We start from the raw sequence: 72,089 nt of genomic DNA on the forward strand, positions 1-72,089 counted from the left end.
TCATCCAACCTATTCATAAGGTCATATAGACTTGGAAGAAGGAGAAAAAGAAATATCAGCTTAATTAAAACTTCAGCTGCTCCTAAAAAATTTTAGTGGTTGTTGTTCAATCCGTAAGCTGTGGTCCACTAAACTTTGGATTTACCTCATTTTTAGGATAATACCTTAAAATGATCTAGCAAAATGAATGGACCGTACGGATAAAATCCATACATCATGGCACGGCAAGACGCAATACACTTCCTCAAAACACCTAAAATGCCATTTTCCCCGAAAGCAAGAAATTAAATAAGAAACAAAAAACAGCCAATATTTTATAAATAAGGCGTTGTGATATTTTTCAGAAAGTCGGAGATATTTGTTACACTGTTCGGAAAAGATATTTGTCACATTGTTCGGGCTCTAAATCGCCAGGTTGGAACGAGTGTTTACATGAACTGTTTGCCTTATCTGGTTTTAGAACTTAAAAACAGAACTTATTAGATCTCTTTAAGCAGCCGAGTATCATCCAACTCGCCCGAGTCAAACGATTTCCAGGCCTTACGAGGTTGAGTCTTGAATTTCGATTTTTTAATTATAATTTTTTAATTATTGTAGGCGGAGTTTTGGATCTGTTTGCTGCTGACGATCTTGGGATATATCCCTGGGATCATCTACGCCGTCTATATCATAACCAAGTGAAAATCTTCCTGTAAGTCATTTCCTCTTCTGTCCCTAACCTTTTTCAAATTCCTCATTCGTTTTGATAATCTCTGCTTGACGTTTCTATTCGAAGCGGGGTCAAAGTTGGAAAATGTGACAATCGTTTCCTGTGGCAGATTGAGAAGACTTCATTGGGTCGGTTGTCGAGTCGTGTGGATTTGGCGGTTGAACCTGCTGTTGTTTTACGATGGAGGATCCTGACCGTTGATTCTTATTTGTGTGAGAGTGTTTGATTTCTCTGTGATCATGGTTTTGTTTCTCTCTGTAATTTAGAATAAAAGAAGACAATGTAAGATACTAAAAAAGAAAAAAAATGTGAGGGTTGCTTCTTTCTCTCTCTCTCGTCCAAATGATTACTGACAGGAAGGTTGGCCTGTGCTTCAGTGATCACAGAGAACTGACTACATACAGCCAACGTGCCATGCCGCAACTTGTGGTGCGGTGACATCTTTTCCTGTCAAGATGGCACTCGCCTAGGACATCAGTACCATTAAAGCAGTAGGCCCCACAACAAAGATCACTTTGTGAGTGGGCAACACATGGCGGATCTTAGAACGAATCAAATACACAATTGAGAAAATGAAAAATCGTGCAATCACATAAAAATAATGATTTACCGTGAAAAACCCTTATGAAGAAGAAAAAAAAAAATCACGACACTAAGCAACAATGAATCCACGATGAGCATAAGAATACAAGTGATGAATAGCTTACAAATTTAAAAACCTTTGCCTTGATCAATTTTCCTTTCAAAACCCTAACTCTCAAGCTTTTACATGCACAATATTCTAATCTTATTTTGAACGAGGTTTATATAACCCCTATATAAAATTAGAAGCAAAATCTACGCACTTACGCAAATTGATACACACCATCAATCATATAAAATTAGAAACAAAGTCTATGCACTTAACGCAAAGTTACACACACCATCAATCGATCCTTCGGTAGACCCTTGATCAAATTGACTCTTTGATTGATTGAAAGAGCTAAAAGTGTCCAAAAACAAATTTTGATTTTTCTGAAGATTCTTGATCGATTGAGCTCGAACATGTCCAAAATAGTTTAGAGACCAAATAGACTAATTCAAAATTTTGCCAATCGATTGAACAGACTTTCGTTCAATTGAAAAACTCTAAATTTTCATTAGATTGAAGACACCTTGATTAATAATGATCTCTATCACAATCCATTGCCACACCGTTTCAATCTCTTGAGCATAAGATCCAGCTATTTGATTCCTCAAGTGGGCCACAAGATCCAAAACAAATAGTCTGGTTTGACATTGCATTTTGTTTCATGTCATCGTGGTCCACTTGGGGAGATTAGCAGCCTGATTTTCATGCCAGAAGATTTATACATTGTGGCCCACCTTATGGAAGGCTGGGATCATATAAGAAGACCAATTTGTATATATTTTTTACTTATGTTATTTATTATATGATATAAATAATAAAAAAACTAATTTTCTTGATCCACCTTATTGACCCAGAGTCCCGAATAGACCCGTCCCATTGACCAACCGATTTCCGAAACAGTCCTAGCTGGCAAACCATGTTTCCATTGTAGATATTTCATTGTTTTTAAGGTCTAAACAGTCCTAACTTCCAATTAATAGGCATTTTTCGGTTGATGTTGGACCATTTACTGACCATGTTGAGCCAGAATATCTTGACAATGATATATTCGGTCCGTGAATTGGCCAAGTTGAAAATAAAAATAAAAATTTGAGAATGTAGTTTTAAAAAAAAAAGTTTTGGTGCACCATATGTTCAATATCAAGCTGATATAAAGCCATGTGGAATCTATATTGGCCATTAAGCGGATTTATCCAAATATGTTTGTGGAATCAAATGCCGAAGATGGACCACATCATAAATAAAAATGAAAATGAGACCCACTGTTGCTTGTTGTTTACAACAATTTGGTTATGTGATAGGTGCAGGCATGACAGAATTGAATTTGCAGTTTAATTTAAACCGAACAACCATGACAACTATCCCAAGTGCCAAAATAGGCTGACACGTAGTGTATGACTAAGATCTAATAAAATTGACTGTCTATTCAGTCACTCGCTCAATATGTAAATAGGATCAAACGATATTTAGAAAGTAAGGTTTGTATTTTGATGATGGGTTACACTTTTGCCGTCCATACGAAATGATTTTTCGATACAGATAAAAGAGAAGTGAGAAAGAGATTCTTACAGTCGGTCATGAAGGACAGTTGGAAAACACCTCTCTTGATGCAGAATTGAATCCAGCGTGTGAGTGTAGACTCAAATTACAGTTAAGATTATCAACTACTTAATTAATGTTGCGTTTCGCAATATGAAATATAAATGGCAAGCTAAAAGTAAATTATTACACTACAAAATGTAATTTACTTGGCAAGAAGTAAGTAAAGGATTATACTTCGGAATATATAAATACTGGTAATTGAAAGGACAATTGAAAGATAATGTTCAGTTTTCACTGGGTTAATATGAGACCATTTGTTTTGCTGAATTTTTTGTCTATTTATAACCTTTACTTAGCTATCTAAATCATTCCTACGTTCTGATGGTTGATGTAATACTACTTAGCCTTCTGGATGCTTTTTACGTTTTAAGGGTTGCTATAATTGTTCAGCACTACATGATCTTGTGAAGATTTCTTTACCACTTATCCTGGTAACCATTCTAGGCCTCCTTGTTGATTTGATCGTATTCCACTCGGTTGTTCAATTGAATTCCTGGATGACTATTGACCGCTTGATCGAGCTTCTATATGACCATCCGCCGCTTAATCAACCTTCTAGATGAATATCGGTCGTTTGGTCGACTGCCTGAATAACTATCATCTACTTGGTTGGCTGATTAATTAGCTTTTGAATTCTACTTGAGTGACTGATTAATTTACTTTTGAATTCCTCTCAACTACTCCATGTCTCATCATATTATCAATTATAATTTCATAAAAAAACACTTTAAGTATATCAAATATCTTTAAACACAACATATTTCCCTCACTATAATAGTGTCATTTCCAATTGAATTTTTCAATAACCTTAAAAATAGAGTTCAGCCCCCACAATTTGAGAGTTCCCATGTGCGCACATGTCTTTCATGACCAGTGGATGTGTTCTTGAAATTAAGTTGTGAGACATGCAAAAAGTCTAATAGGGCCCTAAATTAAGCAGTGATCAGACGGTTGGGATAGACCGATTGATGAAAACTTTCGATTGTGGGCCACCTAGAGGTTTCAATTGATTGATGGGGCTGAATCAATGAGCATGTGAACGTTTTATGTGACAAGATGGCCCACCTTACTCAAAACATATATGATGGCATAATTTGGTTCCGTTGGGCGTTAATCCCTTTTCTAATTGACGCAGCCTAGAGGCTGCTCGACGGAGGCTTAAAAACCAAGGACAGGCACGTGATGATAGCTCGACCACGTGACTCACGAAAGTTGACCTTTCAGAGTTAGAGTTAAGGAAGCAATCGGTGTAGCTGTCGTGTTGGCACTTGTTAGTCATTGACACGTGGCGGCTGGATTATTACTCCAGCTTTCGGTTCCTGTTCGTTGCCTCGAGGGCCACGCAATGCGGTGTGCCCACGCTTGCTATGTCAAAATGACCAAAATGTCCATGCGTCTGTCAATCGTTCGCATGTGCACGGGCTTTCTTCTCGATTAACAAAAATGGAGAAATGATCACGTACAAAGCGGCTGCATTTTAAGTTATCATACAGCCATTAATTTTTCTGCAAACATACCTCGTTCGTAGAATATCTAAACCGTAAAAAACGTAGCACACCACGACATTAATCTCGAATGAAAATTAGGATCGTCCACTCATCCAACGGTGCAAAATTCTCAAAGCAATGGTCATCCAATGGCATGATTCGGTATACAGTTATGGCTTATTCATTTCAATAGATCAGCGAATTTTCACACCAGCTTATCAAAATCGTGTGGCTCACTTTTTCCACCGATTAGATATGTTACACGTGTGGAGGTGGGAAAACGATGGGTTTATCCTAAGTTGTGATACAGCAGCTGTATCTGATCATTTCTCGTAAATAAATTGTGCGGGGCGACCGGGACGCATGAAGAGAAGAGAAAATGATCACTGTACACGCTACTTTTTATCCAGCGTCTTTTATTGGAAGTGAAAAACTTACATTCCCAACTTTGACCTTGTGTGTACGAGTGAGGACGAAAATACCCCTGTCCGTACGTGAAATCCGTGGAAAAGCGGGGGTATTTTCGTCCTGAAACGCTCTGTTGGTACGTAAAAGGTCTAAGTTGGGAAGGTAAATTTTGGACACTTCATAAAAGACGCTGGATAGTAGGTAGTATTTACAGTGGTAATTTTCTCTAAAAACATTTATCATGTGGGAGAGTATGGGGCTCCATGCACATGCACACAAAAGTTGTACACGTGGCTTAATCGGTCCTCAAATTAAACTCCAAATCGTGGGCCCCACTATTAATGGGTCATAGGTCTCACAGCCCCAATGCTACCCCCATCTGACCGTTAAAATTGTCGAAATTTTGTGTACGGTCATCGTTGTTTGTATGTATCATCCAGCCCGCTTATCAGGTGCAACGGACAATTCCAACACTCGTATAGCCACACCCTTTTTTAGGCATTAGGCATGTTTTATGCCTTTCCTTGACGCCATTGTCCCAATGCGAGTTTGGTATTGATCGGTGCTTTGCGGGCCCCAACATGATGTATTTATTTCATCCAGGCCCTTCATTTATTTTTCCACATCATTTCAGCCCTTGAATCCAAATTTCAGGTGGACCACACTACAAAACATCGGTGATTGAATGCCCACCATTAAATTTTTTTGGGCCATAATAGTTTTGGATTGAATGCCGACCAGCACTGACGATACCGGAGGGTCACTACTGAAACTGAGCCCAGTCAGCAGGTCCCGCGCGTTATTTTGTGGACATCTAATGGGAGCGGACGGTCCGTATTCCACTAACAAAGATCCAGTAATCAGATTTGAGGGTCTTCCAATCAAGCTCATTTTTGGTCCCTGCCCATTGGGTCCCACTGATTTGGGTAGTTTAACTTTAAGTAAGTGCATGCCATATGTAGAATTAAATGTGCATGTGCATCAACCATCGCACTCTGCCGGTGCACCGAATAACTCCGTGCACCGAATGCTGCTTGGGGAACAGAGAGTCAACGAGCCAGGCCCGGGGTTGGTCTTGGCCCGGATTTTGAACTGTTTCGTGACGAGAGTATTTAAAATTTTGATTTTGGCAGGCCCGAGCCCGGCCCATTGACACCCCTGTTGGGGATAGCTTAATGGATAAGCATCCGCGTACGGGTTGGCGAAGCTGCATCCAACCCGTCCGATGAGTGATACGCGGCAATACACGACCCGTTTGGATCCCGGTTTGAGGGTTGGTGTTGTCGTCGGCGACTCCAGCTGCGAGGAGTTGCGGGAATCGGCGGAAGATGAAACGCGGCTGTTGGTTCCGACTTCCGAGTCCCTCGACCGACAATGAATCGGGCGCGGATTAGATACTGACAACGTCAGTAGCCAAATCGCTACTGAAGTGACGTCACCAAGCTCTGTGTACCTCACATGATGCATGTGTTATATCCATACCGTCCAACCATTTTAGAGATCGTTTTATGGCATGAGATAAAAAACCAGATAGACCTAAAGTTCAAGTGGACCTACCATAGAAAACCGTGGGATCAGTCACACTCACAGTTGAAACATTTATGGGGCCTACTATGATGTGTTTTTTAGATTCAACTTATTCATAAGTTAACATAAAAATAGATGAAGTGAAAACAAAAATATAAGCTTGACTGGAAACTTCTATGGCTCCTAAGAAGTTTTGAACGGTGGATGCCACTGTCTCCACTGTTTTCTATGATGTGATTCACTTGAACTTTAGATCTATCTCATTATTTTTTTCATGCTATAAAACTATCACTCTAAATGGATGGACGGTATAGATACAACACATGCATCGTGGTGGGATCTACAAAGCTTGGTGATACCACATCAGTAGTGAATTGGCTACTGACCTTGTCAGTATCTAATCCGCACCGCAATCAAGGAGGGGATACAGAATCCTACCCTTCCTGCGTCTGCGACAACTGCCAGGTCATCATGTGGGCGCCAACGGATCTCGAAAGTTGGATGGATATAGCGTCACGACGGGGAGGAGTGCGACTTGGCTGCGACCCTGACCGTAGGGGCCACCTCAACGTATAAGCAAGTTCCCAAAGATGAAGCAGATGAAAATTTCAGTTCGACCACATCATAGGAAACGGTGGTTCGCAAAAATATGGACGCTACTTGGGCCCATGCATTGTAGCAGCCCGTACATACAGAATATCATCCTAATAATAGTAATAATAATAACTCAGATGAGTCACAATAATGTGAATAGTGTAAAATTGCACCTAGAACCTCAAGTTCACACGTTGTGGCCTGCCGGAGTTGTGAATCTGGCTGCTTTTTGTATATACTCTTCATCTTGGTCAGTTACACCTGATGAACGGGTTTGATGAGAGATACACACCATGGTGGCTCACAAAACTATAGTTGGCGTCTCATTCCCTTTATTCCTTGTGGTGTGGCCCACCTGAGTTGGAAATCTGTTGAGTAGTGCAGCTGATGGACAGATCGGATTCCACATGGCAAGCCCAAACTGGTAAAGGACTTCCCTTCGATGGGAAGCATGTGCATCTTATCGACACTGTCCATCATGCCAGCGTGGATCACATCATAGGTAACAGTGTAAATTCATGCCTAACAACTCTGGATATACATCGTGTGGCTTACATCAGTCTTGAAGTGTCCTGAATTACGTGGAATCTATTAATCCTAGATCGGATGGCATATAAACGCTATAGACCATAGGATTGTTGAAATTTCCCATTTCAATTATTTAGAGCTACTGGCAATTTAACTGACTCCATTACATTTACAGGTGAGTTGGCTGGTGTACCACACGCCAGCTATACAGCTGGTGTATTGACATCAGCAATTTCTGTGGATCCTATTACGGCGTATGTGTTATATCCAAACCGTCCATCCATTTAGAGAGCTAGTCTTAAGGTTTGAGCTGAAAAGTAAGACAAATCTAAAGATAAATTGGACCACACAGCAAAAGGCAATGGGGGATTGAATTGTATACCATTGAAACTCTTCCGGGGTCATAGAAGTGTTGAATAAATATGAAATTTATTTTTCCTCTTTACCCATGTATTTTTTACTTTATTAACAAATTGGACGAAAAATAAACTAGCCTTACCGATAATTTAACAGTAAAAATCATGACCCCAGCTGCTATTTGTCGTGTAGTCCAGTTGTTTTTATATATGGTTATTATTTTTGGATAATTCTGTAAAATGATTTAAAAAATATGAATGAATGGTATGAATATGATAAATAAATTATCGTGGGCCATGAAACTTTGTTCTCCTTTGAAGCGTTTGTACAACTTGGAGCTCCAGTAGTGTAGCGCTTGTCTTCGCACGACACTTTAGTTACACCAGTTACATAGCTGACCGCTTCCGACATTTATAAATTTGGATATGAAAGGTGGGGCAACGGAGATGTTTACGAGAAATCCAACCTGTTCATCCGTTTTTCGTACTCATTTTAGTACATGTGACAACAAATGAAGAGGATACAAGACACACACGAGTGGCCATATGAGATAAAACAGTGGGAAAGGAATGCTTACCATTGAAGCCTTCCTAGGCTTCACCTTGATGTTCATAATCCCTTCAAACCGTTTACAATGTCATTTTCATTGGGATGAAGTGAAAATACTAAAAATTAAACTGTTACAAAACTTTTGTGCCATACAAATGTTTCAACTGCCGTCACTAAATCCTCACTATTTCCTCTCATGTGGCTCATTTGAGTTTTGAATACACATTATTTTTTGCCGCATTTCTTAAAATGATCTCTAAAAACGGATGGACAGAGTGACTTTCTCACAAACATCGCAGTGGACCCCACCCAGATTACTTGTGCAGGAACTCCCTGCGAAACCTTTAGCAGGAAATCCGCGTCCACCGCCCCACCTGAGTTGCCAACGTGATTTTCGGCCCTATAAAGCTGTGATGCAAGTGATGGACGCAAGATTCTCATCCGCAAAGGTCCTCCATCCACGTCAGCACATGACTATAGGTTCGTACTTCCTGCATCACTCATTCAATGTATTGCTTAACGTAAAAGGAAGCCTCAACTCCGTGGGGCCACCATCGTGTGCGGTTTTTTTTTTTTTTTAATTATGGCATCTATCGATTTCGTTGTGCCATTTTAGAGTATAAAATAAAAACATAAAGCGGATCCAAGGCTCAAGTGTACCATACCACAAGAAGCACCGTAACAAAGACCACTGTGAAACTTTTCTAGTAACCATGCCTTAAACGGGTAATTATTACCATTTCACTTTGTTTGCAAATCAAAATAATTTCTACCTTGAAAATCAGTTCAAAAGAATTAGTTTAAATTTGTGAATTCCATGTGTATTATATATTTATTCCGTCTAACCGTTTTACCACAATATTTTGAGGCATGATTCGAAAAATGAATTAGATCTAACACTTTAGTGGTCCATACCAAAAGAAACAGTGGCCCCAATAGGTTTTTAACGGTAAGTGTTTGATTTCCTTTTTCCCATATAGTGGTCCATTTGAGCTTTGGATATGCCTATTTTTTTGGCTCATGTCATAATTTCAGCTTGCATAATGGATGAACAGTGTGGATAAGCAATATGCATCATAGTGGGACTCATGAATATTTTGTGGCCTTCTCGATTTTTGTGTGAGTAGCAGGTCAAATCAAGCACTATGAATAGTGCAATAAATGTTGGATGAAATAATTATTATCCATTTACTAGGTATTTATCACTGAATTGAAAATTCAAATAAGCCCTAATATTTATTGCCATCCAATTTGTTCATTAGGGCATGTTTGGAAAGTGGGGTGTGATTGTATTGAATTGTATTACGTGGAATTAACTCGTCTATTGGATGATGATTAAATGTTTGGAAATACCATGATATTTTAATTGCAACCTATGTTTGGGATCAAAATTTTCCTTATATAAAACTCAATTAATCAGATTCTATAATTGATAATTGATGCTGGTTTGGTATGCATTTGAAACTCGATTGTCACTTATAGAGGACATATATGGATGGACAACATAGATAAAAGACATGTATTGATGTGAGGCTCATAGATGTGTTGGATTTCAAAATCTACCGAGAATCTCATCATATCTTTTGTTGATACTGTTGGCACTCAATTTGTTTTTTGTTACATGCGGTATATGAGGGTGTGCTAGAATCAATATATTATCTCAATTCAAATCTATTAACTTTTATGCCAAATGCTGAAATAGGCATATACGTTTAACTTGACAATATATGACCAAAATCTGAGGAGATCAATCACCTACTATCCACTTACAGAATATTTGTAATAATCAGGTAATAGTCAAATGACAGGGTTCTTCTTCTGAAAATGGTTTGCGCCTTACCTTTCGCCAGAAATGATTTTTCAGTATACCAGTGCAATCAAATAAAAGTAAATACTTACAATCAGTCACAAAAGAGCGACATTAAAAACACTTTTTTAAAAAGAATTGTTTGTATTAGATAATGATTAAGTCCAGCATATGAGCATAAACTTGAATTATAACTAAGAGATTACTAATAAAATAGATTGAGCTAAGATAAATTAATAAATTTAATTAATTTATTGAATTTAAATCGCTTAATTTCTCTTGAACTTCTATCAATCTTTTGCACATTGAAAAATCACTTAATGAAAATAGTTTACCATTCATATGCAAAAGAAAATGATGTGAAATTGAGGGTAAATATACAATAACAAGCAGTTATCACCAATTTCACCCAACTTCAGCCATATGCCAACTTCGTACCCGTACGCCAACTTCACTCAGGGAAACAGGTGAAAGCCAAAATAAAAGCTGGTGCAATCACACCATGGCCTCATCGATATGCCCCTACACAGGAAGCAGAGATTGAAGAGAAAATAGGTAGGTATGGAGCTAAAACCAAAGATATGGGTGCTGTGGCCTCACTTACTCCCTCACCACCAACCCCATCGATGCTAATGTGATTTTTAAACGTGCCAACTTCGCCTTTAGATGCTCCACTAGAGAACTGAATTTGTACTCCATCTTTTATCCTTCTCTTGGGATAGACTCTCTTTGGCCTCTAACTTCTTGCTATGTTATATCTCCCCCCATCTAGATAGATTTCCCCACTTTTCTCCCATTTCGCCCTTAAATCAACAAAATTTATCTGCAGCTCCAACCCCAACAGAAACTATGCCCGCCCTGGCCGTTTTCTATTTAATGCATAATTGAGTTATCCCAATCTCTACCACCATCGATATTCAATGAGGTTGATGATGAACTCTTTCTCCATTAGACCACATCAACCTACCGACAATCTCATTGCTTCGGCATAAGGGCACTGATCGACGGGCACAACAACAACAACAACCCACGTGAAATTCATAACAACAACTCAGGTAACATTCATGGTATCCAAATTAAAATAGAAAAGTACAGGTTACCCAAATGCTCAGCTAGTTGACTTCATTGGCCTAATTATATGGCCACCTTAATTTAAAAGCCGCTACTAACTACTCTCCGACTTGGGTTTCTACCAAACCCGGCACCCATAATTATAATAAAAATGAATATTAAGGGATACATCATGGACCAGTATGTCTCTTTAAAAATAGAATCCATCACACACACACACACATATATATATATATAATAAAGAAAAAAGAAAAATCACAATCACACGAATCTTTTCCGACCGCTGTCTGATCACGATCGCGGCCCCTTATTCGGACCCCTGCAAACAACGACAACATACACCGACTGTATACGGCCGTGCTGGACTCACGCAGGCGGTCTGGAAATCGGATTGCGTACTGCGTTACTCACTGCGACAAATATCGTACCGAGTAAACTCAGTTGGGCTTACTGTGAATATTTGTGGGTTATCCGCGCCGTCCATCCTTTGTCCCAGATTATTTTAGTGGTTGAACCGAAAATTGAAACATGCCCAAAGCTCAAGTGGAAAACACCACAGTAAACAGTGGGAATAATGACTTCCACCGTTGAAACGTTAGTAGGCCCATGGTGATGTTTATTTGTCATCCAACCTGTTCATAATATCACACACACATGGATTAAGGGAAAAAAGAAATAACATATTGATCCAAAACTTCTGTGTCTCTCAAGAAATTTTCGGAAGGTAGAATTTCAATTCACACTGTTTCCCGTGGTGAGGTCGACTTGAGATTTGGATATACTTAGTTTTTGGATTAGAGCACTTAAATTATCTTTTAAAATTGATGGACGGAGTGGATAAAGTATGGAAATCATGGTGGAGTTTACTCAGTAAGAAATCCGCGTCCAGCGCTTTGACAGCGCGGAGCAGGTGTTGCGGAAATTCAGGTAACGAGGTGCTGCTTCCCAATACACCTCACGTGCCAAGGAATCACCTCCCACGTGCTGACTCTTTACAGATCGGACGAACCGTCGAAAGCGCAATGCAAAACGCGTTAAGCATATCCGAAGAAAGAAGGACGTCTCCACGTGTCAATTTGTCCTATAAAAAGAGAACCCGCCCATTCCTTCTGCACATCCCTCTCTTTTCCTGTCTATTCCAAGAGCTTTCTTCAATGGCTGACGAAGGGACTGCGAACTGCGTAGACATCCTCTTGGCGATCCTTCTCCCGCCACTTGGGGTTTTCCTCAAGTTCGGGTGCAAGGTAAGGTTTTCGATTTTCAGATCTCTCGCTTTCTCTGTCAGATCTTGAAATCCTCTTGACTTCCAGTCGAAACGTCTCGCTTCCCAAGTTTTTCTCAGAAAAATCCGTTTCTTCCTTTGATTCCCTTATATTTTGCAAGCTTTCTATCATTTTGCTTTTTTCTTTTCTTCGATTTTGATCAATTTCTCGATTTCTTTTTCTTCTTCTTCTTCTTATTTACTTCGAAAGCTTTCCATCACGGCGTTTGTGAGAGCGGATGGACTTTTCTCCATAGATGGAAGCTGCTGCTACTGTCTTTTAGAGCTGAAACGTTTTTTTTCCTTTCTTAAATTATTTTTTTTTTGTTAAAAAGCTAGCTTTTTAGATCGCTCTCTGCTGTAAAACGCTGTCAATCTGTTGTATACTTTCTTACTTTTAATTTATTTTAGAATTGGATTCTAATACCTAAATATCTACATCGAGCGCGTGTAGAAGAGTAGTCAAGATAGCGATAAATCTCGATCTCGGAAATTTCTCGGCAGATTTTCAGATTTTTGACGTTATATCGGCAAAATCTAGCTTTTCAACTTCTGGACTTTATTTTGTAAAAATCTCGATAAAATCGCGAGAAATAAAAAAATCAGTCGAGATTTTGCAAATGAGGCAATATCATCTCAATATTTCCCCGCGAAAATATCGCGATATTTTAAGAGTCGGAGATATTTGTCACTGTTCCGGAAAAAAACCTGTAATAAACAGAGGCTCTAAATCGCCGTGTCGGAACGTGTTTTCACGAGAATCGTTTGCCTTGTCTGGTTATTACAACTTGAAAGCACTTAGATCTCTTTAAGCTGGCGACTATCATCCAACTCGCTCGAACCAAACGATTTCCACGCCTTATGAGGTGGAGTTTTGAATGTTGATTTATTAATTTTATTTTTTTTTTAAATTTCTTGTAGGCTGAATTTTGGATCTGTTTGCTGCTGACGATCTTGGGATATATCCCTGGAATCATCTACGCTATCTATGCCATAACCAAGTGAAAATCTTCCTGTAAGTCATTTCCTTTTCTGTCCCTAACCTCTCTTCAAATTCCTCAATTCGTTTTCAATAATCTCTGCTGGACGTTTCTGTACGAAGCGGGGGCAAAGTTGGAAAATATGACAATCGTTTACTGTCTCAGATTGAGAAGACTCCATTGGGTCGGTTGCTGGGTAGTGTGGATTTGGTGATTGTACCTGCTGTTGCTTTACAATGGAAGATCCTGACCGTTGATTCTTGTTTGTGTGAGTGTGTTTGATTTCTTTGTGATTATGGTTTTCTCTCTCTGTAATTTACGTGGTTTTTTAGAACTTGTCAGTACAAAAGAAGACAATGTAATTTATTAAAAAAGAAAAAAAAACGTAAGGTTTGCTTCTCTCTCTTGTTCAAATGAGTACTGACAGAAAAGGGATCGCAGAGAACTGGTTGCATACAGGCAAGGTACCGCAACTTGTCGTGCGGTAGCATCTTTCCCTGCCAAGATGGCACCATCACTACCATTAAAGCAGTAGGCCCCGCTGCAAAGATCAGATCTCTGCTTGAGACAAGCAGGTTTTTTCTGTTTTCTTGCAGTGTGATGGTTCCACATCATCATCGTTGTTCTGCTTCAAATGCAGTATGCGATGGAAACAAGTTTTTACTGTTGTTTTTTTACATTGTGGTTGATCCACGTCATCACACATTTCTCTACAGTCGCCCACACGGTCCATTGCCATACCGTTTCAGTCCGTTGGGCATAAGATCCAGCTATTTGATTTCTCCGGTGGGCCACAAGATGCAAAACAAATTGACTGGTTGCTCGGCCTGTCCTTTTGTTTCGTGTCATCGTGGCCCAACCGGGGAGATTAGCAGCGTGATTTTCAGGCAAGAAGATGTAAACATTGTGGCCCACCTTATGGAAGGCTGGGATCATATACGGAAAACCATTTTGTATATATTTTTTACATGTGTTGATATAATTAGGGCCTGTTTGGGAGAGTGGATTTGGAACCCCCGGATTCGCAACCCCCAGGATTGGAAACCCCTTGGATTGACAATCCTCTCGGTGTGTATGACACCCTGGCGTGTGAATAACTTTAATTCAAAAATACTTATACATGGTATATTTATGGGGGTTTGAATTTAATTACTAAATCAACTTTAATATCTCCAATTAGTGAGATATATAATTTTTGGCACTATGGTTGTGATAAGCCCGCCAAAATATATGCTTTGCCTAAAAATGATGAAATTCCAAGTCTCAGATGAACCGTAAGCACAAGATCATGTCTAAGTGACTAACCAATGATTTTTAATCGTTGATTAATATGGACAATGTTTGGACAGTGCTGGACAATATTTGGATGGTGCTGATCTACATGAACAATGCTTGGATGGTGCTGATCATCGCTAGTGGGCCATGTGTCCAGTAGAATGACAGCGTAGATTACAAACTCCCTCAAAGAGGGGATTGGGAACCCCCTAGATTAGCAATCCCCAATTGCTTTATACCCCCAAACAACCAAGGGGATTTGAAACCCCTTCTAGTCCCCTCTCATCCCCTCCAATCCAAGGTGCCAAACGACCCCTTAAAAAACTGATTTTCTTGACCCACCTGGTCAACCCACTGAGTCCCAATCAACCTGAACCGTTGACCAACCGAGTTCCGACCTGAGTCCTATTCGGCAAACCATGCTTTGGCAACCCATTATAAGATATTTCATTGTTTTTATAGTCTAAACAATCCTAACCTCCAATTAATATGCATTTTTAGGTTGATGTTGGACCATTTACTGACCATGTTGAGTTAGAATATCTTGACAATGATGTATTTGGTCCAACTTGAACCGTGAATTGGAACCGTTAAAAATAATAATAATAATAAATAACAAAAATAACCTAAGCAATTGAGAATATAGTTTAAAAAATTATATAATTTTGGTGCACCGTATGTTCACCACCGAAAAAAGGTCATATCACCTGTATGAAGCTGATGTCAGTACACACACTCCATGTCAGCCACCCTGGCTAGGGATCGTTACCAAGACCTCCGGTGTTGAAACGAGGTATCTCCACTCAGCTGCCAGTTGAGCTATGGATCTGGGTGTTATAGAGCCATGTCGATCATGGATGATATTGGCATGTGCGGCATGGACTATACCGGTTGATGTCTACTGGTCTCGGACACCACTTTAAAACCTTGGACTGAAAAACCATGTAACTTTACCGACTTAAATCCTAATCAGTTGAATTGCCGTCCACGGTTTCTGATGATCAGTTTCAATGTCCGGTAAGCACCCATTCCCTCACCTTTAAAAAAGAAAAAAGAAAAAGCCAAAATGTTCCTCAAACGGTCCCATGCGTTTTGAAAAGGTATGACAGATTCGATCACTATTCTACCTTTTCTTCTCTTCGTTACGAAGCATAACCATCCCCTCACTCTCGTCTCTTTAAGAAAGAGGAAACATAGATAAAGTTGAAAAGAGTCTCTCATATCATGTTGCTAAAAGATACTTAGGCCTATGGCATACGTGCCACGCATTTAAAGCGTCTTTGACTCTTTGTAGCGTTGCGTAAGACACCCAGGTCTTTGGGCTCACCATGTTTCAAGTGTGAGATGCAATCCATTCATACTAAACTACCCTTAACTTTATTTAAATGGTTTTTCATATCTTTGGCACTGTGACATAGAAGATGGATGTTTGATTGTAAAGAAATGCAGTGGCATTTAGGTGCAAAGATCAGTTCCATCCTATTCGTAGACAAGGTGGGACATGGCACAATAATCATACTTAGAGCACAATCCTAAACTACTCGATCAGTGGACTTCAAAAGAATGGTTAGAACTTAGAAGTAAAAAACTGGACATTTTCAAGCTCAACGGGCAAAAATCCGTTGGTGGGTGTGTAAAGGATCGTAAGATCCGTCTGATTATGCGGTCCATGTGCCCACATCCGTGATGAAGGCATGCGGACAGTCTTAGGTTACATGCGGCTACATGCACCGGAGTGTTTCAAATTGTAATTTGCGATAAAGATTTTCTCCCTTACGTTATATGCATCTCAACTTTTAACATGGGGCACTTCTCTGAGCTCAGCATGATTTATGTATTAGATCCACACCGTCTATTAACTTTTCCATATCATTCTAAAGTATGATTCGAAAAAAGATGCACATCTAAAACTCAAGTCAACCATACTACATAAAGTAGTGGGACAGTAACGACTACAGTTAAAGCTTAAAGCTTTTATGATGTCCACCGTGAAGATTATTTGCCATCAAATCTCTTTATAAGCTCACACAGACCTAGATAAAGAAAAAACACAGAAATCAGCTTGATCAGAGCCTTATGTGGCCCCAAGAAGTTTTCAATGATAGATGCCCAATTCGTTCTTGTAGTGTGGCCCACGTAAGCCTTATATTTGTCTTATTTTTTGTCTTAATTTCTAAAATAATATGAAAAAAATGAATGGACGGTATGGATAAAACATATATATCATGGTAAGTCCCACAAAACCCTTAATTATCCACATTTAGGTAGATCATGGTGGAGTAGTATGCAATCCCTTTTTAGATTTGGGGTGTGAATTATGTGTTAATACCTTTTGCAAGAAATTCATGCGCTGGAATCCATGTTTTGAGATCATTTTAGGACTCACATAATGAGGATGACACATGACTTAAGCGGGCCACACTAAAGGAAAAGGTGGGTAAGAAAATTCCTATTATCGAAACCTCTCTGGGGTCGACAGTAATGTTTACATGCCATCAATACCGTTCATACTGTCATTCCTGATGAGATGAACTCATACTACAAATATTAGCATGATTGAAAACTTTTGTAGCCTCATGAATATTTTAATTATGGGCGTCCAATCCTCACATTTTTGGCCCATTTGAGTATTGGATGCGGCTCATTTTTTGCACTGTCCTAAAATGATCTCACAAAACGGATTGAAGGGGTGGATTTTACACAAACATCACGGTGGGCCCGACTTAGATTTTTAGCGGTGGACTTCCTGAAAAGACTTTACCATGAAATCTGGCTCACACCTAGGGCTGCTATGATATATGTAACTACATCCATACCATCAATCTATATTGAAAGCTTATTTTAGGGCATAATCCAAAAAATAAATTAGCTTTAAATCTTAGATGGACCTTTATATAGGAATAAGTGGTGATTGACCATTGATTGACCATTTAAATATTCTTTTGGGGCACAAAGGCTTTAGATCATATTGATATTTGTGTCATTTCATTGATATTTGTGTCATTTCTTCATCTAGCTGGCTGTGACTTTTTCAATACGTTAGATGAAAAATGAACATTTCGGTGAAATTCATGAAAATTTTGAAGGTAGGAATTTAATCACGATTGTTTCATATGGGTTAATGTGTCAAATTAGTATATTTCAAACATTTTTTATCTTAGTTAGCAAACAAAGTTATTCTAGATTCATTATTAATTTTCTAACTTTGCATTTCATACGAATTTCAGATTTAGCAAACAAGCCTTGACTGGTTCCTTCCAACTTTGTAGAATTAGCCTTGTTGGTACATCGTAGTGTAGTGTTTGAGGCTTACTGTGACGTTGGAGAACTCATCCAATCCGTCCAAGAGGTGCACCCCTTCAAGTTTAGGGTCCACCATATGCCATTCCATCCGTGCCGAAGATGTGACCCACCAATATGAATGAACACCCCAAAACTCATGCCATTACAAAACTCAGGTGGGTCAAACTACCGGATTTTAGAGGTTTTGGGCATGATCTTACAGTGTGGCCCACCTAATTTTTGAATTGGCCAGAATTTAAAAAAAAAAAAAGAAAAAAAACAGGGCAGGTCTGCGCAGACCTACGCACAAGCCGGGCCGAAATTGGCAGCTGTACTAGTTACTTCGGTTTTAGTGGAAAAATAATTAAAGTAGTTCTCTCTTGTGGGATGTGTATGATGAGCTTCCCATTGTTGAATTTGGAGTTGTTGGCATGCATACCATCATCTGGTCTGTCTGTTAAGTCCAGTCCAATTTTCTTAGACTGTCTGTAAAAAATATCTTCATTAGCTGATGATCCAAAACTGTTCAGTCAGGGGGTAGGATTGAATGGATAAGATTGTTCATAAAGATAGGTCCGGCCATGGATGTCTAGGATCATCCAGTTTCTCTGATTGTTTCAAAAGCAGAAGAAGCGACGTAATGGACGGTCCAGATAATTGCATTGAAAAGTTTCCATGTATTTAGCAGCCCACCGGATCATTTCTCAAAACTAATATAAAACGTAACAGAAGATAAAAGAAGATAAATGCAATACACCAAAAGGAATAAATAATAAGGATGAAGGACACTAGCTTTCTTTCGCTCACACGCGTGTACAACTCAGCTAATGCACACGCGTTTACAACTCAGCGGGGCACACATGTGAAATATCCAAACCATTCATCATGTGGAATCACCTAGCTTATATCCTTCTGTGGAAAGATAAAGGTGGACCACTCAGTAGGAGTTCAATGATATTTAGAACTAACAGACAGGTTAGAAAACTTCAGCCAAAATTTTTACAACCGTACACGTTTTCAGTTAATTATGGCCCACTTGATAACGGAACATTCTGATTCTCGGTATAGAAAATCTAAATGGTGGTGACTTTCTGATGGATGGCTCGGATATTCCAATTGTCTGCCACGCTGGCAAGTACAATGGCTGAGTTGTACACCACTAGCAAAGCTCGAGGACATGATGGTGAGCAGTTGGGATTTGCAAGCGACAAAGAGGCCACTAAATCCACCTAGTAATGAGAATAGCCACAAAGGTTTGTTGACCCGTTTCACCATTTATTACTGAAAAATGTTAGGTTTAGGTGGGCACTTTCCATAGTTGGTGAAAGGGACACAAAAGGCCTCTACGTGGGCCCCACAGAGATTACCATGAGAAATCCATTCCGTTTATCAGTTTCTCAAGCTGGCAATAGGACGGAAGTCCAACAATCAAGGATATCCAAGACTCAGGTGGGCCACACAACAGGAAACAGTGAAATGAAAATATTCACCGTTGAAACCTTCTTGGAGCCTACCTTGATGTTTATATGCCAATCCAAACCGTTCATAAGGTTACTAACACCGGGATAAACTTAGAAAAGAAAAATATAATCCTGATCCAATACTTTTGTGGTCCCCCAAAACGTTTTCAATGGTGGGCGTTCAATCTCAATCTCGCTGTTTTGTGTAGCGGGATCTACCTGGGTTTTTATTGTGAGGTTCTTGGACTCCCGTCTTACTGTGAGGTTGAGAAACTGATGGACGGAGTGGATTTCTCAGGAGCATCTCAATGGTTACCAAATAGCTTTTGACGTTGTTCCTGTGGGAAGCAAATTGAGTCCGACCCCCGCCCGGACAGAGCAAGGAACGAGCAGATCTGGGGGGCCACCGTGATGTATCTGTTTATCCACACCGTCCATCCTTTTTCTCAGATCATTTTACTTTATCAGACTAAAAATAAGGCAGATACAGTTCTCTAGTGGACCACATCAGAGATAACTCTTGTATTTTATTGCTTTGTGCAGTTAACGCAACCCAAGCTTACTATTTGGTGTGGTCCACTTGATCGTTGGGTCTTCCTTGTTTTTGAGCTCATACCTTAAAATAATCAGAGAAAACGGATAGACGGCTTGGATAAACAGATCTTCCAGTTCCTTGTTACGTACGGTCGGGAACGGACGCAATCCGCCCCCCTTACTGGCGGCGGGGCACATGCAATTCGAGTCCTGGGAAAAGGGGCGTATATTGATATCATACTCCAGCGGAGTATGGTGTCCAAATCACGATCTAATCACCCCAAAAACCGTGGGCCACACTTTGATCTGGGTGTTGCCCAAATCTCTCAGATTGCGACTTTTCTGTTGGTGGGCATCCTAATCGTTGGTGCGCTTTGCTGGCGTACAGGAATCATCCGTCAATGGCTGTGAATTAACCAACCAAAATCATGGGCCAATCAGGTAACAAGATCTGACCGTTAGATTATCAACGTCCAATTGGTTTGCATCCAGATCATGGTCCCATTGTGAACAGGGTGGGACCGAATGATCGTACTGATTGTTAAAAGGGTGGCTACTGTCCAAGATTGTGTAATAGATGGTTGAAATAGAAAAGGATAGCCAACGGCAAAAAGATTCACAATCAATCACATATGAATCGAGCCCAGTACGATCGTCTACTTTCCCTTTCCCTGACCGTGATGTGTGCGAGACATCCACTGGCTCATTTACCAAGTGGGCCCAAGAACAGGCCCATCGAAAACTCAAGTGGGCCACACCACAAGGAACGGTGAGGATTGGGATGCCCCACCATCGAAACCTTCCCGATGCTGATTCATGATGTTCATATGCCATCCAACCACTCGAAACGTGGGCCCCACAGATTTTTGCTCAATGACTTCCTGCAACCACTGTTGTACTACATCTAAGAGGCCATGCTCTGGATTTCGGGGTGTTTGTCTATTCACACGCAAGTCACAGGCCAACATGAGAGGTGGACATGTGATGTGGGACCCACCGCGTTGATCACCTCACCCAGAAAACAAAACTTATATCACTGTCAGGTAGGCCACAAACAACAACCAATAGATATTAATATAATTTTTAAAAATAAAAATAAAAATTGCAAGTTCTTTTGGAATACTCAAAGGTGGTTTTGTACATGTGTGGTCCATCTGATAGTTGACAGGCCATACTTTTCACTCATCCGGTGGGTCACACCTGCACAATGAGTGAAACTACCGGCTGTCCTATGATTTCAACAGCCTGGCCCTCTTGTCACGTGGCTCACTTTTGCATTCCTCGGACATCCCTGAATGAGAAACTTATTTCTTGTGATCATTAACAAACATGATTTTAAAACTCGTCTAAGTCTACTCATACTGGGAATCAGAGCCACCTGAACGGGTTCTAGACAATGTTTCAGTGCTTCTACCCCACCCGTCAAATCTCTTTTATCGCACTCACTTTGCAACGTGACAAGGCTGTTAGAACTAAATTGCGGAATTGACGGATCGTCTTTGCATCAATGAAGGAGATGTAACACTGCAATCTCAAGGCGTACCTGATTGAGAAGACATTCCTGATTCCTCGATGTAGTTGACAGGAATCGTAATCTTCTACACCTTACACTTTTAGGAGAACTTTCAATGAGATTAGGGTTTTCTCTCTTGTGTTGGTGAGGAGACAAAGACATCGATTTATAGGAAAGAGGGCTAGAAGCTTACCCATCACGCTTCTCCCCTGGTCTTTACACCGTAGGTTTCCATATCTACCTTAATAACCGAGTATAGGGAACACGGTTCAAGCGTCCCACCCCATACCTATTTACGATGATCACAATTGAAGTGGGGCCCATTGAATCGCTCAATCTGAATAATCCAATGGTCAGATTTGAATTGATGATTATGTATGGCTCACCTGTTAGAAGTTTTACAAAGGCTCTCCTAGTAGGCCTTTATACCACAACCATGGCACCCAAGCTACTAATGTACTGTACATGTGACATTTATGTGAGTATGGAGGCAACTAATGTAGTGGGACTTACTTTAGATGGATTATGAATAATACTAATAATGAAAGGATGATTGTGTTAAGAAAAATAGATTTAAAAATTCAGTGAAATCATGTTTTTTTTTTTTTAATAGTAATATTTCATTTATTCCACATTGGATAGGTGAAGGGATGATAAGAAAATCTTTATATTAGAACCCTTTCCTAATACTTATATTGGAAACAAAGACTATTCTTACAGCTAAGCCTGCCTTGTTGATAAACTTAAAAGCCAAGTGGCTAGTGGGAGAAATAAATAAATAAATAAAATCAGACAAGATGATTGTAAGTGGCGAACTATCATAAAATGGGTATTAATCAACATCTTGATATTATAATAAATGATGATTGTAACTCATATGTGGACAGCGTTGGATGGATAAGATTATTTTATAACAACAAAGTATATGTCTTCTAGATGTCTGAATGTGTATTAGCCATTACAGTCCAAATACTGAAATACGGGAGTGACTACTTTTGAAGCAAGCGAACGACTTATGAGCATGAGAGCCGCACATCCATTAGGTGCGCCAACCCATATTTAGACCTGATCCCAAAAAACAAACTGATCCAAAACTTAGGTTGGCCACACCAGAGGGAACTGTTTAAAAGCTACCTATAACCACTAATTCAAGCTGTGGGGCCACAATGGTTTTAGAATGGCCTGATTTTTTGGGATGTCCCTTCACCCTTGCATGGCTCATCGAATGAATGGAATGGATGACATATAAACAGCACCGTAGAGTCCTCATACAACTAATGATGTGCGTCCACAACAGTTCCCAATGGTGTAGTCCACATGAGTTTTGAATTGTCCTGAATTTTGGGTCCTAGGGTGAACAAGAGGCAACCCACCTGATGGACTGTGCAAGTCACATATATGTTTCCTCCCTTCACATGACAACACAAGGATTGGCATGATGTGGTATTTGACGCAAGGAAAAAAAGGCATCAAATAGTGTTGCAGTGGCTTGTATAAGCATAAAACATTCAAGTGCTTCCTAATTGGAAATACTCTCCCTATGAAGAGTAGTTAGGCTTTAAGCAACTCTCTCTTTTGAGTGTGGTCTATAAAAGGAAAACATATGTAGAGAGAAAGGGTATCTTTTGATGATTTGTTGGTGAGAGATTCTTTGCATAGAGGAAGAGTGAGAGAGAGGTAAGCCATATATTCTTAATTTCTCTTTTTTTTAGCGAAGAAGAAAACTCCATGTTACTACCCTCTGTACATAGGCATATTACCCAACCACGTAAATCTCTATGTTTATTGTCTCTTATCTCTCTCTTTAGCTTTTGGATTTTAATTTGGCCTTTTCTTTTGTGGTTTTGCTTCCCCTGCATCAATTGTGCGTGTTTTTTTTTTTTCCACAACAAATAGTACCATTTTGATAACTATACTATGAATATAGCCTTTTAAAGCACCAATCTTGAAATTCGATCACAACACCTTTTTTATGCAAACAGCACTATGGCGCACAACAAACAGCCCTATAACATCTCAAAATCCTAGGATACTGAAATACTTGTGCATGTTTGGATTCCCATGTCAGCGCTGATACTGGCATCAAATACTGAATCGTTTTGCACATATGGTTTAACAGCATCCATAATCCATTAGGTTGTTAACCTTTTAAACTCAGCAAATTTCTTCTGGTATCAAGTATCTGATGGAATTACCATATTTATATATTCGCTCCATGTACTGTTTACATGTCTGTATTCATATCAGGTACCATGACCAAAATCAATGAACTTGGCATGTACATGTATTAAGTACCTCAATCTTCCTGCTACAAGTAAGTCTTTCACACAATCCTAACTTGTAAAGATCAACTAACAGACTACAGAGAAATGCATGAAAATGATTTTACTTGACATTTTGGCCATTGATGGAAAATAAAGTGATTGAGTTGTGATACTTCTAGGAAAAAGTAAAAACAAGTTGCTTGATATCACAAAAGAACTTAGAAAATGGTTTACCTCGCATGCCTAGCTAGCATCTCATTTTTCATCAGCAGTACGAAACATCGGATTCATCAGCTTCTGTGAGCGAACTGCATAGGAAAAGAAGAAAAAAAAAACCAGGAATTTCTGCAGTTCAGCAATCATCCTTTAAACTGCCATTCTCTACAGAACATGGGGCAATGTGCTTGAGGAGTCTGTGAGTTGATCCACTTCAAGATGGAGCAAAGATGGAACATGTGGTTACATGCACCCCAAACTGCAAACAGCAAGATGATAAAATGAAAACATTAGCCACTGATGAATGCCACTTAGAAACTGCCTGGGTGCACCATGAAACTCACTAAATAGATCATATCTGCCAAAGATAAGATTTGAGAAAAACAGCAGATGGTAACATGCACCGACAAAGATTAAATACATCACACATATCCACATGAATACATCTTTTAAGAGACTTTCCCAAATAAAAATATCCAAACAACGCGTAGAAAACCCTAAGCTCATATCAGCATGTCCGGAGTGCTATTTTGCAGGATCATTCTGACAACGTGCCGCTCTTGCTCCCACTTTCCTACCTATTTATACTTGCTTACATTTTGAAACAGATGCTTGCCAGCTCCTGTACCGGAATCTGTTGCCGCTTCACGCTTCGTGCAACTATAGTATTACGGGCAAAGGTTTGAAAAAGAATTTCCTACATCTCATGCATAGAAGCTTTACTATATCAGATAAACAAATAAAGTAGATTCAGAATCTTTGTAGCTGATTCAATGATCTGGAGCACAAAATCAAAATAGTAATAGAACAGAGCATGAGGCAATGCAGAGTCATATATATGATATGGGTAATGTGTTTCCCACAGATAGGTTCATGTGAGCAGGTCTAACTCTAAAGGCCATAAGGCTGACTGTCAAGACGATGGTGCACCAGACGATAACAAAGGCACCGTAGGTGCATGCCTTTTGTCTGCACTGGGTTATATACAAATAGAGACCTGGGTTTGTCATGGTGTGATACATAAGAACATGTCATGACGGAACAAAGGTATTGTTTTTGATATGGATAATGTGTTTCCCACAGATAGCTTCATGTGAGAAGGTCTACCTCTAAAGGTCATAAGGCTGACCGTTAAGACGATAGTGCACCAGACGATAACAAAGGCACCATAGTGGCATGCCTTTTGTCAGGACTGGGTTATATACAAATAGAGACCTGGGTTTGTCATGGTGTGATCCATAAGATCATATCATGTCGGAACAAAGGTATTGTTTTTGGTACTTTTAAGTGTCCCAACTGTAACCAGATTAAGGCATGGAACTGTGGAAGAAGAGGAAAATGTGTCCACGAGAATTGGAAAGAAAGGAAAGTACAAAAGGGAGGGTCCCAATCAAGAGATATTGAAGAAAAAAGAAAACCCTTTCTAGCCAGATCATCCACCGCCCACGCATGTTCTATCCATTGAAACGATCACACCAATCGCAACATCAGGTTACATCCAAATTGACCCTAATTCTTTAGCAAATCCCATACAGATTACCCTTGAACTTCTAAAGTTTCAACTGCAACCAATAAAACATCAAATACCACAAGAATCCCAAGAACAAACTATACATAACAGAGAACTATTTATCAAAGTAAGCTCTTGATTTTGATTAAAGTCAATGGAAACGAAGCATGAAGCCCATGCTTGGAAGGGAGACAAGTTGCATAAACTCACTTAGTGGGCAGTCATTGCCTGGGAATTTGCAATCAGGACAGCAACCATCAAAGGCCATCCTACAAATCCCACATGTTTCGTCTTGCACATCCCATGTCCAAGAAGCTGCAGCATGCCACCTACAAATTTAGCAGAAAATTAAATAACAATAGAACTTTGACCATATCAATGATAACAAATGGAAAAGAACGAAAGTAAAACAGAAAAAAAAAAATCAATGACAAGAAAGCATGATTACTGGCACCAACGATTGCTTGGCTTTAATCACCAGAGTAAAATTCCAAAGCAATTAACTTCACACTGAATTGTATGTGCAGCGTACATTGGGTCTTACAGATCAAAATTTTACTCCGGCACTTATAGAAATTCCAAACTAAATCATCACTGTCTATGCCAATTCCAACTAACTGTGTTTGGCTACAAGAATCCTCTTCCACCATTCCACCCTATCTTGAAATGTCATATTGCCAGGATTCATGAGAGAGAGAGAGAGAGAGAGAGAGAGAGAGAGAGAGAGAGAGAGAGAGAGAGAGAGAGGTTGATGTCAGCTGCCAAGCTTGGGACCAGCAACGAGAGTGCATAAGAAAATAACAACAAAATACACATATAATAGAGAGAGAAAGAGAGAGTTCACGCACTCTGTTCAAAGCCCGTCCAGCATTCATGATATCGACAGTTAAGAGATAACAAGCAATGGCAAATAGATAAGAATCACCAATTCATGACAACGAAAAGGAATTCCAATAGCTTAAGCTCTAGTTTCAGCTTAAAGAAACTATCTATGACAAGTCCGCCTGAGTTGATATTCAGTTGTAACAAAAACAAACATTAATTCAAACACTTGGGCTGCATTCGGAAGCACAACTGAATCAAACAGTGAACATTCGGTTCTTGATCAAGAGGAACTAAGCAAACCTTAATGACGGCTCCTACCATTTATAATGACCAAATTGCCCTCAAACTGTAGTTACATTGCTACCATGTCCAACTTAAAGTACCGAAATCGTATTTTCCACTATTTATAACTAGAAAAAAATGCAATTCAATTCCATAAGACATTCAAACGTGACCTTAGAAATCCGGCAGTACCAGAAGGATTCGAAGTATTTTAACCTTCATGATCTGGTCTGCACAGGAACCAATACCCATATTTAGAACAGCTAACTCGTGTCCATACATACATGCATGCATGCATACAGACATACACATACATGCATACACGTATACGTGATCAGGACCACTGATTCTCTGCGGATGGGCCATCTGATCAAACAGCTGCAAATGGACGGCTAATACAAAGTTGAGAAAAAAAGAAAAAGCGAGCCGTGGTTGATCTTCATTTGCCACAAGATCAACAGTCACGATCACAAAACAAACCCTAGAAATGAGAAATGGAGAAAGATCAGATGCTTACCTCAAATTGAAAAAAATCTCTCTCTCTCTCACTCTCTCTCTCTCACTGCGACGTTCTCTGCTACCTGAGAGAGAAACAGAGTCCTATGGTTTGAGTCGGTCGCTGTTAGTAAACGGTGGCAACCGAGCCATCACACGCTTTACGTACAAGTGAACACCAATCCAGACCGTCCAAATCGTGCTCTTCGTTTACACTCGTCGATTCGGCTGTCAGTGGGCCGGGCTAGGCCGCTACTGCTTCGGCAGGCTTGGGCTTGAATACCAGGCCCACGTGATAGGCCAAGGTAGAGTTGGGCACGGACGACTCGACTCGACTCTTTCGGACTGACTCGATCCAAACTGAACGGTTGAGACGGTCCAAACCGAGTAGGCTTTACTCAAACCGAGTCAAGTTCGAGTTACCCAGTAACTCGACCCAATTCGATCCGGTCATACTCGACTCGATCCGAAATCGACTCGACTCGGATTCAAGTGTTTATATAATTTAAAACTCTAATTTTTAAGTATCTTTAACCTTGTATGCCGCACTCCAATCTGATCCTAAGCTTTCTCCTTCTCCCTCATCATCTTCCTCTTCCAAGCTCGGCAACCACCCTCCACCATCACCACCCTCCTCCTCTCTCTCTCTCTCTCTCTCTCCTACCCTCCTCTTCCAAGCCTAGCAGTCACCCACCAATATCACCACCCTCCTCCTCTCTCTCTCTCTCTCTCTCTCTCCTCTCCACTCCCTCCCTCATCTCTCCATTCGAATCAGTGCCAACTCGAACCGACTCAGTAATTTTTATCGGGTTAGACTCAGCCTGGATTAGTCCAGGCCAAGCCCAGACTCGAATCAGTTCAGGCATGTTGGACTCGGTACTGAGTCGAGTTCAGGTCAGGCCTATTTCAAAACCGGATCGAGTTAGGTCAGCTCTAACTTGATCCGACTCGACTCGATGCTCAGTTCTAGGCCAGGGCTTGGATTCTATTTTATAGCCCACAAGATTGGCCCGTTTAGGATTTCCAAGGCATTTTGGGATATATGTCCAGCTCAGTTACGGGTGGGAATGGGTCAGGTAACCCCATGAGTCAACTAGCCCAACCTGCTTCTAAGGTGGATTTGGGTTGGGCTAAATGGGTAGTGAGTCGGGCTTGGGTTGAAAATATTGGCCCTTTTAAGCAAATGGGTCCTTATAGCTGGTCAATGGGTTGGCCCAGATGAGCCGACCCGACCGGACGCGGATTTCCGGCGAAAGCCTTTCGCAGGAAGTTACTGTGCAAGGATTCTGGGTGGGGCCACTTAGATGTTTGTGAGAAATCCAACCCCTCTATCCGTGTTTGAACCTCATTTTATGAAATGATACCAAAAACGAGGAGGATCCAAAACTCGAGTGGGCCACACGAGAAGAAACTGTGGACATTTAGTGACCACCGTTGAAACATTTATATGGCCATAAAAGTTCTGTAACGGTCTAATTTTTTGATGTTTTCACTTTATCTGAGTGAAAATGACCTTATAAACGGTTTCGATGGCATATAAACAGCAAGGTGGAGCCTAGGAAGGTTTCAACGGTAGTAATTCCTTTCCACACTATTTCATCTCTTATGGCCCACTTGAGTTTTGGATCCTCCTCGTTTTTGGTAACACGTCTTAAAATGAGGTCGAAAAAAGGATGGACGGGTTTGATTTCTCACAAACATGGCACTAGGCCCCACCCAGAATCCTTGCGCAGGAACCCCGTGCGAAAGGCTTTCGCAGGAAATCCGCGTCCGACCCGACCCGGGCATGTTCAAAGGCAAATTACTATAAAATAGGTGGGGTTGGTTATGGGCTTTATGAGTTTTAGGAGGACCAGGTCAGGCCACAGGTTAGTGGGTGGCAGTTCGGGATCAGACAGGAATTGGCTCATTTAGTAAATGGCCCAAGTGGGTTTAAGATTTGTATGGTCCGGATTACCTTGAAAGTAAGTCATGTGTACGGTTGAAGAATATCTAACATTTTTAATTTTTTTAAAAGGGCGAAAATCAGATGTATAACCGTCCTATGTCGGAAGGTTGCGAAGACACATACCGAATGGTACACGTGCCAAAGTGCTGAGTCATGTGACCACATATGAAATTGTAGCCTTTCCTCCATAGAAGTGGCATATTGATGATATCTGCCAATCAAGGCTGTCCATCTCGTGGGTCCCTCTCATTGATGTAACATTGCATGAAAATCAATGTGGTCTTTGTGCCATTCCACATTTTAGCATTTTGATCCTGGTTTATCATATCTTTTGGAAAGAAACATGGTTTAAGATTCACTTTTCATATGAGACTCCTCGTGGTTAAATTTATTTGGTACTTTAGTCAGGTCAACACTCACACTCCAGACTAAAGAGCCGACTCAGACAGATTACCCAACTCATTTCCACCCTTAACGAGACATAGAGCTGGGCATGGCATGACTTGGCTCCGCAAACTCAACTCGTCCAACTCATTTAGATTTCATTGGATTCGATTCAAATTAAGTAGTTTAGTTGTTTTGAATTGAGTTGACATCGTCCGATCTGTACTCAAATCGAGTCAGATTGAGTTCGGGTCAGGCTTATTTCAAAATTGAATCGAGTTGGGTTAACCCTATCTCATTGCGACGCGACTTGATGCCCAGCTCCACTGATACACCCCCAACTTGGGCGAGTCACAACTCAGAATTGAGACGAAATAAGTTGATCCGAGTCAGCAACTCCAAAATACATGGAATGAAATTATTTTTAGTCTAAAATACTTTTAAAATTAAGTATGAATTTGCACAGGTGCGCATTGTGTATAACAGGCAATTAAAAAGTATATGAATTTGGATGATGCATGCACATAGATGAAAACAGTGGAACATCAACCATGAATTACTGCGTTTACCTTGCTCGTCTTATGAGTTATGTCGGACGGGAATCCCACTACAAAACATTGTTTGAGGACGATGCAACACCCTAGTTATGTGGATCCACCACGGTGTTTTTCTGTAATCCACTCCATCCATTGGTTGAGAAACCTAAATTTACGACTTGATAAAAAAATTAGGGATGATCCAAACTTAATTTCACCACACTTAAAACTCAAGTGGGCTACACTGAGTGAATTTATAGGTTTTTGTATCCCACATAAGATTTAGATGGATTTTATATAAATTTTTTAATTAGTAGGTGAATATTATGTGGCACGACTGATGGACGGAGTGGATTTCACATAATCAATTTCGTTATCTACACATAGCTAGGGTGTTGGACGCACTTTCCACAACAGGTGTTGCAAATGATTCCGGTTCGTGTACTGCACATGTGAGCACGTGCTCTGCACGGGCCAACTACGTATATGTTCATTGCATCTGAAGCTTTTTTTAGTGGGCCTTTCCCAGAAGATATGCACCTTATACTCCGAGTGAGGCACATTGGGCGAGCGATCCAGGCCGTTGGCCTGTTCTGGTGTACCATGGATGGCCCATGCGCCAAAAAATATCATTGATTGGAGTTGGACTATATATGCTAACCTCTATATTAGTGGATGCAAATAGATTATTACGAAGAGAAATGGAACAACTGTCCACAATCAGTTGATGAACGGTCCAAGATCGATGGCTAGAAACGAAGTTTTATTAGGCTACACACGTGTGAAGCCCTGTCATCTACACCCACATTGTATCCATCAGGAGGGCACACTGCTTAGACCTACCTGACTACAGATCAGACCGTTTCATCCTTCAGGTGGGCCACCCACTGTACAGAAATAATGGATAGATTGCAGAAAAAAGGAAGAAAAATCATAGCCATTCGTTAATATTTCACACTGTGGTACCACTTGAGAAGTGAAATGGCATGGTTTTAAATGTGGCCCACCTGATGAGAGTCAGGTTCTCTTATACGTGCATGGTGTGGCCTGTTGGCGTGTGCTTGCGTGTGTATGGGCAGGACCCCCACGCGTGTGGACGTAGCGAACATTAGCTGGGATCTGGAGGCGGATTTCCTGCCAAAGGCTTTTAACAGGAAGTTACTGCGCAGGGATGCTAGTTGGGGCCCACCGTGATGGTTTTTAGAAATCCACCCCGTCCATACGTTTTGTGATCTCATTTCAGGCATAAAAAAAAAATTTATGTGGATACAAAACTCAAATGGGCCACATGAGAGAAAAAAGTGAGGAAAGAAATACCTACCGCTGAAACCTTGCTAGACTTCACATTGATGTTTATGTGCCATCCAAACCGTTTATAGGATCATTACCAGTTTACCACTGGGATGATGTGAAAACACATAATACTTATCGTGATACAAAACTTTTTAAGGTGATACCAATGTTTCAACGGTGGTCATTGAATTCCACTGTTTTCTCTTGTGTGGCCCACTTTAGTCTTTTATCCACCTCATTTTTGTTCCAAGTCCTAAAATGATTTCTCAAAACGTATGAACGGGCTGGATTTCTCAGCGCAAGAACTTCCTGGTAACGTAAAGCAAGAAATCCGCGTCCGTAGAATCTCCCAATCTGATACTTCTGGTGAAACCCAACAGACCAATGGTTCAGATCACTGAACCATTTTCAAACCATGGGCACCGCTACGTACATATGGATGAACAGGATACTTATCTAATCAGAAGTAATATTTGAACGGTTAATATGGTCTGGTGGATGCAACTTTTCCACTGTTGCCCATCCATATAAACGGTTCCTATCAGATGGGATGGGCTCGATGTACGGCGGAGAAAACGGGGACTACAATTTAAGGTAATCCAGCGAATCATTCAACTAAAATATTTTAGATGTTGACTTAGCCAAAGAACTGAGAGTATCCAGAGCAGATATGTAATCAAGCCACATCTTCCGTTTCAACGCTTTCTTCCAAGAGAAAAAGTTGGATACTCTGCTAGGGCGTGATTTATCATACACAGGCACTTACAAATTACATATAAATTACCTATTTAATTGAAATGATACCGCCCACATTATCTGTACCAATTTGAATGTGTCATGAACCAAAAGTGATCTTATTTGATCATCTAAGCATTAGGTTGAAGGGTATATATTGGACAGTTGGAAATGAAAAATCCAATGGTCTTATTTCAAGAAACAGGCGCCCACGAATCTGTTGTTAGAAATCGTTCTAACAATGTAATTTTTATATGGTAACTTAGAGACAAATAATTTCACAATGTAATTGGTTTCATTTTATGTTAGTATATGGTTCGTGTAACATTTCCAAGTGCCTGTGTATCAAGTGTCATACACTACCAGCATATTAAATAACTCCCCTCCTTCTAGCCTACCATTAGCAAACATGGGCTGTCGACTTGAAATCCAAATTCTAATAAACTTCCACGTTAATACAAGCGGAGTATGCTCATGCACCCATCCATCTCACATGTGTCGCACGTGTAAATATATCCCAACCGTCAAAACTATCAAATCTCCGAAATCAGGTTGATCAGACGATTCTAAAATCTCATTAATGGACATTTATTAGTTGAGTTTGCACAATTTAAAGATATATTCTGTATAAACCATTCAATTCAATGACCACCAATCATCGATTAAATTTCCTCTTTTACTATGATATTTGGACCATGAACCATCTAAAGTAGGGACAACGATTTGAACGGTTCAATTTTAGATATAAATATGTTATTTCCACAATGTTTGCGTGCATGAGTATGAATCGCTACACCGTACAGAGTATCAAAGATCTTCTACTAAATACACATAAATATCGTTATCTCTCCCGCCAGATTTTCTTAGCCAAAAATAGCAGAAATCAACCTCAAACGCCATCAATCCCTCCAATCTCAATGTTTAAGATCTCCTTACCCATATCACATCATTCTAAGATACCCTTTGGCGATTCCCTCCATATATATACAAGTGAAAGTAGAAGGACCCACAAGACCCAAATGGTCCATTTCACTCTCTTTGGGTCCTAACCTACAAGACCCAAAAGTCCCATTTCCTTTTCTTGGGGTCTTGACCTACAAGACCCAAAAGGCCCATTTCCTTTTCTTGGGGTCCTGACCTACAAGACCCAAACGGTCCATTTCCATTTCTTGGGGTCCTGACCATGGCCCGTAGGAAGATCAAGCTTGCATGGATTGCCAATGACTCAGCCAGAAAGTCCACCTTCAAGAAGAGAAAGAAAGGGTTGATTAAGAAGGTGGAGCAGCTTAGTATACTATGCGACGTGGACGCGTGCGTGATCATAGATAGTCCTTACGAGCCACAAACGGAGGTATGGCCCAGTTCGGATGACGTCAGGCGTGTGGTGCTGAATTTCAAGAGCCTGCCAGAGATGGAACGATGTAGGAAGATGGTTAACCAGGAAGGTTTCCTTAGGCAAAGGATCATGAAGTTGAGAGACCAGTTAAAGAGGCAACAGAGAGAGAATCGAGAGGCTGAGATCTCGATCCTCATGTCCGAGTGCCTAGTGGGGAAGGGCCTGCACGGAGTCTGCATTGAAGACTTGAATGATTTGGCATGGATGGTTGAGGCGAAGTTGAAGTTGGTGCAGAAAAGGATCGAGACCATTCAGAATTCGAATTCACTACAAGAAGCTACGACGACGATGACAATGATGCAGGAGGTGAAGATGAGAGAGGCCCATGATGAGACTATGAAGATTGAAACAAGTGGCTTAGAAGTAGTTGGGATGGAGATGGAACCTCTACAAAAGCAGCCATGGTTCATGGAACCGATGAACCCACATGAGTATATGGTGTTTGGTGGGGAGGAGATGGTTATGCCATTTGGAGATAGTATCTCATGGTCGGATGGTTGTTTTCCTCAGGATTTTCACTTGTAAATGTTATAGTCACGTTTTGCATAATGTTAGGATATTGAGTGTGGTGTGGTTCCTTATTTTATCCTATGATTTTATGTCTATAAATAAAATTTATAATGTTTTTATTTCCTATAGTTGTCCACAAAACTAAGGTAGGCTATCTGTTTTCATGATTTGTTAGGATGACTTGTATGATGGAGCATCCTAGGAATAGGAATGTGGTAGAGCCATCTCTCCAAGCACACATGGCAGGGGATTTGTCAATTGAGATTGTCTATCTATATATTGGGCCACTTCGTGGATGACTTGTGTATATAAAATCATTTTGAAAAAAAAAAATGATGAACCTTGTATACAATGAAGATAGAGGAAAAAGATAATAGTGAGTTCAAGGTTCAACTTAAAAATCAATTTTCGAGATAGATTCGTTGTCATTTTTCTAGTAGTTACAGTAAATGTAAATGAAAAAAATCTATAAATTGTCTTCAAGATACAATGAGCTATCAATCTAAATTTTAATACGAAAATTTACACATTTAAGTATTGAACAAACCTCTAATTTTGATACCGACATACCTGCATAAAAGATGATTTTATCTAAAAAATGAAGAGTATTTCATCTGGATTATAATATTTAGGATTTATAGCAATTGAAGGGTTACGGAGTTTTTCCTTAAGAGATACTCATGTGTTTCTTTAAGACATCCATACCCATGCAAAATAAACAATTTTCTTTCATGAAAGGACATAAGTATTTATCTTATGGTAGTTATTAAAACGTCAAAAAACTATACACATTATTTATAAAAAGTTTTAATAATTAATATATTTATTTATTTATTAAAAATAAACATTTATTTTTTAAATTTATTTTTTATAATGAAAACACAACAAAATCAAAACTTAAAATTTTCAAATCTTAAGCTTTTAGTTTTTTTTTTTCAGAAATGAATTTTGACTGTTGATAGTCCGAGCCATTTCATGGATTGCTTCTGTTTACAAAATCACAACTTTGAAAAAAACATTTTTTTAGCTTTCCTTGTTTGGCTGAAATGAATGTTTGGTAGCTGATACCATAGAGATAGAAAAGAAGCAGAATGTGGTGGGACCCATCTCTACCTGTACACATGTCTAGAGTAAATGTATGATAGTTGATACCGTCGAGCTTGGAGGAAAAGCAGGATGTGATGGAGCCATTGGCGGAGTGATTTGTGTCCGTCCATATATTGGGCCATTTCATGGATTACTTATGTTTACAAAATCACAAGTTAAAAAATCCAATATTCTTGTAGCTTTTTTCTTCCCCCCTCTTTTTTTGCTCATGAATTGATGTTGGACAGTTGATAACATGGTGCTAGGAAAGAAGTGGAATGTGGTGTGGAGCCATCTCTCTAAGCACACGTGGCAGGGTAATGAGTCGATCCCATCTGTCCATCTACTGCTTCGTTTGGTGGAATATTTTATTTCAACAGTCATACTTTAAAATGCAGCCTATCAGAATTCATCTTTCCGCACTAAATTTTTAAGTGTTGCCCATTTTTTTTATCATGTACCTAGAGGGTTGTAAAGTACTGTTGAAGAGTGTAATACTTGGTACTGGGGCACTCAGAAATTGTATGCGTGTCATGTAGAGCTCTAGAGCCTGGGCCTATTCCTGGCCTACAGAGATGGAAAAAAAGTCCCGATAGAAGTGGACATAATCCATCATATCTGGCCCGGTCTTACATGAGGCGTTCTTATGTGAGGCATGATGTAACAGGCTCTAATCTAGATTATAGAAATTTATTTTGAATTGAAAAAAATTGTTGTTCAAAATGCAAATCATAAATCAACTATAACTGTTGATTCAAAATGAATTATGGGAGGAATGCATGACATATGAATTTCGACTGAAATTTTGTTTTGGAGCCAATCAACATATAAGTGTGTTACGTCTCCCTTTTTATTTAAGTTTTAAGTCTAAGCTATCCTGTGTAGTTAAATTAAAATTTTTTTTTTTCAATAAATTTTATTATTTTAATAAAATTTCAGTTTATTTAGGTTATAACTCTTATTTAAGATTTCGTTTTATTATTTAAAGTTTTATAATTTTGATTAAAAGTTAGATTTCAATAAAAATATTTTAAACTTTTCTTACTAAAGTTATTATGCCTTGTGAATTTAAGGTCTTACTTATTAGTGATCTCCTTCTTTACTTCATCACACCCTTCTTTCCATACATCAACTTAACATACATAAACTCCAAAATAGAATATAGATGAATCACATTTCTAAATCGGACTGTATTCGAAAAACCAATGTTCTTAGCTTTCTTGGTTTGTCCAGAATGCATGTTTGGCAGTTAATATGATAGAGCTCGTAAAGAAGTAGAATGTGATGGAATCATCTCTCCAAGCACACGAGGCAGGGTAATGTATCAATCCCGTCCATTCATCTACTGGGCCGTACGGTGGAGTCTTTTTATTCCAAAAGTCAGTTTAAAATGCAGTCTATCAGCTTTCTCCCTCTTTCCATACTGAATGTTTGACCATTGACCACTTTTATTATATGACCAGGGTGTTATATAATACTGTTGTAGAGTGTAATGGTTGATACTCGAGCACTCAAAAATTGTACACGTTGCATACATTAGCTTGTATTAAACAGGCTAAATTGTGCAACCCACTGTAGATGAGTCACATTCCTAAAATCAGATTGATATAATAACCCTCGAGTCCGATTTGTGGACACTTGTTCGTTGAAATTGGACCGTTGAATATTTTTTCACTTGGATCGTCCAATAAACATCCACCAAACCAATAGTCAGATAATCAAATAAGTCTATTTTTGGTTCTTGATACATCTAAACCGTAGTCTAACAAGATGGGTCATTTCAACTGATTTGTTACTCTGCCACGTCAGCTGCTCCTGGTGAGATGGCTCTACCATGTTCCGGTTCATTCGGCTCTACCAGATCAAGTACACGCTACAAAAGGTCTGTAGGCCCAACATGTTCTTTGTGAGAAATCCACTCTGTCCATCGGATGTGCCCTCCTGATACTAGTTGGTAGGAACAAAAATCATTCAGATCCACAGCTCAGGTGGCCCACACCACAGGGAAAAAGGGTATGGAAGATGACAACCATTGGTTTTTTTTTAATGAATATGATCATTTGGGTTGACGGTGAACTCGAAGATTCTCACCTAATGGACGGAGTCGATGTCATGCATACACTATGGTAGGCCCCACGGAGCTCGAGTGTTCTACTCTGTGTAAAAGAGCCGGATTGGGTGGGACCCAGGCCTCATCCAAAAAGCGAGGGCCCTGATTTGGTGACGTTTGATTGGGCCGGCCAAATGAAGTAGCTCGAGTGCGTACTCGACTTCATCACTTTTAAATATGTTTTAGGTGGCACCATCTCTAACATCAAAGCATGGTCCAACTAGACATTGCCACGTCAATCCACTGCAGTAAAAGAGGTGTTATAGACGGACCCGGATTATATACTGACAGGTTGAGTAGCGAGACTCGCTACTGAAGTGACGTCACCAACTTCTGTGGGCCCCACCATGATGTATGTTTTATATCCACACCGTCCATACATTTGGAGAGATCATATTAGGGCATAATTCAAAGAATGAGTCAGATCCAAATCTCTAGTGGACCCCACCACTGAAAACAGTGGGGAGAGTGACGCCCACCATTAAAAAGTTCTAAGGGGCCATAAAAGTTTTCGATCAAGCTGATATTTGTGTTTTCCCCTGTTTCATGTCTGCGTTAACACTGAACAGGTTGGATCTCAAATAAACATCATGGTGGACCTACGGAAGGTGTCAACGGTGGGCGTCACTCTCTCCACTGTTTTCTGTGGTGGGGTCCACTCCAGCCTTGGATCTTCCTCATTCTTTATATCATGCCCTAAAATGATCTCTCAAAATGTATGGACGGTGTGGATACAAAACATACATCATGGTGGGGTCCACATAACTTGGTGACGCCACTTCAGTAGTCAGTCTCGCTACTCACCCTGTCAGTAGCTAATCCGCGTCCGTTGTAGACAATTCCGATTCCGTGAGGTGGGTTTTTAAGAAATTGAATGAAAGGGCATTTGGGTACCAGAAGAACTCTCCGCCCTAGGCTTTTTACACAATCTGGGCCTTTTGTTTTGTTGGTATGGGACCCAGGGCTGGTGATCCAGACCATTGATCTGTTGTGTCCTTGGTGGGTGGGCCATGAATCTGCAGAGTTTGTAAGATTCTAGCCACCAATCTTGGTACTTTTTCCACTCGACCATATACCCCTATTGAATTTCTCTTCTTAATATCTGTTAATGCCCAGAAATTGAAAGTTTGGGATTGTCCCCATCAAGAATTCTTGTTTGACAAGCGTCCAGGAATGATGGGCCATAGCAGATCAATGGTCTGGATTACTGAACCACAAGCTCTGTTTATCATAATTAAATGTACAAAGCCTCAGTTCAAGCATTGTAATTAAAATGGACCGTTTACTTATTTACATGACCTTGTCCAAGCCCATCATACATAAGGTCTATCTATATTCATGGTCCCACCAGAAATGAATGGATGAAATGGACAGGTGAATCCAATCCAATCCCATCTGATCATCTGACAAATCTAATTGCTTATGACTATGAGAATGAAAAGATAAGCTGATAAAAACAATTCTATCATTAAATCTCGCCATGATCTTTATCAACCATGGGGATTCCCTCTAAAATGACTTTATAAATTGCCATTACAACAAAAACTAACTACCACCACATGATGAATGGGCCATTTTCTATTTTCTACTACCTTCTATTTTTTCTCTCTCTCTCTGAATTGGGGTTTCTTTTCTTAGCATCCCCACAACAACATCAGACCATACACTATAACCTACACATCATGGGTGCACCCATCGGCTCAGGAACTCACTTCACAGAGCCTGGGCTTGGATTTGTCCAAAATCGACCACATGACCTGAACGTCTTCATATGCACATGCCATCACTTCCCCATGTAAATCCATGCCAGGAGAACCATGCACTGCAAGAACACAACAGATGAGCTTTTCTTTAGTTGCAGACTCAAGATAACAGAATTATAGCTACTTAGATCATCATATGGGAACATTTGAACGTTGGTCAATCTCTAGTAGCCGTCCATTCTTTTTCTTAAAAAAATGAAATGGCCCACCTTAGGACTAGAAATTGAAAAACCTAAGTGGGCCAATCTATGAAATTGACCATAGATACCATGAAATGGAAAAAACAAACACTTGAAAGAGAAGAGTGCTATGGTGATGATGACGGACCTGGTTGGGACTTCTTCTCTTTGGTGTGATTGAAGAAGGTGCAAGCTTTCCTGAATGGAGATGTTATGGTGCGAACCCAAGAAGCCATTTTGATTCTTTATTTTTGATTTGATAGAGTCTCTCAAGCAATTGAATGCATTTTCTCTAATGGCTTCTTCTTATATAGGAAAGGTGTGAAAGGGATGGAGAGATGGGTGTGTTTTTCAGAGGGGAGGCAAGATCCGTGAGTTGTGGCAGACTTTTATATTATCCCTTTGATATTTTATTCAGGCATGAATGAGCACATGGGCCACACTTCTTCTCGGGCCCACCATATCATATGCTTTTCTTCTTCTTCTTCTTTTTTTTCTAAGCTTTTGACTGAACTGGTGTTATATCATCCTCTACCAGAGGATATTCAAAGCATCCTCCGGTGCTCTGAGTGTATAAGTGGGCCCCACAATGGATGGACCACCTCCATTAATCTTCTCCATTGGAGAATTTCTAAAAACTCATATACTGGTGCTTGAAAAGAGATGATCATAGAAGGACTTGAAAAAAGGTTAATGATTGGATGGCCAGGATTTTATAATTTATGGTGATTTGGAGGATGGTCTATCTATGGTGGGGCTTGTATGATCATGGCACAGGATCATATATTTCCACTCCCATGAGATAGAGGACTCTAAAGTACAAAACCATCTTTTTCCCGGGAAGATTCCAAGAAGTGCTTTTTGAAAGATGGCCCAAGAGGAGGACCGTTGATACGTCTGGAAGATCATGGCCATCCATAGTCATACACACAATCTATATACACCAGGCATGTATTTACCTCAATCCAAACCATACAAATTGAGGGCCCCTTATGTGGATGGGCAAGATGATAAATTACGATCGATTCCATGATGACGTTTGTAATCTGCATTATAATCTATCTTACATCTGTTGATCAAAATATATCATGGTCCATTCAATGAAATTTTATGGTTACAAAACATCAACAAGAGATCCCATAATTTGAACGGTTCAGATCGAAATAATGGAATCCAATAGGAGCATTGCCAGTATGCAGTGCACAGATCATCATACTCCATCAAAGAATAAACTAATTCCTCTGCCCAAGAGAACATACATGATTAACTTTAACGTAATCACATTTTTCAAGATTAGGAGTAGGTAGATATTTTAGCAAGATCTATGGCCGGTGCGCGGTTCTTTCCGTGGGCGATTTATATTTTGATTATTAGCCGTTGGATTGACCTGGGATTGCGTATCCGTTATTAAATTATGGGGAAGATGCTTTCAATCTCATCGTTGTAACAAAACAAATTGTATCTTTTCCATTAATCAACAAGATAAACATGAGTTTGAAAGAAACGATGAGAGATGCATTGATCTTGGTCATGTGTCCAAAATCCACCGTCCGTCCTCGAACTCACAACATGGTTAGGCCCAGTTCATGCACTGGACATTGCCCATGATTCATCTGACATTATATTTTAAAAAAAGATTATTTAAAGTTAATTAGAAATGCTTTGATTGATACTCTAGCAGAGTGTGATGGATGATACGCAGGCGGTTGTAATTTACAAAAAAAATTCATGTGCCATACAAGTAATTTAATATAAACCGTCCAAATTATGGGTAGCAGTTTAAATGTGTCATGAATAAAAAACCAATTTTATTTGGTTATCAAAGTGTTATATTAAGGGACATTTATTGAATGGTTAAAATGAATAATATCCAATGTTCTCATTTCATAAAGAAAGTTTTCAGAAATCAAAGGTTAAGATGCTCAAAAAATCTGATTTCCACAATTTAGTCGGTTTAGATTGAGTTAATATTTTTCATGTTTAATGTTTCTAAGTGCCTGTGCATCAAACATCATACAAAGCCAGAGTATCAAATAACTTCCCTTATGGGGAAATGGGATGGTCTATGGTCCCAAATCATTTTTCTGTTGATTGAAAAGAAGCTAATCATGGATGAGAAATGACTCAGTAGGCTCGGTTTAGTAAAACCTTCCTATGCACTTAGTTGCATTTGGACTGTTTGGCATCCACATCACTTATCTGGACCGTCCACAAGGTCAGCGTCACTCCTCTTATACCATACAAAAAGGACAGCCATTGAAAGATCCTAAAGATTTTTTATTGGATATATCTTCTACAAAATATCTTGTCCATTGATTTTTGCATTCAACTAATGGATGGTTTGGACCATCTGAATGATGTGAATTTTTATCGAAAGCCTATGAGGAGTGGCATGAACGTAATGGACGGTCAGGATAGTTGATATGGATGGGTAACAGTTCAAATGAAACTAATTGCATGGGAAGGTCTCCATGGACTCTCCTCTAGATAATGGACATGGATTGGTTAATTAATACTGGTGAGAGAGATAGAGGGAAAAAAAAATTGTGAAATGAACCTTGCATAGAAAGGAGATTATGTGAATAAATCTAAGCCGTCCGTTTATAAAAATAAATTAATAAAATTTTATAACCCATGTTGAAAATCTGATATGACCCACAAAATCTCGAAGGCCATAACTGTCCCAAAGTTAACCCTACAGGTACAATCTCCATCACCACCATTTAAGATAGGGGCCGTGGCTTTTCAACCGCACAAATGGCGTATCTTTACATAGGGCTTTTTTATTTAAAAAAATTCCTGGTAAATATCCCCTATCGCCTGAATGGTTAATAATTACTTTCTCATTAGCATTTTTCCCCTCGCAAATAACGAGAAAGCTATAAAATATTTGTGAGTCCTGTTGTGATGCATGTTGCTTATTTATATTGTTCATCCGTTATGCCAACTGAATTTATAGCCTGAGCCAAAGAAAGAGGTATATCCAAAGCTCTAATGAACTATGCCATAGGAAAAAGGAAATTGAATATTTATCGTTAAAAACTTCTAAGGGCCACAATTATTTTTTGTGTGGGCCACTTGAGTATTGGATCAGCCTCATTTTTCAGCATATGCCTCAAAATGTTGTGAAAAAATGAATAGACAGAATGGATGTATCATATACATCACCTTGGAGTCCAAAATTTTAAACAAACTTTTTAAAACCGATTTCCAAAGCAAAAATTCAATTGAATTTTCAAACGAGTGAAAGGGTAATAATTACCCATTTACAATATTTACACCAACTTTGAAAAATCAAACAGACCTATAAAGCCTAGCCATCCAAATAACTAACCAAAAATCATTAATGGAAATTGATTAATATATCTCCTAGAAGTTAGACAACTTATCATTTTTCTTTGGTCTTCCATTATATCCCATCAATTCGATAGCTAGGATTGCTTGATCTATGTGATTTATAGATACACTCTATCTACAACTTCAAACACAATTTAGATGGTATGGATAGCTTTACAAGAGTGCCATCGTATAAGGTTGAGTGGTCACTGCCTTGTTTTTTATGAGGATGACTGGTCACTGCCATTTGCAAAATTATTGATATATCGTTAGTTAGTCCACCCCAGGAGATTTGAGCATGTGGTAGTTAGGCTCACCTAACTTTTGAATATTGACGAGCTTAGTAGCTGGGCCACCTAATGTTATACAGCGAATGGGAGCTCCAGACGTTCATGATTGATTGAGGATCAGTATCCTCATTTGAAAGTGGATTGTCATGGTGTGTCGGAGTATTAAAGTCTCTTGATATTTATTGATAGGCTATCCTATCATGGCTCAAGCTTTTAGTGCGAGTGGTGATTTGATGAAATAGACGAAGGTCCTGTACTTGAATCCGGAAAGTGATAACTGTGCCTTGATGTAGCTTGACCCAAAACTTCAGTAGCCCTTGAGAAGTTTTCAATGCAAGGCATTCAATTCCGTTGTGTGGTTCACCTGAGTTCTTCATTTACATTATTATTGAGCCCATGTCAGTTCACTTGAGTTTTTGATCTACATTGTTATTGAGCCCATGTCCTTAGATGATCTCACAAAATAAATGGATGGTGTGTATATATATAACACATACATCATGGTGATGCCTACGAAACTTGGTAATGTCAATACACCACTGAAGCCGCTTCCCACCCATTTTTCATCTTGTTTGTGTATGATTCCACCTATGCACCTGTGGAAAATGGTGCCAGTGCCACAAGTTACGGTACCATCTTTCCCACCTTGACGTATGCAATGTATATTCATGTTGTCCATCGGTTTTTTTTTCGGATCATTTAATGGCAGGTTTTTCAAAAATGAAACATATGCAATTATCAGGTAAACTATACTGTAAGAAAGAGGGGTGATGAACCGTCCTACCATTAAAAAATTCTTAGGGCTTACCTTAATGTTTCCGTAGTGTATATTTACCATCTAATCTGTTGATAATGTCACATAAGCCTGGATGATGGCATAAAAACAAATATCAGCTTGATCCAAAACTTTGGTGGCCAATTAACGGTCAATCACCACTTTTTATTATGGTATGGTATACCTGATAATTTTGACCTGCTTCATTTTTGGAATAATGAACTAAAATGATCTGAAAAAACGGATGGACCGCATGGATACATAATACATACATCAAGATGGGGCCCACCGCCTCGTATAGGCAATGGTACCACAAGTTACCGTACCATCTTTCCGAACATGCCACGTGTTTACATCATCGGTACCATGAAAATGGTAGGCCCCACCATGAATATCCACTAATATAAAAATCAGATCGTGCCGGACATTTTCCATTTTTGAAGTGTGCCGTTGTTCTAATTCCCAAAGTGGAAATACATGCAAGCCCATAAAAAAGTCTAAGAGAACTATTCATCACCCTGGCAACTATAGGCAACGGTGTCACAGGTTATATATTGTACCCTCTTTCTGGCCAACACGTGTCACTTATTCATGGCGTCAGTACCGTGAAAATGGTAGGTCCACCATGAATATCTATTGACACAAAAATCAGATCGTGCTGCCCATTAAGTGGGCCACACATAAAGGTCCAAAATAGTAGTACTCATTAAGACCTATTTAATTTTATAATATCCATCTCCTACACTAGTGGAATTTTAGTTGAAAAGACATACGGTGGCTCGAGCTGGGGCACCTTTGAATGTAGGTTATAAGCCCCTTATTACAGGGACATTGCATGGGCTCACAACTCCAAGCCATGGGAGGTAACCTATCCAGAAGGGGCATCCTACCATGAAGGTTTAGCCCTGTGAAAATCAGGCGCCTAATCCAACTATCATAAGTCGTCACGGGGAATTTGGAGGTTTTTGGACGGTTGGCCATCATTTTCTATGAGGAGGTTCACCTTTGGATTGTGTAAATGTTGAGCCTTACGATAATTTATGGGTCAGTAGAATACTGTAGATATTATATAGTCAAAACATGACCACTTGACTTTGTAACTTGGGTGGGCCTTCGATCTGAATGGATAAAATCGTTACAAAAAGGCAACTAACGGTCTGAATTGAACCAGGGTTAGCCCAACATTGTGTCGAGTGCTGGCTTTGTTGAGTGCCGCTTTTTGCTGAAAAATGCGGGTTCTGGCTCTTGCTGACACATGGCTTGGCTCACACAAGCCTTGCATGAGATTCTTATGCCATGACACATGCCATCATCCATGGTCCATCTATGACCCGTGTTAGGGTTTGACTCATACGAGCCTAACGTTGATACCGAACTTGTGGCTTGTACGATCCGAACTTGCCACCCAAAAGACCTATAAAATGGGCAAGAGATTGAGGGTGTTTGAGGCAAGAGGCAGAGTCCAGAAAGTGGCTGAGCGTCCGTCAGAGAGCCACCCAGAGAGAGGAAGCTAAAGAGAGAGAGAGCCAGTGACAGACAGGGAAGAAGACTTTGAGTCTCCGTTCCCTCATCTTTTATAATCCTTCAATCTTCTTTTTTTTATTCTATTTCTACTCCAAAACCAATATCATATTTTTAACATATTCTTTTCTAATTTATACATTTCAACTCTCTTACTTTGAACATCTAGGGTAGTAGGCTATATTCTAACACCACGTAAAGTTTGATCTATAGTCATCTCTTTTAAGGATCTTCTGTATAAAAGAAATATGACTTAAAAGGAATAATCAAAAACTCTATGCTTATTTTCTTTTATTGGAAAAACCATTTTCTACTATTTTTATATTGTTTGCAGTTTATCTTTTAATATTTTACAGGAAGTTTTTTAAATTTCTTTTGAAAGTGTAGAGCCTTGCAAAGTAAAGACTGTATTTTACATAGGTAGTAAAAAGGTGCCTAACATCTTCCTTTTCTGTAACCGAGAGGCCCTTATCGAGTATCTACGGCACAGACCTATTCAAGAGTCATTTGAGTCAGGAATTCTTCAATTTTTCCTCTCTCTAGGCGATTTCATAAATTCTAACCAACTGTGAATTCTAGAGCCTTCATTTTAATTAGCCAGTGGCAATTCTGATCAATACATGGACACAAGTAAGTTGCTTGAGATATTACGAACGATATTAGTATAATTACTAACTTCTCTTCTCAACCCTTCCATGAGGTTTAGGTATGGAAATCTTAGTTATGGGTTTCATTAGATTTGGATAGACATCGGATCTGGGCCTTCATATGCTACTGTCCCTATCAACTGAGTACATAAAAAACATTAATTTTCTTTTCTTAACCTCTCTGCAAGGTTCAGGTATGAATGTCTTAACTATGAGTTTCACTTTATCTAAATAGACTTTGGATTTGTGCCTTCATTTGCTATTGACCATATCAATTGAACATAAAATAATATATATATATATATATATATATATATATATATATATATATATATATATATATATATATATATATATATATATATATATAGAAATGCTCACCTGTGCACTAGTTTCCACCAACACCACTGATCCAAAACTTTGGTGGGCTATGGCAAAACGAAACAATTCCTCCCTTGATTTTCCTCTCTTTTGCCGTGGCCCACCATAGTTTTAGATCAAGGTAAAAGTTCACGTGGACTATTCAGATCTTGGGCTCATATTACGGGAGATGAGTTCTCAAAATGTTCTTACAAGTTCTCATGAGAATTTGTGCGCAAGTGAGCATTCCTCTCTCTCTCTCTCTCCCCCCACTTGCGCGCATGCACACCTTTACACATGTGTCATGGGCCTCTAATCTGAACGGTCCATGTGATGAGGCATCCCATGAAACCCTTAGGGACCAATTTTCACCTTGATTAAAAAACTCTAGTGGGCCATAGCAAAGAGAGATGCAAATCAAGGAAGGAAACTATTTTCTTTTTCCATGGCCCACAAAAGTTTTGGATAAAAAAAAAGTTTGGCCATGGGGGTTTTATGGGGTGTTGCATCACTTAGACTCTTCAGATTTTGGACTCACATCATATATGATGAGTTCTCAAAAAGTTCTCACTAGAATCGATGACTAGCCGAGCATTTCGATATATATATATATATATATATATATATCCACCGTTCGACTCAAGTAACCATTATACGATCTGACGAGGATACATCTACAAATACGTAGAAAATAATGAAAATTCGTAGAAGGCCTCCTAATTCGTATGATGATCAACATGATCACTAGATTGGCTTTGATTATGAGGTACCCAAATTTCATGGTTTGGCGACTATGATGGGCAAGTTAAATGTCATTGGCATTTTCATTGACTCCACACACAACACTTGTTATAAAATAAGCCTATTCTCCTTGAACTTGCAGAGGATCCATTAACTTCTTATTGAAGGATTATTAAAAGTTCTAAGGTGCTCCGTGTTTCACCCGTACACAATTAGTACTATCAAAGTAAAATTACAGAAGAAAAAAATAATACTGAAACCTAAAATTTATATGTTCAGTATCTCTTGCATATCCAAAACAAATGTGTGATACCATCAAATATAATAATTATAGCATTCCCATTCTTTATAATTATTATATATGCAATCATCATTCATGTAAATTGTAATGCAATTATGTAATTTATGTGTAAAAATAATCCTCATGTAGATTCTTCAATAAACAATGTGGGCATGATTGACTTCATATTGATATTTGAACTATTATTGAGATTTATAATTAAACCATCTCATGAATTTAACATTGGATTTTTTTTTGTCAATATTTATATTCATCACCTTCAATTTACTAAATAAAGTATTAAAACTATTAAATACTTTTACAAAAAGAATAATTCCTTCATCTTTAAATTGTATAACGATGGTTAGAGAAAGTTCGTATTAAATATTAGTTTTCTTGGTATAGGTTTTACAATTTACTAGGATGCGTTCCATGAAACCAAATCATCCAATATAAAAACGAAATTTACCATTGACTAATGGATTTTGCTTTTCAAGGGCTTCATCTTTCATCACTGCCTTCCTCATCAAAGACTTCATCTTTCATCCTTCTTTTCTCATACTTTATCTTTTCAAACCCATAAATCAGTGTAACTAATTAGTATAAAAGAGGTGAGACAAAAATAGCCTCATCCAATAATCTCTTGGTCGAAAAAATAATTTAAACGGTCCAAATAAATTTTCGAACAATTTTACATTATTTCCATTAATGTGGTCGAAATAGATTTTTAAACAGTCTTATATTTTGCAAATATATTGCTAATAAGGTTTACCACCTGATGTAAGGAGTGGATTTGGTATATACAACATAGTGGGCCCACAGGGGTTGTAGACAATTGGGTCTAATGGCAGACACTCGAAAATGCGGATATATTCCATTTACAGGTTTGCCAAGCTGACGCGCGTGTATAAGGTAGCTAATATGCGCGCCACAAAACGCCCCGGCGTAGTGCATAGGTACGAGATCCAATCCGTCCATCAGGATCCTTTTGTATATAGCGTGGCATGAGATTCATATTGGTTAGAGAATCAGGTGGACCACACCTAAGGAAGAAAAATCAGTGGCTGAAGGAAACTTAGCTGGATTTTTCTAAGCCGTCCACCATTTCTAACATCTGGATGGACCAGAATGAATTTTCTTAAAATATAAAAGGTGTGGCCTACCTTATAGACGGTTTGGATATCCTACCTGTCTGCCGAAATAGCACGTGTGGTGTTGTGTAGATGGAACCTCTTTCACACGCCTATTGGCTTAGCGGATATACGAAAACCAATAATTGAAGGAGGCATATACGTAGATACTCTGGAAGAGCATCGTAGATCATACACATATACCCAATAACCCTACAAATTTCACATGTAGACATCAATCCAAACTCTCCAAATCATGGAAATTTGTATGGATGAGGCATAAACCAAAAATAAAATGTAACCATAGAATTATTTTCAAGCAATCAGTGACAATTAAATGAACGGTGAAAATGTTGAAGCATCCAAATTCTACATGCGGGTTCCAGAATTTGAATGGATAGGATCACCCAACCAGTGAGGTACGTATTTTCGAAGATGTAAAGTACGGTCTGGATCTGTGCGTTTTGATTGTCGCATGCATTGCACTGTGTGAATGCGTGGCGCGGATTAGGTGAGTCTGGGGTGACAGCTTCGGGGAGCTCCTGACCGTGGGGCCCACTTTGATGCATATTATGTATATCCACGCCGTCCATCCGTTTTTCTAGATCATTTTAGATTATTATCTCAAAAATCAAGTATATCGAAATATCAGGTGGACCGCACCACAGGAAATACTGGTTATTGAATGACCACCATTAAAAACTTCATAGGGCCCACCGTAATGTTTATTTACCATCCAACCTGTTGATAAGTCCGTACATACCAGGATGAAGGAAAAACAGATATATATCAGCTTAATCCAAAGCTTTTTTGACCCCAGGAAGTTTTTAATCGTCAGTCACCACTGTTTCTTATGGTGTGGTCTACCTGAAATTTAGATCTACTTCATTTTAGCGCTCGTTCTCTAAAATAGGCTGGAAAAACGGATGGACGGCGTGGATATACAACACGTACATCAAGGTGGGCCCCTTAGTCAGCGACTCACCCACTAAGCTGTTACCCCTAACTCACCTAATCCGCGCCCGTGAATGCGTAGTTACAACCGGGCGCAGTACTCGCAATCGGACGGTGATCAGTGGTCCCCACACCATGTGGGCGTTTCAGGGTCCCCACATTAGGTGCAATGCAGTACGCTGTACGCCACCGGCCTCGTGCGTCGGTCGAATCCGTCGTGTTCGTATCGGCCGAATCTTGGACGGGGTCGCACGTATGGTCCCCACGCTGACATTTTCAACGGTATCACCGAGTCACGTGAGGTGGATTGCCCACGAAACTTCCCGCCACTAAAAGCTAGGTGGTCCACCATCATGTTTTCGAGAAATTCATCCGTCCATCCATTTTTCCGGATCATGTTAATGACATGGCCAAGAGATGAGGTAGATCCAAAACTCAAGTGCGCCGCACTTGGCGATGTGAAGTACACTGTAAGCCCTAAGAAGGTTTCAACGGTGGATATCATTGTTCCCTGTTTTTTTGTGGGAAACGGATTGGCTACTCCCCCTGCCATCAGCCAATGGCTGATAGTCGGTGCTCTGTGGGCCCCACCATGATGTATGTGTTTCATCAATGCCGTCCATCTATTTTTTTAGATTAGTTAATTGTATGAGACCAAAAATGAAGTATATCCCAATCTCAAGTGGACCATATTACAGTAAACAGTGTTGAATGAGCGTCGACCATTAAAAACCTTTTGGGGCCATAAAAGTTTTGGATCAAGCTGATCTTTGTCTTTTCCTTCATCTTGGCCTGTATGAACTAATCAACAGATTGGATATCAAATAAACAGTACAGTGGGCCTTAGGAGGATTTTAATGGTGGTTATCCGATCACTATTGTTTTCCTGTGGTGTGGTCCACCTGAGATTTATATCCCTCTCATTTTTGAGATCAAGCCTAAAATGATCTGTAAAAATGGATGAAACACATACATCATGGTGGGGCCCACAGAGCACCGACCACCAGCCACGGGACGGTGGCAAGGGGAGTAGCCAATCTGTTTCCTTTATGTTGTGTGGTCCACCTGAGCTTTGGATCTGTCTCATTTTTGAAGTCGTGTCCCAAAATAATCCGGAAAAATAGATGAACCGTATGGATAAAACACATATTTCCGTAGTAAGGCCAACAGAGGTTTGACACTAGCTAGCCCAACACCAGCAAACCGTGTCCCTTATTTACAACATCCGTGCCATTCAAATGGTGGGGCCGCCATGAAGATTACCGTGGAAATATGCAGCCGATCACTCATCATGGACGGCAGGCGGTCTATCTGATGGGATAGGAATGCCTGGATTTCAGATAAACTACAAGGTGGGCCTCCTATTCAAATCAACGGTAGATGTTCATTCTCAGGTTGTTTCCTGTGCTGAGTACCACCTAAGTTTTGAATCGAGCTATATTTTCGATACAGGTTGCGATCTGATGGACGGGTTGGATGTCGTGAATAAATCACGTGAGTTTGGTGCAGGACCACCGTAGCTTAAGGTAGTATCGATATCATCGGAGCGCGCCCCACCAATTCCTGCCTAAATTTGAGCTGTTTTGCTCTACCGTTACCCGCATTCCTATAACGTATGAATGCCCTTAGTTGCTGGGCGGTCGTCTAATACGTGCCACTGAGACAGATTTGCGGTGGATCTAGCCCGTCCATTTAGTGGGCCCTGTTCTTATATGGCTTAGGATTGAAATTCACACCAAACAGTCTATCCTATGCATCACTTTTTCTTTAGGAGTGTAAAAATTTTAATATTTTCATTTTACCATCCATTTGAAGGCTACCGTTCATAATTATATGGCTATGATCGTCCGTTCAGTGCAATATTCAACCTCAGGCCATCCAAAGATGGGACAGACCAGATGGACAGTCTGGATCGATTACAGCACCTGCCACATGTTAGGCATTGGGCAACAAGAGAATTGCTACCCCTAACTTCTTGCAAACAAACGTCCAATAATATTTTTTCATGCAACAAGGTTTGACTTTGGGCCATGCTGCATTCACAATGGGCCCATCAAATCAATGGCCTGGATTGCTCGATTTGGGTCTTGTTTTGATCATATATATACAATTTCTCTCCCTTTCAACCCAATTAGTGGGGCCCATTTCTGGATCAAAATTAGGGTTGTCAATGGGCCGGCGTAGGCTATCTGGCTTTCAAGCATGGCTTTCTTGGGCTGTAATACAAGGCCCAGGAGATGATATGGTCCTAAACTTTAAGCTCGCTTATAAATTGGGCTGGATTTGAACTGTGTCGGCGATCCTATCAGACCAGCCCGAGCTGAGCCCGGCCCAGACGTTTAGTTTTCAAGGGCATTTTTGTCATCTTTCATACACTATGGGAAAGAAACAACCAAGATCTTGCACAGAAGTAGGTGGCTATGCATAAGCATCATTGGTTGGGCCAGGCCTTTTCTGTGGACCATAAATAGGCAGTGGTAGGGCTGCTGAATGGGTGGGACCTGTTGGGCAGGGTGTATTCAAAATTTCGAATTTGATAGGTCCTGGCTCAGCTCATTGGTAACCCTATGTAGAGAAGGTCGTGCTCAGGCTAAAAAATGTAGCCTATTTATGTAAATAAACCAGGTTTTTAGGTTGTACTGAACCAAACCAGACATGTGCATACGTGATGTATCTATATGTATATGTTATTAGGACTCGTGGAAGCACACAGAAAAGAAGCAAACAAAATAATCACAATCGTACAAGCAACTTCAACAGAGAACACTTTAAATTTACGTAAAAAAAACTTTTGCAGAGAAAAACCACGACGCAGAGTGATATTGCACTATAAAAACCTAACAACTCTCAAACTAATAAGCACGGATAGCCTCTTGCCCTGATCCAGCCCGATTACACCTATATAAATGAGTAAAAATGGAAATAGAAATAAATTGCACAAAATCAAGCAAATTATGCAATCCGTCGGCCTGTCGATTCAACTAGTTGAAATGCGTTGATTGGTTAAGTTACCCAGTCAAAAACTCTAAAAATTATTCAGAGAATTTTACCAAAAAACTGAATATTTTCGATATCTATTGACAAAACTATTGACTGGATGGCCCAAATTTCAGCATAAATGTGAGGCATTCGGTTTTCAACATATCCACTAGTCTAGCCCGATGTTTCCTTCTTAAACCTGAATTAGTCATGCCGGGTCCCATCAGATCGGTTGAGCCTAACCCTAATGAGAACTTAACTGACTGAGTTGGGAGGGTCCATACTCAGTCAGGCCATAAGTTAACAGATTGCAAGTGGGGTTCGGGCCAGAAATCTTGGCCCATTTAGTAAACTAGACATTATTGGGCTTAACCCGACCGATTGCCACCCCTAAAGAAACCTTGATGGGACCCAGTCGAATGGGCCAAGCAATCGAAGGCCCAAGTAGATGTGTGATGGAACCAAAATAAACCTCAAGTTATGATTATAACCCTTGAAATTTCGACAGTTGACCAAATCATAGGTCATCCACTCAGTCTGTGTGAGTTTGTGAGGACTTCTACTCCATTTACATTAGGAGCCCATGATTTGGATGATTTAGATCACCAAAAACGTATGCCACATTTACAGTAGCTGTGTGCATGAGTATGGTTGCTAATGGTCTGCCAGAGTATCAAATAACTTCATTTTCTTAGCAACCACAGAGGAGTTTTCTATAAAGGCTCTCCATGGCACCCTCCAAATTGCTAGTACGTACTCTTTTCCATTTTTATATTTGAAGTGCTTTTACACCCATCATCTCTCTTTGAACACTTTGCTTGTCATTTCATTTCATGTCTTAGAATCCAATGCATTAGTTATACCATCTTTTGCATCCGGAGGACTTTAAAAATAGTTAGAAATCATGTCTATTAGAAGCTACACTAGTACCATTTTAATATTCTGGCTTTTGATTTATGCTAAAGTCATGTCACCAAACAAGGTTATGATTGCATTAAACGAACTAAGGGTTATGTTATACATGTAGAGAGAGAGAGAGAGAGAGAGAGAGAGAGAGAGAGAGAGAGCGTGTATGTGTGTGTTTTGGAGGGTGGTGACTCACCGCGGATTTGGTGATCACCTGATCCATGGCTATGGGGCCCACCTTGATGTATGTGTTGTATATCCACACTGTACATATGTTTTTTCAAATCATTCTAGGACATAGGCCAAAAAATGAGGCATCTCCAAATCTTAGGTGGACCACACCATAGCAAACAGTGGTGATTGACCATTAAAATTTCTTGTGGGGCGCCACAAAAGTTTTTGATCAAGCTGATATTTGTATTTTCCCCTTCATCCAGGCCTGTGTGGCCTTATTAACAGGTTGGATAGAAAATAAACATTATAGTGGGTCCTATGAAGTTTTTAATAGTGAGTGTTTAGTCACTGCTATTCCGTATGGTGCAAGATACATATGAAATTTGGATCTACTTCATTTTTGGGCCCATGCCCTAAAATTATTAAGAGATTTTTTGGACGGCATGCATATACAACACATCTAAAAAGGTTGGCCCCACAGTCAGGGATCCACTAGATCCACCCCCAACCAATTCATACATTTTTGTGCTAAGATCCATTGTAGCTATAGATATGTTTTCTTTGTGCATAAACATCTAACATGAGACAACACAACAGATATATGCTGAATGTTACAGATTTATCACAATTGGCCCCAGTTGGCCCTACAGTCTTTATCACGTGAGTTCTTAACACTGCACCTTCCACGTGGCTATAGCTAAAGAGAAGTGGTGGAGGCTGCTTTTGAAAAGGAGTTGAAAGGACAAAAATGCTCTAAGATGGGAAATAAAACTCATGGTGGGCTCTAGGATGGTTTCAATGGTGGGTGCCATTATCCCCACTGTTTCCTGTTATGTGGTCCACTTGAGCTTTGGATCTGCTTCATTTTGGGCTTAAGCTATAAAATGATCTGGCCAAAAACTGATGGACGGCGTGGATATAAAACACAAACATCACAGTGGCCCCACAGGACCTGCCACCAGGGAATCTGCTAGGAGAAAGTACTATTAATCTTTTGGTTTGTTTTTTCATTTGAAAATGATAACTAAAAGACGATCTACCTTGACCTTGGACCCTTAAATCTCCAATAAGATTTACTTTCCCATATACGGGACGTGTTTAAGTTAAACTCTAAGCATGGTCTAATTGAGCTGAGCCATGGGCTCACCCCACTTGAACCCATGATCTCCGTGTGCGTTTACCACTGAGCCATGCATTGAGACCCTCAGTAATCACTTTCCGAAAGACTCTTCTAACTAGGAATGATCTGGTGGGCTAGTACCTTGTCAAACTCCTAGTTGCTTGTGGACGTGCACAATTCATATGATCAATCTGGACCGCCCATTTGGCCCCACCCACTTTTCATGGCCCGCTTTGCAAAATAATGCTAACGGATGATCCAAACTGTTCAATCAGCACATGCAAAAAGGGATGGAAAAGATCATTCATAAAAAGTAATTCTTGCAGAGTAGAGGAAGAAGACCAGACTTAACCTAATCGATGGTCCAGATAGATGTATCCACGTGCAACCTGGTGCATGGCAAGGTTTCCATACACTTCATGGCCCACTAAATCTTTACTCATTCACCCAAAAAGAGATTAGCAACAATAACTCAAATGAAGAAAAGAGGGTTATTATCTTGTTAAAAAATTGTGGGTGCGCATGAAGAACATATAGTTAGTGGAGTAAAAAAGTGCAAGTGGCTTAAGACCATCAGTTGGTTGAGGTTTCACGTGATAGAACTTTGAACTCAAAAGGAGATTAGAAAAGAGAGACTATGGCAGTAAGATGCAATGGTCCACCACCTTCCATGTTCCTCAAGCGTAAAAATGAATGGACGACTTCGCAAAGAGACATGGTCATGGTTGTGACTGGTATTCGCTGTCGTTAATGGCACCACCCAAAAAAAATGAATGGACGACTTAGCAAAAAAGAGGGCACCAATGGAATCAGTGAGTATTAATAACAAGAGCATATGTTTTCTTCTTAAATCTCGCTCAAGCAAGCTTGTTCTAGGTAAGACTCCTTTAACGTTTGTGCAGTTTATTAGTGGCTAGCTAACCATGTGTGAGATACCATAAGCATTGGGTTCCATTCTAGATACCATTATACTAGTGGCTTACTGGGGAGACCAACTTTTGCTCTACTCTACATGCTAGAAGCTAAAATGGGAAGACCTCTCTCTCTCTCTCTCTCTCTCTCTCTCTCTCTCTCTCTCTCTCTCTCTCTCTCTCTCTCTCTCTCTCTCTATATATATATATATATATATATATATATAGTAACTTGCTCATATGATGTCAAATTTATGTATTTTTAGCATTGTTGAAAAGATTATTAGATAAGATTTTAAAGTAAAATTTACATTATTTTAATGTTGTTTGATCCTTTAAAAGTGGACACTATGCCAAAATTGTGAATTTGCGATGGATAAGATCCGTTGCAAAACCAAATTAACGACGGATTTGGTCCGTCACATGGAATGTCATTGTTTACCAAATCACAAAAATTAAACGATACATGGAATCCGTCGCAAAAATAAAAAATTCATCCTTAAACTATGAAAAACCCACCTAATTATTCGCCATTAAATTATTATTTTTTTGCGATGGATACAGTCCGTTGCTAATCCTAGGAGAAGCGACGAACCTCAAATCCATAGTTGATTTTCGACTTGTTCAGAAATTAGCATTGGATTTGGTTCGTCACTAAAATTTCTACCAAAAAAAAAAGCATTGTAATTTTTATTTTTTTGGAATCGATTACACCTGATAGTCATCCAAAAATAAGAATCTCATTCCCAAAATTCAAAAGATTGGACTGAATATGAACTGGACTAAATATCATTTTGGGTGTGTTTGGATGCTCAGTTAACTTGAATAGCAATCTGAACAAAAATATGGCTTAGAATAATATGGCTATTTGTAACGTCCTGTCTAACCAGAACAGTGTCCTGAGGCGTCCATGTAGGATTTGCCACAGGACCGTTCGCTTAAACCACTTGTGTGTGGGGCATCACTAATTAATTAACCTATGATTAGCCCATTAGAGTAGACCAGTCTGGTCATGATCGGACCAAGTGTGGGACGTCAAGCCAAATGGCCCGTTTACACTTAGCAACAGCCCGTGCGGGCCATACAACGACAAAGGAAGGTCAGAAAAATCTAAAAATTTAGGGAACCGAAGATCTCACTGGGCTTGTAGTCCATCGCGGACCACGGGCTCAGTAGACACCTAAAAATTAATTATCCACGCTATCCCAGTGGCACTTGCCAAACGCAACTCACCCTAGACCAGAATTGAATTTGGCACTTAAAAATAAAACTGAAATGCCAGGCTTTTCAGCCGTCGGATCTCTTCTACATTTACGGTGGAGGTCCAATGTATTTTTCTACGGCCGTCCACAGAATCTGGGACTCAATTGTGGAACGGTGACCGTTGATTGTAAATCGGACTCGTACGATCAAATCTCACATCCGATCGTCTCCAAATTTTGCATGGCTCTTCATCGGGCCATGGAGTATTTACCCTATAAGTTTCATGGCCATAGGGCCACCAGAACCACCCCAACAACTAGAATGGACCTCGTGGGGCCATTTAAAAATCGGAGTCATGTGATAAGACCCCATATCTGATTGCCTTCAAATTTTGCATGGCCCCTCATCGGGCCATGAGACACCTACAGACCAAATTTGGTGGCTAAGAGGGTGATAGGACTACCCCAAAGCTAAAAGGGGCTCCCATAGGGCCATTTTGGGAAGTTGAAACTTAAGGCCAAATGGCCCAAGTCTAGGAAATAAAACCCTAGCTCCTTATCTCATAACTCTCACCATTACTACCACCACCAAGGGAGTAAAGAGAGAGCAAGGAGAGAAAGAGAGAGTGAAGAAGAGAGAGGGTGGAGCTTTAATCGAGGTGGGGCCTAAGGAAATCCAATCTTGCAACTCCCTACCTCTTCTTCGAGAAAACGTCCATCACAACCGCAAGAATCGCTTCCATTAATCTTATAGGTAAGTCCCTCATCCCTTTCTTGAAACCCTTGTATTGAGAAGAGATTGGCTTGAAGTTCTAACATACAAGTGCTTGCTTTAGGGATTCCGGCCGATCGACCTGAAAATCCACGCTTCTAAGTCATTTTCCAAGTCTTCAACGATCCATAGGTACGAGCTATTATTCTTAAGTGGCCTAGTACCAATTTTAATATGAGTCTAATGATTTTGATTGCTTGGATGATATATTTGGAGGATCTAGTATAAGGCCCGAATCCTAGACCGTACCGTTCCATAGGCCTCCGCGGTCCTCCCAGTCGAATTCCGGTTACTCGCGACTTATAATCGGTAGTTGCGTGTGACCCTGAGTAGTATCCCGTATTCTCGAGTTGGCTTGACCCAAGATCTGTACCAGTGCAACCGCGCCGTCGCCGCGGTTCCGATACCGCGTCTCGCGTGCCGAGGTGATACCTGGGCCAGGATATGTGGGCCCGCGTTCAGTTCGAGAAAAATACCGCGCATTGCTAATCCTAAGAGAATTTATCACATCAATCACATCAATCATATCAATCAAGTACACATCACACCCCGTCACTCACCCATCCCCAGTACAACCACCCCTCCCTTAAAGTCAACTCTCCCCATCACCCATCACTCTCTCACCCATCCCTCTCTCTCTCTCTCTCTCTTTACATCCCAGACCCAGAAATCGGACTCATAAGAATCTCGATTGCGTATCCGGTGCCGATAGCTTCCGTAGTGCCCCATTCTCGGCTCTCAGCGCCGATATGCCAGGTTCCAATCCTGAGATCCTATAAGGAGGATTTTTTTTCCAACGTATATTTATCTCGTAAGAAACATAACCACAAGTTTACCTAAACCACAAAGGCAACATCATCATCACATATCCACTAATGTAAACATTTCAATACAATGCTGAAAGAGAAATGCATATGTCAAAATCAAAACTCCAGAAGTCAGCTACATGCACCAAGCTCCACGCTGCTGCAATCTAACATCACTTGCACGCATCTATCATGCATAAGCTTATAGAAAGCTTAGAGGGTGATGTAAGTGTGTGCACAAGGTAAGTGCTAAATATTCAATACAATGCCATCATCATACAATACCGAAAATACTGGTAATCCATAATCGTACAATATCGGAATAAGCAGAAATACTGACAAGATCATGAATTATACGATAACAGAGTAAACAGAAATACAGACAAGTCCATGAGTCAATCAATATCAAAATACGCAATATAGGACAACTATGCAAATGAGGAGTACTCATAAAGAGCCAAATATCATATGTCGAGGATGTGATATAATATGCAATTCCTAATGAGTTTACGAATAAAGTTAGCCGTATCTAGACTATATAAATGTAGAAACACAGTAACCCAAAATGTCATATGCCGCGAACGTAATGCAATATGCGGTGTGACTGGAATGACCATGCTGGAGTGTGAAGTCAGGATGATAGTACGTAGTATCGCAGGCTACGGGGTCTATCACAAGGGAATTCTATCCAAACCAGTCACATACCTAAATTTAGATAGTTAGACTTAATGTGGTAAACTCCTGATCTCAGGTTAGTCGTGCGCCCCAACTGAAATCCTGGCCATTATGAAGGTACACGTAACAAATAGTTATGCACCACCAGCCCGAGTGGATAGTGAATGAATGAATGAGTATGCAACTCTTGCTCAATAAGTCCACATATCAGTACTGTTCATCTCTGGGATCATCACCGGGGTTTAGTACACTCCAAATAACATTGCCGCTCTCCCAGCCGCACAGTCCAAGTGAGCGTAAGAAACCTCACTATCCGCCTGGCTAATAGTCTGCCAATACCTATTCAGCATATCAATAGCGGACCCATTCACGAGCTGGTCAAACTCAGCCTAGCAATGCCCCCTACGCTCGGGTGGGTAAGGCCACACTCCCTCCCAACCGACCACGACACAGTGGGAGATGCGGCACCTCCGCCTATCAGGGAGTCTCATAACAACATGCTCAATGACATATGCAATGATCAACCACATCTCATAACAAACATGCAGATGATGCGTATGCGCATGTATCATGATGCTATGTTGTCACATACTCATAATCGGTATCAATAACCGGCATCGACAATCGACCTCGACAATGTGGACATTTAACCAACATTGTCCCCAAGGAATGGCCCACATAGATCCTAACATATAGTGGACCCATAACCTTACACAAGGGCCAAAAAATACAACACCATGGGCCTCACTCAAGATCTTAATACACATTATGATGAGCCTTTCACATGAGCCTAACATACACCACAATGGGCCTTACCAAATGGGTCAGAAATACATCACAATGAGCCACGTCCCATGGGCCTCAAATATATCACAATGGGCCTCTACCTATGAGCTCTAAATACATCATAATGGGCCTCAACCCACGCGCCCTAATACATCACAATGAGCCTCAACCCATGGGCCCCAAATACATCATAATGGGCCTCAACCCATGGGCGCCAAATACATTACATCGGGCCTCATCAAATGGGCCTCATATATATTATGGTGGGCCTCATCAAGGTGGGCCTCAACAATGGGTCGCATATAAATCATATAGGTCTCAACAATCGAAGTCGGAATCGGCCTCAACAATCGACCTCGACAATTGGAGTCGGAATCAGCCTCAACAATCGACTTCGACAATCGGAATCGATCAATAATCGGCCTCGATGATCGGAATCGGTAATCGGCCATAACAATTTCAATCGATTAATAATCGACCTCGATGATCGGAATCAGCAATCGATCACGATAATCAGCCTCGACAATCGGCAACGATGAGAATGAGCCTAACAAGGCCCAATGGAAGGTCACAATGTGGACATTTAACCATTATTGTCCATCAATGTGGACATTTAACCAACATTGCTCCCAAGGAGTGGCCCACATAGACATCATTACATACTAAATCCACGCTTCTAAGTCATTTTCCAAGTCTTCAACGATCCATAGGTACGAGCTATTATTCTTAAGTGGCCTAGTACCAATTTTAATATGAGTCTAATGATTTTGATTGCTTGGATGATATATTTGGAGGATCTAGTATAAGGCCCGAATCCTAGACCGTACCGTTCCATAGGCCTCCGCGGTCCTCCCAGTCGAATTCCGGTAACCCGCGACTTATAATCGGTAGTTGCGTGTGACCCTGAGTAGTATCCCGTATTCCCGAGTTGGCTTGACCCAAGATCTGTACCAGTGCAACCGCGCCGTCGCCGCGGTTCCGATACCGCGTCTCGCGTGCCGAGGTGATACCTGGGCCAGGATATGTGGGCCCGCGTTCAGTTCGAGAAAAATACCGCGCATTGCTAATCCTAAGAGAATTTATCACATCAATCATATCAATCAAATACACATCACACCCCGTCACTCACCCATCCCCAGTACAACCACCCCTCCCTTAAAGTCAACTCTCCCCATCACCCATCACTCTCTCACCCATCCCTCTCTCTCTCTCTCTCTCTCTCTCTCTCTCTCTCTTTACATCCCAGACCCAGAAATCGGACTCATAAGAATCTCGATTGCGTATCCGGTGCCGATAGCTTCCGTAGTGCCCCATTCTCGGCTCTCAGCGCCGATATGCCAGGTTCCAATCCTGAGATCCTATAAGGAGGATTTTTTTTTCCAACGTATATTTATCTCGTAAGAAACATAACCACAAGTTTACCTAAACCACAAAGGCAACATCATCATCACATATCCACTAATGTAAACATTTCAATACAATGCTGAAAGAGAAATGCATATGTCAAAATCAAAACTCCAGAAGTCAGCTACATGCACCAAGCTCCACGCTGCTGCAATCTAACATCACTTGCACGCATCTATCATGCATAAGCTTATAGAAAGCTTAGAGGGTGATGTAAGTGTGTGCACAAGGTAAGTGCTAAATATTCAATACAATGCCATCATCATACAATACCGAAAATACTGGTAATCCATAATCGTACAATATCGGAATAAGCAGAGAAATATTGACATGATCATAAATCATATGATAATAGAGTAAGAGGAAATACAGACAAGTCCATAAGTCAATCAATATCAAAATACGCAATATAGGACAACTATGCAAATGAGGAGTACTCATAAAGAGCCAAATATCATATGTCGAGGATGTGATGTAATATGCAATTCCTAATGAGTTTACGAATAAAGTTAGCCGTATCTAGACCATATAAATGCAGAAACACAGTAACCCAAAATGTCATATGCCACAATGTAATGCAATATGCGGTGTGACTGGAATGACCATGTCGGAGTGTGAAGTCGGGATAATAGCACGTAGTATCGCAGGCTACGGGGTTTATCACAAGGAAAATCTTTCCAAACCAGTCCCATACCTAAATTTGGATAGTTAGACTCAATGTGGTAAACTCCTAATCTCAGGTTAGTCGCGCACCCCAACCGAAATCCTGGCTATTGCGAAGGTACACGTAATAAATAGTTACGTACCACCAGCTCGAGTGGATAGTGAATGAATGAATGAGTATGCAACTCTTGCTCAATAAGTCCACATATCAGTACTTTTCATCTCTGGGATCATCACCGAGGTTTAGTACACTCCAAATGGCACTACCACTCTCCCAGCTGCATAGTCCAAGTGAGCGTAAGAAACCTCACTATCCGCCTGGCCAATAGTCTGCCAATACCTATTCAGCATATCAATAGCGGACCCATTCACGAGCTGGTCAAACTCAGCCTAGCAATGCCCCCTACGCTCGGGTGGGTAAGGCCACACTCCCTCCCAACCGACCACGACACAGTGGGAGATGCGGCACCTCCGCCTATCAGGGAGTCTCATAACAACATGCTCAATGACATATGCAATGATCAACCACATCTCATAACAAACATGCAGATGATGCGTATGCGCATGTATCATGATGCTATGTTGTCACATACTCATAATCGGTATCAATAACCGGCATCGACAATCGACCTCGACAATGTGGACATTTAACCAACATTGTCCCCAAGGAATGGCCCACATAGATCCTAACATATAGTGGACCCATAACCTTACACAAGGGCCAAAAAATACAACACCATGGGCCTCACTCAAGATCTTAATACACATTATGATGAGCCTTTCACATGAGCCTAACATACACCACAATGGGCCTTACCAAATGGGTCAGAAATACATCACAATGAGCCACGTCCCATGGGCCTCAAATATATCACAATGGGCCTCTACCTATGAGCTCTAAATACATCATAATGGGCCTCAACCCACGCGCCCTAATACATCACAATGGGCCTCAACCCATGGGCCCCAAATACATCATAATGGGCCTCAACCCATGGGCGCCAAATACATTACATCGGGCCTCATCAAATGGGCCTCATATATATTATGGTGGGCCTCATCAAGGTGGGCCTCAACAATGGGTCGCATATAAATCATATAGGTCTCAACAATCGAAGTCGGAATCGGCCTCAACAATCGACCTCGACAATTGGAGTCGGAATCAGCCTCAACAATCGACTTCGACAATCGGAATCGATCAATAATCGGCCTCGATGATCGGAATCGGTAATCGGCCATAACAATTTCAATCGATTAATAATCGACCTCGATGATCGGAATCAGCAATCGATCACGATAATCAGCCTCGACAATCGGCAACGATGAGAATGAGCCTAACAAGGCCCAATGGAAGGTCACAATGTGGACATTTAACCATTATTGTCCATCAATGTGAACATTTAACCAACATTGCTCCCAAGGAGTGGCCCACATAGACATCATTACATACATCATGACAAAATCACACATCGCATCGGGCCTTGAATACACAACAGGTGGGCCCCGCACCTGGGCCTCAAATACACAAGTGGGCCTTACACCTAGGTCTCAAATACATCTTAATGGGTCTCAACTCATGGGCCCCAAATACATCTCAATGGGCCTCGACCCATGGGCTCCAAATATATCACAATGGGCCTCAACCCAAGGGCCCCAAATGCATCGTATTGGGCCTTAACGAATGGGCCGCAAATACATCATATTGGGCCTCGAACATGGGCCATATAAACATTTCATTGGGCCACGTCTCACCAATGGCATCATATACATCAAGCTGGCCACATCAATAAACCACATTATTGGGCCTCATATACATCAAGTCGGCCGCATCAATGGGCCGCATCATTGGGCCTCATATACATCAAGTGGACCGCATTAATGGGTCTCATATACACGATGGGTGGGCCCTGCACATGGGCCTCAAACATACAACATGCGGGCCCTACACATGGGTCTCATATACATCAAATGGGCCACGTACCTAGGTCTCGAATACATCAAGTGGGCCACACACCATGGGCCTAATACATACCACAATGAGCTGCACGATAAGGGCCTAACACACATCATAATGGGCCTCACATAAAAGTCTAATGTACACCATAATGACCCTTACTTAAGGGCCATATATACATCATGTCTGGCCTCACCCATGGGCCTCGAATACATCACAATGGGCCTCATGGATGGGCCGCACCAATGAGCCTTAAGTGAGCTTGGAACACACCAAAAATCATTGCAATGGTTGTAGGTATAACATGTGTATCACTGTACACTATCATTCCATTGGGCACGTGACCCACTAATGATGATTAGCACTGACCAAACATTATCTACGTAAATTAGTACTGTCCAAACATTGGACAACACCGTCTAAACATTGTTCAGCACTGTCTAGATATGTGGACGGTGTGGATTACAAAACATACATCACGGTGGGTCCTTCAACAGATGGACGTCGAGGATGGTGTAGACAAAACACTTTCATCATGGTGGATTTCCATGTGGTGGGCCATCCCACTAGTGCACACACTGACAGTGGATGAAACAGAGCTCACATGGGTCCCACTGTACACACGTGTCACATAACACAAGGTGGGGTCCCACGTCAGTCTGATGGACGGTGTACCAAATGATCAGGCCCATAGAACTTACAGCGTCAATAAAGATGGATGGCGCTGATATAGAATACACACAGTAAGGTGGCCTCACCTTACACGTGTAGCACGTGTGGGTGGGCCTCACACGTGTCAAAAGGATAGACGACTATGGATATATCATATTACCTCGAGGTGGGATCCACCATCTACATGGCTGGATGGTGTAGATCTCACATACCTTGTGGTGGGCCACAAGACATGCTGACATCGTACATCAGCTGTTAGCTGGTGTGAGGCTCTTCAACCAATCAGTTTCCAATCAAGGTGGTCCCACGTGGGTGGGCTACCATCATATATCTCATATAATATATTAAATTATCATATAATATAATATTTGAATTATTTTATTTATATATATAATAATTTACTATATTATTATAATATTTAAGAAAGCACCGTCCAACAACCACTAGACGGTGTGGACAGTGCATCACGGTGCGTCCCACCTGGACGGTCGAATGAATCACATAGATGTGTGGGTCCCACGTGGCAAGTGAGTCCACAAGTGTGCGACCCACAAGAAATGAATGGGCGGTGGGATATAACATATTCCTCATGATTAGTCCCACTGTGCGTGAGACGTCAACACATCAGCTATATTAGCTATTGTTTACGTACACCAACCAATCCTTTTCATAGGTGGGCCCCACATGGGGCCCACCATAACGTTTATTTTCCATCCAATCTGCTCATAAGGTCACAAGGACCTGATTAAAGAGGAAAAAAAATTTCATATGGATCCAAAACTTCTGTGACCCAAAACAATGTTTCAATGGTAGACGTCCCATCCACTACTATTTTTGATGGTGTGGACCACCTGAGCCCCATGTACGGCTGATTTTTGGGGAATCCCAGTTCCCAAAGGGGACCCATTGAATGCACGGTGTAGATGTACAATGTACATAGTGGTGGGGCCCACCGTCCCATCTCTAAACAAGCAACAAGGACGCTGGCAGCAACAACGTCCATGTATATTTTCTTTCATTTATTATATATATATATATTTTGAGGTTTTTCATAAGTGGGGCCCACATCAAGGGAATCCATGCCGGCTATTGGTCTCCCCAGCTCGTAACAGATCTAAAGAGCCCAATATGCAATATTTTTTGGCGTACAAAAACACTACAGTGGGCCTTAATAGTTCAAATCACCCAAAACCATTATTTTCAACACTATGGCCCGCCAAAGATTCGGATCGACTTTATTTTTCAACTCAACGCTTCAAATGAGTAGGGAAAAAGGGTTCATGGTGTGGATCAGACACATACATTAAGGTAGGGTCTATGTGAGCATGACCAACGGGCTTTGGAATTAAAGGTGATATTCATTTTTCCCTTTATACCATCCAGCAGCAGAGGCTGTTGGACGTCCAAGGCAGGATGGGTGAATGCCATACATTCATCCAGGTGGGGTCACTAACACGTGGCTGGTGTTGATATAACACATACCTCATGGTCAGCACCCATAGATGGACAGTTGGGATAAAACATACCTCATGTGGGTCTCATGAAATGGACGGAGGTGTGGATGAAATCCACACGCAGGTGGGTCCCATAACATGTATGGCATGGATCAAGCATCAAGGTGGGCCACAAAAGGAAGAGAGAGAGAGAGAGAGAGAGAGAGAGAGAGAGAGAGAGAGAAGGATGTGAGTAGTGGAGGGACCCCGCAACTTTGGGTCCCTCTTTGAACAATGCAAACATAAAGATGGGTCCCACCACAAGTGGGCCCTCAAATCATCAAAATTACACAAATCAAACCTTAGAAGAACACCCACCTTTGATCTCCTCTTCATTCTTCCACCAATGCGATCTAGAGCTCCAAGGGGTGCGATTCAACAGTCGAGATGGGCTTTGGATGGTGGGGATGGGAGATAGGAAGGTGGGCCACACCAAGCTCTCTCTCATGGAGGTTGAGACGTGAGTTGTTTGGGAGAAATGAGAGAGATAAGAGAGATGAGATCTAGAGAACTTAGGAAAAACCTTACCTTGATCATTTCCATTAACATGGAATAAGTTATGAAATGTTTATTGTTGCTCACATGATTGGGTATAAATTGTTAATTGTCTGTCCATGTCTTGTTTGATTCGTGTATCCTCTCAATCAACATAAAATAGTTATGGAATGTTGGTTGTCTCTCGCATGATTGGGTATAAATTTGATGTTTGCATGTACATGTCTTGTTGATTCGTGTATGATGTTACCTTGTAGCATGTATGATTAATTAACCCTTGTACATTTTGTTCCTATGACATATATGATATGCTTAGCTTCCTCACTAACTCACACAACATACATGCACCTTTATTTCACAACACTTAGCTTTACTTGGTAGAAAAATTTGAGTTTTATGTTGAGAAGTATGAATGCATGATATTGCTTACTCTAGTTGATGATCCTGATTGTTGGCATGTTATGGATTACCCTCAAATCCCTAGGATGATCAAGAAACTGAGGTGAGAAAAGGTATATTGGTAGGATTGCCTTAAGGCTAGGCCGGCGGATGTGGGCGAGTACGGATGGGCGACAGTAGTTGGACTACATGTGTTGTATGTACCCGATGTCGTCCTTCTTGTGCATGCCTGGACTCGCAAGGTCTAGTTCATGTACTGACCATTCATGTTTGTTAACCATGTTTGCCCACACTTGTATGGAACTTGGAACACCCTTCAACCGTTGTAGCCCATCGATAACCAAATTGAAACCGATCCACCACCTCGTGAGCCGGGCATGGTGGAATGAGACATTGTATCCGAGCTGTCGGCCTACGCTGGGTTGACGAGCCTCCCTGTAGTGATCGCGAGAGATCCCTTTTCTTAGCACTCCCCATGTGCTTGAAGTCGGGGATGAAAAACCCGATAGGATTAAGGATCGCAGGGTTTTGGTTTGACACGTTGGGGGGCCTTGGCCTTGCAACCAGTTCAGGGCATAATACGTGGGGTGTATCAGTTTTCTCAACCTGCTGGACAAATGAAATTAACTAAGAACTCGGCTAACATTATCATCGCATCGCACTAGCTAGGTTGACGACTCGACAGTCGAGGTTACAATGAGGGAGTATTGTTCATACGCGATCGTTAGACGAAGTTGTTTGAATGAGTGTTGTGGTGAGGGCATGCATCATATCATCTATCGTGCATATGCATTAATAAGATTAGTCAGGTGTTTATGAATGATTGCCTTTTATTAAGTTCATAATATAATTGATGCTTATTACAACTTAAGACTAATAGCACCCACTGAGTTGATCTCTCACTCCCACTCTGGGATGGTATTTTAAAACAGCAGCCAGACTCTCCCGTAGATGCAAGTGATGCAAAGTATGAGGAGCCCAGCGGTGCGAGTCTCGATGAGGAGGACGAGCTGTTCTACTTCCAGTTGATGGGCGGTTCTTCCTCAGCTTAGTAGGCGGGATTTTGGATCGCTGAGTAGTGGACTCAGCCATATTCTTTTAGACATGACATTCTTTTTATGATTTTGTTGGGCGACACCTTGTGCGACCCATTTATATTCTTTTGAAATTTTATATATTTGATCTCTGTCATTCAGTAGACTAGATGTGATTGTGTTTCATGTTCCAAGTAATTCTACGCTGTACATTTAAACCTGATTGAACACAAAATAATAAAAATCGGTTACAAACTGATACCCGAAAACTTGAGAGTCGAGTGTATGCACGACCCCCAATTTTCAGGGCGTTACAAGTTCGTATCAAAGCAATAGTTTGGAATTAATTGGGCCATGGGTCATGGACTCACTAATGCATCCGCTGACTTAGGAAGGGACGCAATAGCGATACTAAAACGTTAGGAACCACCTCGGATCCTGAATCGACAAATCTTAGGGGGAAGCTAAGACTTCCAACGAGTTAGGATCAGGAACTAAGAGAGTGTAGGGTCGCTAGGAATCGGGTCCGAGAGTCTTATAATGTATCGGCTCATTGATAGAAACGAGCCGAAAATCGCAAGATTTGACGGTTGAAGCCATCGTCCTAGACCAAATGGGATAATATCGGGCCAAACTTGATGGTTCCGACCCATTCGGGGATAAGTACATAGGGGTGAACGAGAATTTACCGAAATTAGGGAAGCGGTAGAAAAAAATGGATTTCGGCCCCTAAACAGGGGGAATCTCGCGAAACGAATAGAACCATTGCGTGGATTAGTTTCTTCTACCACAAATTCATATATGGTACTTCCCTGGGGGCTTTACCGGCGCCCAGGAAATAACAAAATATGTGGACCCTATTGGGGAAAACGCCGACTGGCGCTTGACCATCCAGCGGGCCTGCGCCACAACGCCCAAGGGCGCGACTAGGGCCCGATCGTCCAGGGCCTCGGCGCCATCGCGCCGGGCATGCGTAGCCAGTGCTCGACCATCCAGATCCTCGACGCCACCACGCGAGGTGAGCGTAACCAGCGCTCGACCTTCCAGCAGGCCGGGGCCATAGCGCCTGACCGGCGCCGCCAACACCCAACCCCCAAACCGGGATCCCCTCCCCATTTGCAACCTACACACGTCTGGGGCCCATTTTTCTTACAAATAAAGGGCCAATAGCTTCATTTTACTTCCATTTCACTACCCTCCATTGCTTCTAAACCCTAGATAAACCTCTCCCTCTCCCATTCTCAAAACCCAAATCCCTACACCCACCATCTTCTTCTTCACTCTAGCCCATATCAAAACTCATTCTCTCAAACCCTTTTCAAAATCTTCTTAACCTCATTTCTTTGACTCCTCTCTAATCACTCCTCAACTTCTATTCCTCCAATCCATTCTTTTTTTAAATTCATCCTTAAATTTCATCTCACTCAACATCTCCAAATCCTTTCCCAAATCCTACTTCATCAACCCATTCCAACCATTTCTCAGATCTCATTTTTCTCAGCTCATTTCCTAATCTTTTCTTAACATACATTCCCCAAATCCTCTCCAACATTCATCTTCAAAACCCATCTCTTAAACCACATTAAAGTCCATCCCCAAAACCCATTTCTTTTTCAAAACATTCTCATCAAAACCCCTCTCAAACCCCTTTCACAAATCCAACCCTAAACCCATTTCTCTTTTAACACATTCTCAACAACCACCCCTTTCCTTGCCAAAGAAATAGCATTCCTAGCAACCGTCGCCTCCTTCTTCTCCATCCCGGTGATTCTTTCGCTCATGGGGAAGAAGAGACCACTCTCGCCGAACCGGGATCGAGCCGAGAAAGACAGTCTCAGAGGTTCGATCCAAGCACCGAAATGATTCCCAAAGAGGGCTCACAATTCAAGCCTCCCAACCACCCGTTGAAGATATGAAAAATTTTCGTGTACGCAGTGTCGCCTTCGAAGCCTCCGTGGAGGAGCATCTGTTTGATAAGTATGCCGTACGCGGCCGGTTTATAGATAAAGAGTGGGGTCCAATATTCTATGGAGATTCCCAGTTGGATGAAGGGCAAGCTAGGGCTTTCTACGTGCGGATCAAAAACTCTCAATTCAAGCCCTTAGGCTTTAATGTCATAGTGGGTAGCAAGATGTTCCAATTTGGGGTGAAGGATATTGCCGACGTACTGGGAGTGCCACGAGACGAGGTACAGATTGATGAAGAAAATCTAGATATGAGTCGAGCCCGCGATGAGCGGACCCGCTTTTTGTGTGGACGAGTTGCCCAGTGGAAGTGAGGGGAGCGAGGGCAAAGTCTAAGCTCGACCAACTTGACCCTAGAGTACCGAGTACTTCACTGCATTTGCACCCATAATGTGTACCCGAGGCTAATAAACCGCACCGAGTGCTCTCGCTATATGATAGAGTTTTTATATCAGGTGGGACAGGGAGCAGATGTATGCCTCCCCTGCGTAGTACTCCACCAGATTGTGCAGGCTGCCCGAGCGACGAGGAAGAGTGTATGCATTCCATTTGGTCGCCTGGTCTGTCGGTTGGCCCAGCAGTACGAAGTGGGCGCGTCGGATGAAAATCTTGTACCGACATAGATATTAGGCGATGATATATTAAACAAGATGTGAATAGGCCCCAAGCAGCGACAAGCCCACATCGACCAATATGGAGACCCTGACGAAGAAGACGAGGAAAGCAATGGAAGTGATGAGGAAGAAAATGAGGATGAGGATGAGGTTGAAGAGGCGGATGGAGCTGAGGAAATCAAAGCAGTCAATAGGGAGCCACTTACCACCCCAGATATACGCGAGCGCTTAGATGCGATCAAGGCCGAGGTAGCAAAGATCAAGGAGAAGCAAGCCATGCACCAAGCGAAGCAGGAAAAATGGAATAAGAAAATGTATCGGGCAATAAAGACCCTGATCTGCTGCAACAAAGGGGAGAAAGCACCCCCGTTCTCGTCTGACTCAGAAGAATAGTAGATTAACTCTACGAATAGCTAGTAGTTTGCTTTAAGTCGGTTAGGTCTAATTGCATGTACTGAAGGATAGTTAGGGCTTTTGCTTAACTAGATTGTATTTCTTTTACGTCTAGCATGTTTAGTAATACTTGTAATCCATGCTATAACATGTAACTGGCTATACCAATGGCATTTTGAAATCAATGTGAATGTATGGATTGACTTGAAGTTGCCTTCTTGCTTGTGAGTGCCTTGCATGTATAGTTGTCATAATTATAAATTAAATCGGTAGGTTTTATATACATGGTGTACTTGATGCCCTAGTGGTTAACATTCTAAGGAATGTTTTTCCAGGAGAATGCGCTCTAGGAATGACGCTCATTTTGTCCGCCTACCTCATGGTGGCCTGGTCGAGAGGGACCAAATCCCCGATGATCAACAAGGCACCCAAGGAGCGACTAGTTCCCAAAATACTGGTATTACTACCCAGGAGGCGATCCCGGAAGCACCGCTACCGCAAGCCACGACACCCGCACCTCCCACCACGCCAGCTATGGACCATAAGGGCCAGATGTTGCTTCTCATGCAACAATAGCAACAAATGATGACCACTATGATGGGGCTATGGCCCATAACATGGGTGTGCAACGGCCGGAACAACCCGGCATGGTCGCGCCCGTAACCAACACGGGTAACTTGTTTGAGCAGTTTCAGAGGTTCAGGCTACCCACTTTTGTCGGTACCCACCGCCCAGAGGAAGCAGAATACTAGTTCAATCGAGTCACTAAGCTACTTCGACCTCTCCACTGTTCTGAAGCGGAGAATGTCGAGCTCCTCTCGTACCTCTTTGAAAAGGAGGCAGACCTATGGTGGGAGAGCGTGCTTAGGTCCGTTCCCGAGACCCACGTTTGGACGTGGGAAGCATTTGAGAGCCTCTTCAATCAGAAGTATCTCCCTCAGACGTACTAGCACGAGAGGGAAAATGAATTCCTCCGCCTCCAACAAGGAGGAATGACCGTAGCGCAATACAAGAACGGCTTCACCAAGTTGTCGCGCTACACTTCCTTGAAAGTCACTAATGAGGTGATTAAAATGAGGCGATTCACGGAAGGGTTGAAGTGCGGCATTCGCTCAAAGATGTGTTGTGCTAGCATCAGGACATATGCCGAGCTCGTTGAGATGTCAATACGGGCGGAACAGGATAAGGAACGAGTCTCACTGACCCGTTCACAGCTGGGGTCATGAAACAGGATGGAGGGACCGTCCTCTTCCTTTACTGGGAAAAGGCAACGCCCAAATTCTCCGCCTAGGCTGGCTGTCACACCGGCCCCTTCTGCACGACCCACTCAGATATGCAGCTACTGTAGGAGGATCGGTCACTCTGAGTCGTACTGCTTTACAAGGATTTGGGACCTCAGTTTCACGCCCCCACAGCGCATCAATAGACTCCCATAGTAGGCCTTACAGATTCCTTCTCTACGGACGATGGGGCCTAGCCAGCAGTTCCGTCGTCCTCCTCTACCTCAAGTTACGCCGCCACAACGACCTATA

At 41.0% G+C, this 72,089-nt stretch overlaps 4 protein-coding genes across 4 annotated transcripts; 2 read left to right on the forward strand and 2 right to left on the reverse strand.

Moving 5' to 3' along the window:
• Positions 1–12,365: 12,365 nt before the first annotated feature.
• Positions 12,366–13,910, forward strand: LOC131225199 (hydrophobic protein LTI6B). Its single transcript, XM_058220677.1, has 3 exons — positions 12,366–12,514; positions 13,453–13,546; positions 13,677–13,910. Exons 1-2 carry the CDS (start codon positions 12,425–12,427, stop codon positions 13,534–13,536), a joined length of 174 nt encoding a protein of 57 aa, XP_058076660.1. The 5' UTR covers positions 12,366–12,424; the 3' UTR covers positions 13,537–13,546; positions 13,677–13,910.
• Positions 13,911–23,599: 9,689 nt separating this feature from the next.
• On the reverse strand, positions 23,600–33,229 carry LOC131225941 (anaphase-promoting complex subunit 11-like). Its single transcript, XM_058221551.1, has 3 exons — positions 33,162–33,229; positions 25,776–25,894; positions 23,600–24,314 (listed from the first exon to the last, which is right to left on the reverse strand). Exons 1-3 carry the CDS (start codon positions 33,227–33,229, stop codon positions 24,199–24,201), a joined length of 303 nt encoding a protein of 100 aa, XP_058077534.1. The 3' UTR covers positions 23,600–24,198.
• Positions 32,898–33,984, forward strand: LOC131225942 (agamous-like MADS-box protein AGL80). Its single transcript, XM_058221552.1, has one exon. The coding sequence runs from the start codon at positions 33,247–33,249 to the stop codon at positions 33,982–33,984; it is 738 nt and encodes a 245-aa protein (XP_058077535.1). The 5' UTR covers positions 32,898–33,246.
• A 4,627-nt stretch (positions 33,985–38,611) lies between these two features.
• LOC131225943 (uncharacterized) lies at positions 38,612–39,474 on the reverse strand. The gene is made up of 2 exons (XM_058221553.1): positions 39,256–39,474; positions 38,612–38,987 (listed from the first exon to the last, which is right to left on the reverse strand). The coding sequence occupies exons 1-2, from the start codon at positions 39,341–39,343 to the stop codon at positions 38,866–38,868; spliced, it is 210 nt and encodes a 69-aa protein (XP_058077536.1). The 5' UTR covers positions 39,344–39,474; the 3' UTR covers positions 38,612–38,865.
• Positions 39,475–72,089: the final 32,615 nt, after the last annotated feature.

Source organism: Magnolia sinica, chromosome 14 (assembly GCF_029962835.1).
Source record: "Magnolia sinica isolate HGM2019 chromosome 14, MsV1, whole genome shotgun sequence".
Classification (NCBI taxonomy): domain Eukaryota; kingdom Viridiplantae; phylum Streptophyta; class Magnoliopsida; order Magnoliales; family Magnoliaceae; genus Magnolia; species Magnolia sinica.

Coding starts and splice junctions, on each gene's coding strand:
- LOC131225199 (XM_058220677.1), top strand. CDS start 12,425: ATGGCTGACGAAGGGACTGCGAACTGCGTAGACATCCTCTTGGCGATC. Junction 12,515..13,452: donor TCCTCAAGTTCGGGTGCAAG/GTAAGGTTTTCG, acceptor AATTTCTTGTAG/GCTGAATTTTGGATCTGTTT.
- LOC131225941 (XM_058221551.1), bottom strand. CDS start 33,229: ATGGAAATGGACCGTTTGGGTCTTGTAGGTCAGGACCCCAAGAAAAGG. Junction 25,895..33,161: donor AAATGGGCCTTTTGGGTCTT/GTAGGTCAAGAC, acceptor CTAAATTTGTAG/GTGGCATGCTGCAGCTTCTT. Junction 24,315..25,775: donor AGGCAATGACTGCCCACTAA/GTGAGTTTATGC, acceptor TGCTGTTTGCAG/TTTGGGGTGCATGTAACCAC.
- LOC131225942 (XM_058221552.1), top strand. CDS start 33,247: ATGGCCCGTAGGAAGATCAAGCTTGCATGGATTGCCAATGACTCAGCC.
- LOC131225943 (XM_058221553.1), bottom strand. CDS start 39,343: ATGGCTTCTTGGGTTCGCACCATAACATCTCCATTCAGGAAAGCTTGC. Junction 38,988..39,255: donor AGAGAAGAAGTCCCAACCAG/GTCCGTCATCAT, acceptor GTGTTCTTGCAG/TGCATGGTTCTCCTGGCATG.